The 71,005-nt window shown below is 46.3% G+C and overlaps 4 protein-coding genes, 1 long non-coding RNA gene and 2 other non-coding genes across 8 annotated transcripts in view; 4 read left to right on the forward strand and 3 right to left on the reverse strand.

Moving 5' to 3' along the window:
• The first annotated feature begins 929 nt into the window (after positions 1-929).
• kpnb1 (karyopherin (importin) beta 1) lies at positions 930-21,988 on the forward strand. The gene is made up of 22 exons (XM_078161095.1): positions 930-1,259; positions 2,184-2,242; positions 7,631-7,813; positions 7,914-8,114; positions 8,437-8,589; positions 8,885-8,944; positions 9,067-9,156; positions 10,210-10,320; positions 10,428-10,529; positions 11,016-11,240; positions 12,180-12,371; positions 12,500-12,630; positions 13,424-13,571; positions 14,100-14,171; positions 14,284-14,428; positions 14,556-14,638; positions 15,885-15,992; positions 17,765-17,908; positions 18,121-18,226; positions 18,545-18,659; positions 19,053-19,214; positions 20,433-21,988. Coding segments are annotated over exons 1-22 (2,631 nt in total). The 5' UTR covers positions 930-1,219; the 3' UTR covers positions 20,434-21,988.
• LOC117269108 (small nucleolar RNA SNORA79) lies at positions 18,266-18,403 on the forward strand. Its single transcript, XR_004502701.1, has one exon. It is a non-coding gene; the product is annotated as a small nucleolar RNA SNORA79 (small nucleolar RNA).
• LOC144458582 (uncharacterized) lies at positions 19,862-20,189 on the reverse strand. Its single transcript, XR_013487954.1, has 2 exons — positions 20,104-20,189; positions 19,862-19,969 (listed from the first exon to the last, which is right to left on the reverse strand). It is a non-coding gene; the product is annotated as an uncharacterized LOC144458582 (long non-coding RNA).
• A 3,403-nt stretch (positions 21,989-25,391) lies between the features above and the next one.
• trnas-uga (transfer RNA serine (anticodon UGA)) lies at positions 25,392-25,473 on the forward strand. The gene has a single exon. It is a non-coding gene; the product is annotated as a tRNA-Ser (tRNA).
• A 1,877-nt stretch (positions 25,474-27,350) lies between these two features.
• LOC117268605 (uncharacterized) lies at positions 27,351-42,247 on the forward strand. Of its 2 annotated transcripts, XM_078161164.1 has the most exons (10): positions 27,351-29,248; positions 33,967-34,028; positions 34,359-34,463; positions 34,603-34,731; positions 35,307-35,446; positions 35,555-35,723; positions 36,135-36,263; positions 37,418-37,553; positions 40,925-41,175; positions 41,976-42,247. In XM_078161164.1, the coding sequence occupies exons 1-9, from the start codon at positions 27,498-27,500 to the stop codon at positions 41,151-41,153; spliced, it is 2,850 nt and encodes a 949-aa protein (XP_078017290.1). In that variant the 5' UTR covers positions 27,351-27,497; the 3' UTR covers positions 41,154-41,175; positions 41,976-42,247. The 2 variants fall into 2 exon arrangements, with proteins under 2 accessions (XP_078017290.1, XP_078017291.1); XM_078161165.1 differs by lacking the exon at positions 34,359-34,463.
• A 15,145-nt stretch (positions 42,248-57,392) lies between these two features.
• LOC117268728 (uncharacterized) lies at positions 57,393-63,226 on the reverse strand. The gene is made up of 2 exons (XM_033645365.2): positions 63,205-63,226; positions 57,393-59,808 (listed from the first exon to the last, which is right to left on the reverse strand). Exon 2 carries the CDS (start codon positions 59,804-59,806, stop codon positions 58,154-58,156), a length of 1,653 nt encoding a protein of 550 aa, XP_033501256.2. The 5' UTR covers positions 59,807-59,808; positions 63,205-63,226; the 3' UTR covers positions 57,393-58,153.
• Positions 63,227-70,453: 7,227 nt separating this feature from the next.
• The window catches only part of LOC117268618 (C-type isolectin Sp-CL4-like), a 3,768-nt gene continuing 3,216 nt past the window's right edge, over positions 70,454-71,005 (reverse strand). Inside the window, exon 6 of the mRNA XM_078161398.1 lies at positions 70,454-70,611. Within this exon, the coding sequence (XP_078017524.1) occupies positions 70,550-70,611 (62 nt within the window). The 3' untranslated portion in view covers positions 70,454-70,549. The remainder of the gene's footprint in view (positions 70,612-71,005) is intronic.

Consider the following 71,005-nt stretch of genomic DNA (forward strand, 5'->3'; position numbering starts at 1 on the left):
AGGATCAAACGGGGTCGCGCGGGAAACCGATGTGAGGAGTGTACTGCTGCGTTCAGGTGCTCGTCGTAAACTCCAAGTCACTGATTTGTTTTTCTCATCTTTAATTAAATTTTAATTTTTTAATCTTCATTTGAAAAAAACAAAAAACTGTTTGTGATTTTATTTTGAAAGAGTTTAAAGACATTTGAAAATATTTGGTTCCTGTGTTTAATAAAGTCAAATGAGCTCCTCCATTTTACTGAGCAGACTCTCACTGAGGGAACATTTACCTTCATCTGTGTCACAGTGGTGGAAAGTAACTAAATACATTTACTCGAGTACTGTACTTAAGTACACTTTTGAGGTACTTTACCTGTGTATTTCCATGTTATGGTTCTTTCTCTCATCTCAGAGGGAAATATTTACTTCCTGTGCTACATGTATCTGAGAGCTTGAGTTACTTTACAGATTACTGATTACAGATTATGATCAATGATGCTGTGATCACAGATGAATCCACCCAGTATCCCACCGAGTATTTCTTCACCGTGGCATCAGTACTTTGACTGTGGTGAAAGGTCTGAGTACTTTCTTTCAGAGTTGTGGCCCTGAGTCACATGACTTGGGACTTGAGTCAAACTCAAGTCACTAAAATATTAACTTAAGACTCGACAAAATCAAAAAAGACTGTTTTGACTCAGGACTTCCTTTTTTGACTGAGGACTTGTCAGTCTTGACTCGGGACTTAACTCTGGACTTGTCAGTCTTGACTCGGGACTTCCCTTTTTTGACTAAGGACTTGCCTGTGACTCGCAGAGCAGTGACTCGGCCCCACCTCTGCAGTCGCGGAGGGAGGGACTTGTTTTTGCTCGGCACTAACCGAGCGGCGGTAAAACGTCTGACGGGCCCTGAAGGCAGCACGTCGCGCTACCAGTGCGTGATATCCCTCCGCGGGAGAGAAGCGCGCGGCCCTTTCCCTCCCGACAACACAGGATGCGAACGGGCGGCGGTGAAGCTACGAGACGTTAACGGCCGTTAACATTTCCCGCACCATCCGAGTGAAAACACACCGAGCGAGCACCGGGGAACTCCCGCCTCTTCCATCACCGACTGAACCCGCCCTGTGGCCGGTACCGACCGAGCTCCGTGGAAGAAATATAATCCGCTGTGGGCGCTGCGCGGCAACCGAAACTGTTGAGCTAGCGACCGGGTGAAGAGCCAGAGAGAGCCGGGGGACGGAATGGAGCTCATCACGATCCTCGAGAAAACCGTCTCTCCAGGTGAATAGCACACTCAACACGGCCGCTCTCCGGGGCTGTAACGTTACTTCGGGCCGGTAGCTGCGGTCTTAGCGCGGCGGCGGTTAGCTCCGGTGAGCCGGTGAAAGTTTGAAGGAGGGAGGAGGGAAATGCCTCGTTAGCGGGCTGCTAAGTTAGCTCTAATGCTAACCCGGCTAACGATACGGCCTCAGTCACCGCAGATGCAGCTGGTGACTTAGCACTCTGTCCGCCGTCTGATTCCAGCCTGACAGTGTGATTCACCTGCCGGGCCGTGCACCTGAGCAGCCCGGCAGGTGACTCACGCTGTCAGGCTGGCAGTGTGGCTCCATGGAGGCCGGTGTGACAGCTGCATGGAGCCGAGGAGGAGCGCAGACCCTGCCCATGCCTCAGTTAGCTTCTCTGCTAATGTGTCAGCAGTTAGCTTACATCATTCAAACTATCGGCCGCTTCTTCGCACGCCTGTCCCGGCTAACGTGACTTTTGAGCCGCTGAGAGGAGGGAAAAGTCCCCCTCAGCTGTTTCACTAATAATCTCCCTCATCTTTAAACGGAGTTAACGTTCTTTTAACCGGTTTGTTGTTTGTCCGGAAAACTTTATCTCTGTCACTTCAAACGTGTCCCGGTGGCCCGGCTAATGTTAGCATGCTAACCGAGAATCAGTGGCTTCACGGTGGCTAACACGCACGTTGGAGGCTCGCCGTGTGTCTCCGGTCACACTGGGTGTGTTAATGAAACTGATGTAACTCATTAATGGCTTGTGACCGTAATTACTCGGTGTCTTGTGTTTGGAACAGCTGCTGAACCCGTTTAACCAGCCCGTTAACGGCTCACACCACAACCTCTGTACTAACGTTAGCCTTTCTTGCTAACCGTCAGCTAATGAGCTATAACCCCTCTCCCCCTCCTCTCCCCGCTCTCTCCTCAGATCGGAATGAACTGGAGGCGGCACAGAAGTTTCTGGAGCAGGCGGCGATAGAGAACCTGGTTAGTATGGTGCTGGTGTTACTGGTGGTGTTTACTGGTGGTGCTGGGAGAAGCTAACAGCTGCTGCAGCAGCTTGGAGGGAGCAGAGAGGAGCTCAGGACAGCTGGAGCCCGCCCGGCTTCTCCTCTGCTGCTGCTGCTTCCTCCCCCCCCCACCACCACCCCATTAACACACACACACACACACACACACACACAGTCAGCCTGCTAGCGTTAGCATTTCATGGAGGCAGCTACACCCATCTGATGTGAGGGCTGCAGATGTGTATCTGCTCATTATCTGAACAATAAATATCATTCAACAATTATTTAAAAGAAAATTAAAAATCATCAACAAGACTCGTGCAGATCCTTAAAAAGACATTGAATTAATAAATATATATAAATATATATAAATAAGGTCTCAAATGCTATTAAAATGTCCTAAATACATTGTTAAGAGTCTTAAATGCTAACGTGTGCTAACTAGCCGTCACTGTACCCAGGGAAACACAGGGAGGTCAAAGTTCAACAAACACGACCGGGACAAGGTCATGTTCATATTCATGAGGCTCTGTGGAATTTATACGAAAAGTTTTTCTGCATGATGGAAATCAAGGCAGTAGAAGCTGTGAGGAAACCCTCCTTCAAACACCAGGTGTTTCCTACATCTGCATCTTACCCCCGTCTCTGCTGCTCCACTAGAGTCAAGGTGGATTTATACTTGTGCATCAGCTCTGCACAGAACTAACTAATGCTGCAGCCTACGCACGTGGCCTTGGCTGTTGTGAGCTTTTATACTTGTGCTGTGGTGTGTCTGTGTCACTCTGCAGTTACGCCTCAAACACTGGTCAGCAGTGGGGTTTCTGTGAAGTGCTGTAAAGGCCTTGACACATCAAACCGACATCAAAAAACTAGCGGCGATGAAAGCCAACTGTTGAGTTGCCTCACGTCGCCTCACGTCGCCCTGTGTCAGTTGCATTTGAACACACTACACGGACTACATCCAACGGCCAAGTAGCACGTACGTTCTGCGCCTGCGTGAGAGAGAGCGGAGTGAGAGAGTGGTACATCCTGTCAGCCGAGGGGTTTCCTATCTGTGCAGCCGAGCACCGCAGCACCTCCACGGACTATTACATCCAGACGGTCCCGGTGTTTCCTCCGCAGGCTCCACTTCACTCAGCTGCCCGATAAACCCGCTGCTTCTTCCCACTTTAACCTGAATAACAAACCAGGGCTCGGTGCTCCGGTTGGATCCAAACGGAGAGCCGGGGCTAGCTCAGAGACTAGCGGAGGCTAACTGGCTGTGCTTCCCTCCGGTCATGCTGCGGCTAACGCTCCGCTAGCCGCTCCCAGCTAGCTCCGGTTTGTTATTCAGGTTAAAGTGTGAAGAAGCAGCGGGTCTGTGGGGCAGCTGAGTGAAGTGGAGCCTGAGGAGGAAGCACCGGTTAGCCCCGGTTTCACTACAGGCAGATTCACTCGCTACAGGGGCGAGGAAATAAAACCTGAACAGCCAATCAGAGTGATCTCTCTCACCGACAAGCTCCGCCGCCGATTCAACATGCTCAACCGGCCAAAAAGCTGCCGATGCCAAAGTGCCGATGGTGCGGGACACACCGCAAAAACTAGGCCGACAGACGCTCACTGACGACCCGACTTTGGTCGATGGCCGACCGTCAGCTTGGTGTGTCAGGGCCTTTAACTTTACACTTGTCTTATATTAGACTCACAAGTCAGTCTTTAGACGCTTTGCTTAACTAAAGACTGATGTCTTTCTCCCTGATTTTGTGTTTAGATGGGCGGATACAATTTCAGAGTTTAAAAAAATTCCCTACGTTGCAGAACCAATAGTAAATCTGCAGGGCGGTCCTTCGGTGGTTCGCTGAACTCTTGTGCTCGTAAACATAGTCCCACTGCATTAAAAGTTTTAAACAAAGTCGCTGTAAGTCCTTCATTTCCACAATCTTGTGGACTGAGCACACGTTTGATAAAACAGAGTTTAATCTCTCGGCATCCATTTTCAAGCTCTCTGCGTGTTTGTTTCCTTGTGGACGAGAAAAGGGGGAGCGCACATTTCCGGGAGGGCGTGTCCTTTTTAAAAAAGGCAAGAGGCGTTGCTTTGTTGCCGGCCGTTTTCTCCGGTGTGTTAAACACACTTTAGAAAGGAGTGTCCCCAGACTATCACAAGGCGGAGATCTCTGATTGTCTGGCGAGACTAGTCTTATATGGACACATTTTCCAAACAAAGGTGCACGTCAGGCTACGGCGTAGGTTACAGGCGTAGGCTCTGTGTTGATCACCGCCGTTGTTTGGTTCAGTATAAAAATGTAAAGAAGAGCTGTAGTAGCAGCTCTGTGTGAAATCTCCAACGAGACATCTTCAAATGTCCAAACCAGCTGATGTCCAAGTTGGAGAAGCTGTAATCTGGTGACTGATTGTTTGGGTCAAGAACATCAGGAATGTTTCTGCAGCTTATTATTAATTAATACAGTGTTAATAAAGTTGATATTCCAGAGGACACTTTAAGGGCCGAGACAGAAATCTGTGAACTAACAAATGAAATTTAAACTGTTATGGACAATATGGATTAGAGCTGATATTAATGTGTTCTTCATGGGACACAAAACCAATTCATAGCCTATCAATAATCAGTGTGTTTGGAGCCCTTCTGCGTCTACACAGTTCCGTCTTTGTATTTTCTCACAAAACCAAACGATGGCGGCATCTTCTTTGACGCACAAAAATAGATTTGTCCATTTCAAATGTTGAAACCTCACTGCCCTCATGCTTCCATGTGTCCCTTACGATGTCATAGATACAGCCAATAGAGGCAGGGTATGAAATTAACAAAATATTTTGGGGGCAATTTTGGCCCCCACGGTCTAAAAAATGGGGGTATTTTCAAAATGTTTGGGGGCCATCAAAAAATTGTAATTATGTTCTAACAATAAGCACATGAAAAGCAAAACCAGCTAAAATAGTGTCTTCACTCTTCAGTAGAAACCACTATAAACGAAATAAATAATGGGTTACATAAAGTTATGGTTGCAAAATATCACTCAGATTTCCTATAATTCAACCAGTTTAAATGTGATGATTTAACCATTAATCTACTGATTGCAGTACTAATGTTTCACCACATTACAGTTACTTTTACTGTTAAAAAGGCCAAATTACTATAAATTCCTTAGATGCAATCCTGGAACTAAGTTATTTTAAAATTTAACATTCATTCTACTTTAATTTTTCATTAATTTGTCATTGTGTCGACACAGATCACCCAAGAAATGGTTAATTTATACTTATGGTACAGCAAAGCCCCCTCCCCTTCTCTGTCAGATTACTCTCACGTAATCAGTGCAATCCTGTTGATTATGCCTGGAAAATGAGTTGTAGACGTGACGGTAAATTAATTTAATAAAAATAAAATTATACTTCTCATACTAATTATACTACTAATGTCAGATTGTAATACTGTTAAAAATATAAATACATATAGTTGTTTCGAAAACTTGGGGGCAATTTTGGCCTTTGGAACATGGCTTTTGGGGCATTCTTGGATAAATTGCGGGCCAAATGGCCCGTGGCCCTTGCTAATTTCTGACACTGACTGGAGGGCGGAGTCAACAACAAACAAAGCGACAGCTGAGCAGGTCTTAATAATGTTCCTTTGAACGAAGGCAGCGTTGAGGATCGTGGTGTTCTGTGAGGCCGTCTCCTGCAGTCGCGTCTCACTTCACTCCGCTACACTGCCTCCACGCCCTGCGGTGGTTCTGACGAATCTGTAAGCTCCCAGAGAACGTCCACAAGTACAGATGAAATGAACGCAGAACCTGATGTCAAAAACGATGACATCACGTCTACAATGATGACATCACATGTCAATAACGATGACATCACATGTCTATGATGATGACATCACATGTCAATAATGATGACATCACATGTCTATAATGATGACATCACATGTCAATAACGATGACATCACATGTCTATAATGATGACATCACATGTCAATAACGATGACATCACGTCAGTAGCAATCATGTAGGGCCCCTCCAGTTAATAAACCTGTGACATCACTGATGACACAGATTACAGCAGACATGTTACCACATTCTCTGATGGCGTTCGGTATCTGTCGAGCGCTGTGTGAAATTCCTGCTGCTGCAGCTTCACATTAAAAGCATTTAACCTCCAAAACAGGAGCTGACTTTTATTATGAAGTCGCCACAGGAAATGTGTTTGTCAGTGAGATCAGCACTTTCAAAAATGAGTCTATTAAACAAGATGACGTCAGTTTCATCTTTCGTCTGCAGCGGCTCAGTTTGAAATATTGTTGTCCTCCTGTCTAAAATGACACACAGGAGCGCCATGACGCCGCCGTCGTTTATGGCCGTGTAAAAATGTAAAGACGGGACTTCACAGCAGCTCTGCAGCGCCACCTCTGTGTGAAAAGGTGCAGAGTTAAAGCAGTGAGACGACCGTCTGTTCATATCACACAACCCTCAGACAGTCAGTGAGAGGTGCTGCATCATCACTGGAAACGTCCCATCATGCTCTCTGGTATATCACAGCCTCCATGACTCAACAAAACCTCCCTCCATGTTTGACCATCAATGTCCTCCTGAGTAGCTCCATCTCTCTCTCACTCACACACACACACACACACACACAGGGTTTTTCTACAGTAACACATCGTCTTCATCAGCTGGTGTCGACTCTGAGCTGAAGGTTTTCAAACTTCACGTACTTGTGTCTGGTATTTAATGCCGCGCACAGACGCCATGTTGGTCACAGTCAGTCGTCATGTGGAGACACGCGACCTTATTTCTGTCTCACTGTTTAAATATTTTAACTTCTTAGTGTTTAATTTACAAACTGATCACAATCACAGATGAAGACTCCTGACCTCAGTCACCTCCTGTCCTCCCTCTGTCCTCCCTCTGTCCTCCTCCTGTCCTCCCTCTGTCCTCCCTCTGTCCTCCTCCTGTCCTCCCTCTGTCCTCCCTCTGTCCTCCCTCTGTCCTCCTCCTGTCCTCCCTCTGTCCTCCCTCTGTCCTCCTCCTGTCCTCCCTCTGTCCTCCCGCTGTCCTCCTCCTGTCCTCCCTCTGTCCTCCTCCTGTCCTCCCCCTGTCCTCCCGCTGTCCTCCCTCTGTCCTCCCTGTCCTCCCGCTGTCCTCCCTCTGTCCTCCTCCTGTCCTCCTCCTGTCCTCCCTCTGTCCTCCTCCTGTCCTCCTGCTGTCCTCCTCCTGTCCTCCCTCTGTCCTCCTGCTGTCCTCCTCCTCCTCCTGTCCTCCTTCTGTCCTCCTTCTGTCCTCCTGCTGTCCTCCCTCTGTCCTCCTCCTCCTGTCCTCATGCTGTCCTCCCTCTGTCCTCCTCCTCCTGTCCTCCTGCTGTCCTCCCTCAGCCCACGTTCTTGGTGGAGTTGTCTAAAGTGTTGGCGAACCCGGGGAACACTCAGGTGGCTCGAGTTGCTGCCGGTCTGCAGGTGAAGAACTCTCTGACCTCCAAAGACCCCGACGTGAAGACACAGTACCAGCAGAGATGGCTGGCCATCGACGCCAACGCTCGCCGCGAGATCAAGAACTACGTAAGGACCCTGAGACTGTCCCCACTGTCATGACATTCATCTCACGTTCATGTGGTCCTCACATCCTGACCGTCCGTCTGTCTCTCTGTCTGTCCGGCAGGTTTTACAGACTCTGGGCACAGAGACGTACCGGCCCAGCTCGGCGTCGCAGTGCGTCGCCGGGATCGCCTGTGCAGAGATCCCAGTGAACCAGTGGCCTGAGCTGATCCCACAGCTGGTGGCCAACGTTACCGACCCCTCCAGCACCGAACACATGAAGGAGTCCACGCTGGAGGCCATCGGATACATCTGTCAGGACATCGTGAGTGATCACACACACACACACTGATACATGAAGCCACTGCACCACTCTGACTCAGGACGACAAACGTCCAATCATCACGTCTCTGACACACAGACTCTCCTCTGCTCACACATCCACTGATGTTCACTGTGTGGTGATGTCCTGCAGACACAAGACGACTTCACACTGTGTCAAACATGACACGTGCTGATAATTCATCATGACTTTGTAAACTAATTAACTGGTGACCCCTCCACCATCATCATCGTCATCATCATCATCATAGCAGAGATGAGTCATTAACTGTTGTGTTAATGTTAACCTGTTGTGGCTCCTTCAGGACCCTGAGCAACTGCAGGAGAACGCCAACCAGATCCTGACAGCCATTATCCAGGGCATGAGGAAGGAGGAGCCCAGTAACAACGTTAAACTGGCCGCCACCAACGCCCTGCTCAACTCTCTGGAGTTCACTAAAGCCAACTTCGACAAGGAGGTAACCACGTACACCACACTTCCTGTCCCCTCAGCCCTCTGTGAACCCTCTGTGAGAGCTTCAGGTGTTGTTACGTGAATAAATATTAGAGGGTCAGATCAGTCAAACGTCTTCATCTGATGAAGAGTTGTTTACATTTATTCTCCAACATGTAAATAAGTATGTTTGTGCAGGAAAAAACAACTATATAAAAAGTAATGAAGCAGGAAGTTTTATTTTGTAGAAGTCGATCTAAAGATGATTATTCTTGTTTTATTGTGAAACAGATGTTTATAGTTTCCTTCCTGTGTTTCAGACAGAGAGACACTTCATCATGCAGGTGGTGTGTGAAGCTACGCAGTGTCCCGACACCAGAGTGAGTGTTGACACGTGTCCCCCAACGTGTCCCCCAACGTGTCCCCTTTGATCAAAGTGCTTTAAACTCAGTCCATGTGTTTCTGACACGCGTGTTCTGTTCTCCCTGCGTGGTGTGTTCAGGTGCGTGTGGCGGCCTTACAGAACCTGGTGAAGATCATGTCTCTGTATTATCAGTACATGGAGACGTACATGGGTCCAGCTCTGTTCGCGGTGAGTCCACACACACACACACACACACACACACACACACACACACACACACACACACACACACGTGTCAGATCTGTAACAGGTGAAAGTAGAGCTGGAGTAATAATCAATTCTTGGATTCATCGTGATGCAGAATCGTCCAACATGTTTTTTCTTATTCAGCACAATGAATGAATGAATGAATGAATGATTTCATTAGATTAATCAATAAAAGAATAATCATCAGGTGCAGCTCTATGATCTAAATTATATTAATGAGGTCAACATGAATTATTTGGGAAAACTTTTTGCGCTGTCACCCACAGACGAGCGTTGACGTAATGCAGCAGCGTTCAGCAGTGATGTAAAAGTGTCAAACGTCTCTGACCTGCTCAGCAGAGTTGGATCAACTTCTAGTTGTCTGGTGTACCAGTTTAAACTGGTTTGATTTTAGGTAAACTGACTGAACCAGCCTTCATCACTATGAGTCGTTCTGTCAAATTATAAAGTCGCCTACATCATCAGCCTGTGCTAACGGCGTCACCGCGCCAAATCAAACTCGCGTAGCATCATTAATAAACAGCACGACGACATGATGAACATGTAGCTGACCGGAGGGAGATCAGCAGGATCTGAGAGTTTCTGATAAACGACCATCGCTATTAACGAGCCAGGCTACTTCCTGTTGGCTGTATTTGTTTTTCTTTTCCAGTGAATGTCACAAAATAAAATCTGTTCTCTGTTTAAAAAGTACAAACGTAAGAAGACAGAAAGAACTCTGATCATTGTAGCGGCTCTGCCTGCGGTCAGATCTCCAGCTCAGCTCAGACTCAGTTTGGATCATCTTTAATCACATTTAAACAATCTACAGATTGTGTGAAGAAGAAGAAGAAGAAGAAGAAGAAGAAGTCAGACGTGTTAATGCTGACGGTGGTTTTGTTGTTTGAGGTCGAGCAGCTGTTCTTAACTCTTCAGGTTCAAAAAGCAGCTTTAAGTCAGAGTTAAAATCCAGATGTGAAACATTAAACTTTTGTCTTCTTCACTTTCCCTTTGTCTGTCTCCTCTTCCTCTCAGATCACTATTGAGGCGATGAAGAGCGACATCGATGAGGTGGCCTTACAGGGCATCGAGTTCTGGTCCAATGTCTGTGACGAGGAGATGGATCTGGCCATCGAGGCCTCGGAGGTTTGTGGGAGCGCACGTCATGACATCATCAGTCCCAGTTTGTCAAACCAAACCGCCCTCTGACTGAGTATGTTGGTCTCTTCCTGTTTGCTCTCGTCCAATGGCAGGCCTCGGAGCAGGGTCGCCCCCCGGAGCACACCAGTAAGTTCTACGCCAAAGGGGCCCTGCAGTACCTGGTCCCCATCCTGACCCAGACCCTCACCAAACAGGTAACACACCTGGGGCACAAACATCCTGAGATCCTCTCAGAGCTCCTGACTCAGACCAAATGTCTCAGAGTCTGAGCTCAGGAGAGATTTAGGAAAGTTTTCAGAGCGACAGAAACTTTGAGCTCAGTGAGGGGGCGTGGTCGACCCTGTTGCTAGGTGTGACACATTCTGTATTATCAGATGTTGGTCACAGATGGTTGTCACAGGCACGCCCCTCTGTGAGTCTGTAAAGTGTGAGGACACCCAGTGGACATGAGACGAACTGCATCACAATATGAGACAGGAAGTGTGATCACTGCTGATGGAAGGTTGAGACCCACACACATAATGAAATGACTTCCTGCTCACCTGGGCAGCACCTGTGCACCCTCACTCTCCGACCCAGTGGACAGGGAGATGATGTAGTTCCAGAGTTACTAAACCTTAAGCTTTATATTCTGTTGTGGCACAGTGCGTCACCTGACCTTTGACCTCAATCTCTCACAGGACGAGAATGATGACGACGACGACTGGAACCCCTGCAAGGCTGCAGGTGTGTGTCTGATGCTGCTGGCCACCTGCTGCGAGGACGACGTGGTTCCTCACGTTCTGCCCTTCATCAAAGAGCACATCAAAAACCCCGACTGGCGCTACAGAGACGCCTCCGTCATGGCCTTCGGATCCATCCTGGAAGGACCCGAACTCAACCAGCTCAAACCGCTCGTCATACAGGTCAGTAACTAGTTAAACCGCTCGTCACACAGGTCAGTAACTAGTTAAACCGCTCGTCACACAGGTCAGTAACTAGTTAAACCGCTCGCCACACAGGTCAGTAACTAGTTAAACCGCTCGTCATACAGGTCAGTAACTAGTTAAACCGCTCGCCACACAGGTCAGTAACTAGTTAAACCGCTCGTCATACAGGTCAGTAACTAGTTAAACCGCTCGCCACACAGGTCAGTAACTAGTTAAACCGTTCGTCATACAGGTCAGTAACTAGTTAAACCGCTCCCCACACAGGTCAGTAACTAGTTAAACCGCTCGTTATACAGGTCAGTAACTAGTTAAACCGCTCGCCACACAGGTCAGTAACTAGTTAAACCGCTTGTCACACAGGTCGGTAACTAGTTAAACCGCTCGTTATACAGGTCAGTAACTAGTTAAACCGCTCGCCACACAGGTCAGTAACTAGTTAAACCGCTCGCCACACAGGTCAGTAACTAGTTAAACCGCTCGCCACACAGGTCAGTAACTAGTTAAACTGCTCGTCACACAGGTCAGTAACTAGTTAAACCGCTTGTTATACAGGTCAGTAACTAGTTAAACCGCTTGTTATACAGGTCAGTAACTAGTTAAACCGCTCGCCACACAGGTCAGTAACTAGTTAAACCGCTTGTCACACAGGTCGGTAACTAGTTAAACCGCTTGTTATACAGGTCAGTAACTAGTTAAACCGCTTGTTATACAGGTCGTAACTAGTTAAACCGCTTGTTATACAGGTCAGTAACTAGTTAAACCGCTCGCCACACAGGTCAGTAACTAGTTAAACCGCTCGCCACACAGGTCAGTAACTAGTTAAACTGCTCGTCACACAGGTCAGTAACTAGTGAAATAGTCATACAGTTAACCTCTCATTGAACAGGTCAGTCACTAACCTGTTACCCCCCCCAGGCGATGCCGACTCTGATCGAGCTAATGAAGGACCCCAGTGTGGTGGTGAGGGACACCACGGCGTGGACGGTGGGGAGGATCTGTGAGCTGCTACCTGAAGCCGCCATCAATGAGGTGTACCTGGCCCCCCTGCTGCAGTGTCTGATCGAAGGCCTGGGGGCGGAGCCAAGAGTGGCCTCCAACGTGTGCTGGGTGAGCTGTGAGGTCATGTGACACATGACGGGTTAATTGAATGTGTCTGGACACTTACAGGTCATGCTTTCTTTCATGCTGCTCGTCACCAACACAACTCTAACTTCCTGTTTGCTACTTCCTGTCAGGCCTTCTCGTCTCTGGCTGAAGCAGCTTATGAAGCCACAGACGCTGCAGAGGACCAGGAGGAGCCCAGCACCTACTGTCTGTCCTCGTCCTTCGAAATCATCGTCCAGAAACTCCTCGAGACCACAGACAGGTAGTTAACCCTACGCTACCCTGACACTAACCCTACCCCTGACCTGACACCAGCCCTATGTTAGCCTGGCGCTAACCCTACATTAGCCTGATGGTAGCCCTATGTTAGCCTGACAGTTACCCTACGTTAGCCTGGCGCTAACCCTACATTAGCCTGGCGTTAACTGGACTGTAGAGGAAAACGTGACCCACAACATAACTGATCTGTAAATCAGTTAGTTGTGTTCTTCTTAGTAAAGATAACTTTGTTTTTCTCTCATGCCAGAAAATGGCGAACATGTTGATTTGATTGATTGATTGATTGATTGATTGATTGACTGATTGATTGATTGGGGACCGTGTTTAGCAACAGAACATTATATCACAACATCAGTTCACATACTCTGACACAGCTCGTACAGAAACAGTCTGAGGATCAGAACTTCACCAACACGACTTTAAACTAAAACATCAGGATTTAATCTGAGCTGAAGGTGAAACTTATCTCTACTCTGCTACAGAGCCTGACTCAGACACTGAGGCTTTTAATTTTGATTAGTTATTGATCTGATATTAAGGGAAGTTAAACAGGAGGATGTGACATCATCAGCTGGAGGAAATAAAACTCTTATGTTCTCTGACTTCTCTGTTCCTGGACATTTTGACTGCAAACAGACTGGAGCTGCAACGATTAGACAATGAAAATAACCGTTAGTTGCAGTCCCAAAATAGAATCATGGTCACAGTAACTGAACATACATGTAAACCTTGTTGCTAGAGTGATGATGATGATGATGATGATGTTTCTTGTGCAGACCTGACGGTCACCAGAACAACCTGCGCTCTGCAGCCTACGAGGCTCTGATGGAGATCGTGAAGAACAGTGCAAAGGACTGTTACCCTGCAGTCCAGAAGACCACACTGGTCATCATGGAGAGACTGCAGCAGGTCCTACAGATGGAGGTGAGACACCGGGGGAGGGCGGAGGAGGGCGGAGGAGGGATCAGTGGTTTACTGTCAGATCAGAAAATCACATTTCCTCTCAGTGGACACAGAAAGACTTTGTCTGACGGCTTAGAGAGACAGACTTAGGTAACTGATGTCAGATTATGTTTCAATCACATTTCAGTTTAACTACAGAGTTTATGTTGAGTTTATTCTGAAGTTTTCAAACAGGAAGTCAAAACTTCTTCACTAAAAAAACATTAAACACACGACCAAATGAAAACACATCTGTTCACAGCAAATTAAATCAACAAAAATGTGAACCAGGTCACGTAGCCGTGTTCCTTCTGGCAGGGGGAAATTAAGCCTTTTGGCTACAATTGGGTGCATTTACATTTTGTTTTTAAAATGTTCATTAATGTACATTGTCCCTCTACAACAAATAAAGATAAATTAAATTAAACAATACAGTTTCTTTTAGATTTGAAAATGTAGCCGCAGCTTCTGCTTCTTCCTGTGTAATGATGTCACTTCCTGTGTCTCCAGTCTCACATTCAGAGCACCTCAGACAGAATCCAGTTCAACGACCTGCAGTCGCTGCTGTGTGCCACTCTACAGGTGAGAGCACACACCTGGCACTCTGTCACGCTCTTACTTTGGTGAAGTCAGAGGCCTCGTGTTCACGCTCTTATTGTGACATTGTGAGTGTTTCCTGTTTGTGTTGTTGCAGAACGTCCTGCGTAAAGTGCAGCATCAGGACGCCCTGCAGATCTCAGACGTGGTGATGGCGTCTCTGCTGCGGATGTTTCAGAGCACCGCCGGCTCCGGGGGCGTCCAGGAAGACGCTCTGATGGCCGTGTCCACGCTGGTGGAAGGTACACACTCTGAAACACACACACACACACACACACACACACACACGGTAGAGACTTGTGTTGTTGCTGACTGTGTGTGTGTGTGTGTGTGTGTGTGTGTGTGTGTGTGTGTGTGTGTTTTTTTCAGTTCTTGGCAGCGACTTCCAGAAATACATGGATGCCTTCAAACCTTTCCTGGGAATCGGACTGAAGAACTACGCTGAGTATCAGGTACGTCTCCACCTGTCTGTCTCCACCTGTCTGTCTCCACCTGTCTGTCTCCACCCACTGCTGGTTCTCACCAACACCTTTAACACTGGATAGTAAGTGTGTTAACCCTTCAGTCCCTCCAGGATTTGTGATGTTTGATGGCAGCAGTGAACACAGGTTCAGTCAGCCTCTGTGAATTTCTGCAGTTTTGTCATCACAACTTTACCACAAATTTAACAACTGCTGAGTCGTCACATTCTTCAGCTGATAGTTTGTACACACACACACACACACACGTAAACAGAGAGCTTCACGTTGATATGTGTTTGGTCTGTGATGATAAATCATGCACCACGCTGACTGTGATGTAAAACAAACCACATTTATCTGAGACCCCCACTCTTCATGTTCTGACCTGCAGCAGCTCCTCACTGTCAGCTGTTTGTAGTTTGGTAGATCACAGTGTTGCGGGTTCGATCCCCGGCTCCTCCTGTACACATGGAGTCACAACACACTCAGCACGGTTCCATGACGATAGAGAAAACAGATGTAAACATGTTAGTGTGAGTGAAATGGTCCTGCAGTGAATGTGTCACAGTGGGACTAACACACCCAGATCATGTGACTCCTGCATGTATACAGTCAATCAGACCCAAACTGGCCGAGGCGCTCTGAGCATGCTCCACAGTTTCCGCCCCGGGCTTTGACCCGGAAGTCCAATAGCATTAAATGTGTAAGAGAAGAAGAAGCCGGTAACAACATGGAGAAATCTACATCCAGAGCCGTGACTTTTTGGATGCACCAAATGTACAGAGCTGTAAAGTTGTCCACCATGGTAGCAGTTAGCTGCTAGCTAACCGTAGCTAACTTGTTTGTCCATTGTTTGGTCTGTGACGTAATAGGTCAACAGGAAAAAGGTCCAATACTAACAAGCTGAAAGGGGGCATATCTCCACCTATCGTAGAGGAGTCGCACATACTTGGCTCAATAAATGGATTCCCCTCCCGTGCTTGTATACTGGGACAAGGACAGTAGGCCAGTTAGATGTCCTCGTCCAGCTGGGACTGTAGAAACACTTCACTGTTTCCGTGGAAACGGACTGATTGACACCCAAACTGATTCATTAAATCTGGTCACAGTTCGTCCGTACGATGAGAGCTGTTAAATCTCATTGTGTGAAGTGTGAACCTGCAGAAAGCCTCAGACTGCACAGATGGAAAGACAATACTGTCTCAGATACATGATGATGATGATGGTGTTGTTACAGGTGTGTCTGGCGGCGGTGGGTCTGGTGTGTGACCTGTGCAGAGCTCTGATGTCCAACATCCTGCCTTACTGTGACGAGATCATGCAGCTGCTGCTGGAGAACCTCGGGGTGAGGAAGACGAGGAGGAAGTCTGTCTGTCTGTCCGTCTGTGTGTGTGTCAGTCTGTCTCACCCTCACAGTCTGTCTCTTCACTCTGTCACCCACTTCACGTCCCTCCTTCCTCTCATCCTCTCTGTCCTGCACAGTTTCTGTGGCTCATTAAAAAGCCTCAAGCTTGAGAGCTTTAAGCAGGCTTTACATCAGGTCCTGGAGGTGCTGGAATGTTGGGGATAAAAAGGGGAAAAATCAAGTCCTGGAAAACCTTGAAGAAAAACATTTTCTTAGCACAGTGCTTAAAGTCCTTGAGATTCAGATGAACCACACATCACCAAAGATTGTTCATCAGGTCATCAGAGGTCATGTGATCATAAATCACTCAGATTCTTGTTGATTTATTTTTAATTCTGGCGTGTCACCGTCACATGATGACTTCCTGTCTGACGTCATAGTTTATTTCAATTTTATTTCAATTTTATTTATAAAGCCCAATATCACAAACCACAGTTTGCCTCACAGGGCTTTACAGCATACGACATCCCTCTGTCCTCGCAGCGGAGGATTATTTGTGCTCAGCTCCACCCATAAAACCACGGAAAAACCAGCAGACCTTCGTTGGCAACTCGTCACTGTGACTCGTTTCCTCTGTTCAGCACTGTGATGATGTCATGGCTTCACTGAAACTGAAACTTAAGTTCCAGCTGACAGATGGCTCTGTTTTAATGTGAAGTCTGTTTTTAACGAGCTGACAGTTCTGTCTGATGTCAGGCAGCACGGCGAGGCCTCTTCCTCACTTCCTGCGCCGTGTGCAGGCAGTGAGGAAGAGTTCAGCTGTGGTGAGTGTCTGTGGTTATGTTGACGCTCTCACTCTGAAACATCCTGTGGATCAGTTTCAGACTCAGAGACACAGGACGATCTGAAACTGATGAGCTGATCAGATGGTGAAATGATTCCTCTGTCACTGAAGCTGCTGCTGATCAGTCGAGTGTTTCGTGTCTCTGCAGCGTGTCTCGTGTGATGATTATCTTGGCTCCAAAACTCAACCGACAGGTTTCATCCTCACGTCAGACTGCTTCACAAAACAGCAGAGTGAACCGACGGCTTCTGAACCTGAGGTGTGACACAGATTATTTATGGAGCCGTGCAGCTGCTGTGTCGTCCGTCCGTCCGTCCTGGTGGACTTCAAACCACAGGCAGCTCCAGCTTCCTCCCACAGTCCAAAGACATGCAGGTTAATTTGCTGACTCTGACCTGCGGCGATCGGCGAGGACCAAAAAAAAGTTGATGCGGCATTGATGTGTGTGTCGCAGACCGTAGACGGGCTCTGGTAGAAGCGCTTTAAACGGAGACCTCTCGCTCCCAACTGGACCAAAGTTAGGCTACTAGCCAATCAGAAGTCGAGCGGGGGCGGGTTGTAGGGAGGAACAAACTTGGTTGAGAGCCAACCTCAGATTGTAGTGGAGCCTCATCAACCTGGGGACAGGTCCTGATAGTGGACCCGTCCCTCATTGTCTGTCTTGTAGTCTGGTGACCTGTCCAGGCTGAACCCCACCTTTCACCTAATGTCAGCTGGGATAGGCTCCGCCCCCCGTGACCCGTGACAGGATGAGTGGTAGCAGCCTCACAGATGTGTCACTGTTCCTGTGTCACTCCTCGTCTCTGTCTGTCCCTCCTGTCCTCCACTGAACAAGATCATCTCTCTGCGTCCTGTTGGACCGCGTCCAGCTGATCTGTCCTCAACGTGATGTCGTCCCATGACCAGCTGTTTGTCTCTGTGTGTCCAGAACGAGAACGTCCATCGGTCAGTGAAGCCTCAGATCCTGTCAGCGTTCGGGGACATTGCTCTGGCCATCGGAGGAGAGTTTAAGAAATACCTGGACATCGTCCTGGACACTCTGCAGCAGGCGTCTCAGGCTCAGGTGGACAAGGTAAACACACACACACACACACACACACACAGAGAAAGTCCTTTACATCAACATTTTGTAAAAAAGAAACCGCTCAAGTGGAGGAGCGTCACTGCAGCTGTAACATGAGTCTGATGAGGGGACAGACAGTCAGTGGGGACGTCCCCGTCCACAGGTGTCTGAGTCATTGTGTGTGTGTGTGTGTGTGTGTGTGTGTGTGTGTGTGTGCGCAGACGGACTACGACATGGTGGACTACCTGAACGAGCTGAGAGAGGGATGTCTGGAGGCCTACACCGGGATCATCCAGGGCCTGAAGGGAGACCAGGAGAACGTACACCGTAAGACACGTCACATGACCTCTCACACACAGAGTCAGGTGACGGCGGTTCCTCCTCCTGACCACAGTCCATCAGGAGGATTTTACGCCGTCACAGATCACTGAGTCTTTTTCACCCAGAGAGCTGCAGGCAGCCGCCGACACACACAGCTTCCTGGTTTTGCAGGACTCGACAAAATAAAACAGAGTGATGATTTTAAAGATGGCCGTCTCTGAAACCACAGCGCTTGTTTTAATCATTTCCTTCCTTCCCCCTCTCCACCTCCTCCACCTCCTCCACCTCCTCCTCCTCCTCCTCCTCCTCCTCCTCCTGCTGTAGCTGATGTGATGTTGGTTCAGCCTCGGGTGGAGTTCATCCTCTCCTTCATCCATCACATAGCTGAGGATGAGGATCACTCTGATGGCGTGGTGGCCAACGCTGCTGGACTCATTGGGTAACAGACACACACACAGACACACACACACACACACACACACAGACACACACACACAGACAATAGTATGTGATGTTTACATTGTTGGCAGCGTCCAGTTTACATGTGTTGGTCAGTGAAGAGAAATCATGCACCACTCTGAGTGTGTGATGGAAAACACAACCACAACATCTGAGACCAACACACACACACACACACACACACACACTTTTAATACATAAAATGATGAAACAGTTAAAATTTCATATCAAACTTGTTTCCATCAAATCTAAAACTGTTTAAAGACGACAAAGAAGCTGTTTCCTTCAGTCTGTTCTTTCACAATAAAAGCCTCACTGTTTGTTGTTGACATCTTGTGTGTGTGCGTGTGTGTGTGTGTGTGTGTGCATCCAGCGACCTGTGCACAGCGTTTGGTAAAGACGTGATGAAGCTGGTGGAGGTTCGTCCGCTTATCAACGACCTGCTGACAGAGGGCAGACGCTCCAAAACCGCCAAGACCAAGACGCTGGCCACCTGGGCCACCAAGGAGCTCCGCAAGCTCAAGAGCCAGGCCTGGTCAGACACACACACATTAACACACACAACCTGCACTCAGCGTTACGGGGACGGTTTCACCTGACTGTACACAGTGTTACGGGGACATTTCACCTGACTGCACACAGCGTTACGGCGACGTTTCACCTGACTGTACACAGCGTTACGGGAACGTTTCACCTGACTGCACACAGCGTTACGGGAACGTTTCACCTGACTGCACACAGCGTTACGGGGACGTTTCACCTGACTGTACACAGCGTTACGGGAACGTTTCACCTGACTGTACACAGCGTTACGGCGACGTTTCACCTGACTGTACACAGCGTTACGGGAACGTTTCACCTGACTGCACACAGCGTTACGGCGACGTTTCACCTGACTGTACACAGCGTTACGGGAACGTTTCACCTGACTGTACACAGCGTTACGGGAACGTTTCACCTGACTGCACACAGCGTTACGGGAACGTTTCACCTGACTGCACACAGCGTTACGGGAACGTTTCACCTGACTGTACACAGCGTTACGGGAACGTTTCACCTGACTGTACACAGCGTTACGGGAACGTTTCACCTGACTGCACACAGCGTTACGGGAACGTTTCACCTGACTGCACACAGCGTTACGGGAACGTTTCACCTGACTGCACACAGCGTTACGGGAACGTTTCACCTGACTGCACACAGCGTTACGGGGACGTTTCACCTGACTGCACACAGCGTTACGGGGACGGTTTCACCTGACTGCACACAGCGTTACGGGGACGGTTTCACCTGACTGCACACAGCGTTACGGGGACGTTTCACCTGACTGCACAGAGTGTTACAGGGACGGTTTCACCTGACTGTACACAGCGTTACAGGGACGGTTTCACCTGACTGCACACAGCGTTACGGGGACGTTTCACCTGACTGCACACAGCGTTACGGGGACGGGTTCACCTGACTGCACAGAGTGTTACGGGGACGTTTCACCTGACTGCACACAGCGTTACGGGGACATATAAGATAAGATAAATTGTCCCCATTTAAGCTTGCTGGATAAAGTATTATGGGGGTTTTGAGCCCGTTTACACAGCTGGTCTATGAAGAGAAATCATGCACCACTCTGACAGTGTGATGGAAAACCTAACCACAACATCTGAGACCAGCACTTACAGAATTAATAGATGTAAATCTGACTGTTGTGTCTGAATGATGACACATTTCCTGTTTGACCATTTCTTCTCCTCTTCAGATTCATGCTGGTCGGGGAAAAGAGAGAGAGAGAGAGAGAGAGAGAGAGAGAGAGAGATTTGAAAGATGGACATCAGTGAACAACGAGGACAAACTGCCCCACTGGAATTAACTCTTCTGTCTTTGTCGCGAGCGTCCGGTCGAAGCAGAAGTGAGATGAAGTGAGATGACGTGAGATGAAGTGTGAGCTGAGTGTATGTGTGAGAGCGAGACGTGTGAGCGAGCGAGAGATGATGTTCCAGCAGGCGACGACTCCCCCCCCACCACCACCCACACAAACCCCCCTCCTCCCCCCTCCTGGACGGCCTGTGGACTGGACTCTGACTCCCCCCTCCTCCTCCCCCCCAAATCAAAACACCTTCAAGCCCTCCTCCCACAATCCACCTCTCTCGCTGAAGCCGGGCTCTCCTGCAACATCACGATGACGTCACCGACCCGCCGCCGCCCCTCGAGCCGGGGGAAGGGGGGGGAGGAGGGGAAATAGATACAAACACGACGAGAATATAAAGACTTTTGAGGAATCAAAGATACAAAAACCAAGCGGACTTTGTGGACTTCTGTGGAAAACCTTAGATTTTTGTTGCTCTTATTTTTCTTCTTCTTCTTTAAACAGCGAAGGAGATCTGACGGACACGAACACCTCCACCTGCTCAGTCTTCAGTGTTCGACGCTCTTATCCAAACAACAACAACAGCACTAAAATCCTACAATATAAAAGTAAAAAAAACCCGAAGAGGAATCCTCCGAGGAGCGAGTGCCAAATGGAAAATAGTTTAGCGGAAAATAAAAGGAGTGGAAGCGAGCTGCTGGTGAAGCGTTTGAGTTTTTATTTCCCCGCTGCACTTGTTTTGGGAACGGGTCACTCACCATTTTTGCTTGTTTAAAAAGAAATGCAGAGAATTGAAGACGTTTGTATAAGGTTCTATTTTTCCATTGCTATGATGAAAATAAAGTAAAAAAAACAATAAAATGATATGAAACATTCCCCAAGCAGTTCTGGTGATTTCGGTCTCTTCTGTCGTCTGTTGGACTCCTGGACTGATGAAATGTTTTGGACTCTGCTGATTGGAAGCTGAACTGTCGGTTTGTTTACGCGGCGCCACAAAGAACCATGATTTTTCTTGTTTTTCTGTTTTTTAACTCACTTCGTGGCTTGTTTGGTAGCAGCAGCTGACGGGGACGTTTTGTTGGGACATTTGTAGTTTCTGGGCTGCAGAAACCTGCGAGCACGCTCAGTGCCGTCTGCCCGCCTCGGCTCCGGGTCTGACCACTTCACTTTCAGTCTGTAACGGTCATCACAGTCACCACCAGAGGAAGTTCTCTCATTGGGAAATAAAGTCAGAATATTCTGATCCTGGAGTTGGAAGTGAAGTGTCCCCAGCCTTGGAGAGCTTTTATTTCGTAGAGGTGTGGCAGCTGTAGGGAGGAGGTACTTCCTATGTTGACATGATGAACCTGGCAACTCGATTATTACTGAATTGTGAATCATTTAAAGCCAATCTGCTTTTTATTTCATATTCAACTTTAGTGAACTAATAAAGTCTATATTGTACTGAGTGTCCTGCTGCTGCTTCTTCTGACCATAGAGACACACCTGTAAGGGTTAACACTCACCTGTGAGGGGTAAGACGAGAATAGAACTCACCCGTGAGGGGTAAGACGAGAATAGAACTCACCCGTGAGGGTTAACACTCACCCGTGAGGGGTAAGACGAGAATAGAGCTCACCCGTGAGGGGTAAGACGAGAATAGAACTCACCCGTGAGGGGTAAGATGAGAATAGAACTCACCCGTGAGGGGTAAGACGAGAATAGAACTCACCCGTGAGGGTTAACACTCACCCGTGAGGGGTAAGACGAGAATAGAACTCACCTGTGAGGGTTAAGACGAGAATAGAACTCACCCGTGAAGGGTAAGACGAGAATAGAACTCACCTGTGAGGGTTAAGACGAGAATAGAACTCACCTGTGAGGGTTAACACTCACCTGTGAGGGGTAAGACAAGAATAGAACTCACCTGTGAGGGGTAAGACAAGAATAGAACTCACCTGTGAGGGGTAAGACGAGAATAGAACTCACCTGTGAGGGGTAAGACGAGAATAGAACTCACCTGTGAGGGTTAACACTCACCTGTGAGGGGTAAGACAAGAATAGAACTCATCTGTGAGGGGTAAGACGAGAATAGAACTCACCTGTGAGGGGTAAGACGAGAATAGAACTCACCCGTGAGGGGTAAGACAAGAATAGAACTCATCTGTGAGGGGTAAGACGAGAATAGAACTCACCTGTGAGGGGTAAGACGAGAATAGAACTCACCCGTGAGGGGTAAGACGAGAATAGAACTCACCTGTGAGGGTTAAGACGAGAATAGAACTCACCCGTGAGGGGTAAGACGAGAATAGAACTCACCTGTGAGGGGTAAGACGAGAATAGAACTCACCCGTGAGGGGTAAGACGAGAATAGAACTCACCTGTGAGGGGTAAGACGAGAATAGAACTCACCCGTGAGGGGTAAGACGAGAATAGAACTCACCTGTGAGGGGTAAGACAAGAATAGAACTCACCTGTGAGGATTAACACTCACCTGTGAGGGGTAAGACAAGTATAGAACTCACCTGTGAGGGGTAAGACGAGAATAGAACTCACCCGTGAGGGGTAAGACGAGAATAGAACTCACCCGTGAGGGTTAACACTCACCTGTGAGGGGTAAGACGAGAATAGAACTCACCCGTGAGGGTTAACACTCACCCGTGAGGGGTAAGACGAGAATAGAGCTCACCCGTGAGGGGTAAGACGAGAATAGAACTCACCCGTGAGGGGTAAGACGAGAATAGAACTCACCCGTGAGGGTTAACACTCACCCGTGAGGGGTAAGACGAGAATAGAACTCACCCGTGAGGGGTAAGACGAGAATAGAACTCACCTGTGAGGGGTAAGACGAGAATAGAACTCACCCGTGAGGGGTAAGACGAGAATAGAACTCACCTGTGAGGGGTAAGACAAGAATAGAACTCACCTGTGAGGATTAACACTCACCTGTGAGGGGTAAGACAAGTATAGAACTCACCTGTGAGGGGTAAGACGAGAATAGAACTCACCCGTGAGGGGTAAGACGAGAATAGAACTCACCTGTGAGGGTTAAGACGAGAATAGAACTCACCTGTGAGGGGTAAGACGAGAATAGAACTCACCTGTGAGGGGTAAGACGAGAATAGAACTCACCTGTGAGGGTTAAGACGAGAATAGAACTCACCTGTGAGGGGTAAGACGAGAATAGAACTCACCTGTGAGGGGTAAGACGAGAATAGAACTCACCTGTGAGGGGTAAGATGAGAATAGAACTCACCTGTGAGGGGTAAGACAAGAATAGAACTCACCTGTGAGGTGTAAGACAAGAATAGAACTCACCTGTGAGGATTAACACTCACCTGTGAGGGGTAAGACAAGTATAGAACTCACCTGTGAGGGGTAAGACGAGAATAGAACTCACCTGTGAGGGGTAAGACGAGAATAGAACTCACCTGTGAGGGGTAAGACAAGAATAGAACTCACCTGGGAGGGTTAACACTCACCTGTGAGGGGTAAGACGAGAATAGAACTCACCCGTGAGGGGTAAGACGAGAATAGAACTCACCTGTGAGGGTTAAGACGAGAATAGAACTCACCCGTGAGGGGTAAGACGAGAATAGAACTCACCTGTGAGGGGTAAGACGAGAATAGAACTCACCCGTGAGGGGTAAGACGAGAATAGAACTCACCTGTGAGGGGTAAGACGAGAATAGAACTCACCCGTGAGGGGTAAGACGAGAATAGAACTCACCTGTGAGGGGTAAGACAAGAATAGAACTCACCTGTGAGGATTAACACTCACCTGTGAGGGGTAAGACAAGTATAGAACTCACCTGTGAGGGGTAAGACGAGAATAGAACTCACCCGTGAGGGGTAAGACGAGAATAGAACTCACCCGTGAGGGTTAACACTCACCTGTGAGGGGTAAGACGAGAATAGAACTCACCCGTGAGGGTTAACACTCACCCGTGAGGGGTAAGACGAGAATAGAACTCACCCGTGAGGGGTAAGACGAGAATAGAACTCACCTGTGAGGGGTAAGACGAGAATAGAACTCACCCGTGAGGGGTAAGACGAGAATAGAACTCACCTGTGAGGGGTAAGACAAGAATAGAACTCACCTGTGAGGATTAACACTCACCTGTGAGGGGTAAGACAAGTATAGAACTCACCTGTGAGGGGTAAGACAAGAATAGAACTCACCCGTGAGGGGTAAGACGAGAATAGAACTCACCTGTGAGGGTTAAGACGAGAATAGAACTCACCTGTGAGGGGTAAGACGAGAATAGAACTCACCTGTGAGGGTTAAGACGAGAATAGAACTCACCTGTGAGGGTTAACACTCACCTGGGAGGGTTAACACTCACCTGTGTGGGTGAACCAGAGAAAAAGAATAAAACACCTGAGATGTTCAAACACACCTGAGACAGACACATGCTCCACATCACAGTAACAAATGTCTCCTTACAAAGACTAAGTTTTTTCTGATCCGTGTGGTCTTAGGTGAGTCCAGGTGTGCTCAGGTGTGTAACTCAGATCTGAGTTTAAGCTTTGTCCTGTCGGACTGATTCAAGCTTATTTCAGATGGATTTCGGATTCAGCCACAGGTGAAGTGGCGGTCTGAGAGCGCTGCTGGTCACACTTTAAAATCAAATGTAATAAAACCAAAATAAATAAACAGAAAAGGCTTTCATCTACTTTTAATTTTCAAACATCAGAGGTTGAGTTTTATAAAAATAAAAACTCATTGATGGAGGCGCAGCAGCAAACCAAACGTCACACGGATAATGACGTCATTTCCAGAGAGAGAATTAAACTGGTCTCAGATCAGGTTGTGTCTCCGCCCCCTCTGACTCAGAGACTCGGAGCTGATCTCAGAGCAGTGTGACAGCAGCTGTGATGGCCGAGTGGTTAAGGCGTTGGACTTGAAATCCAATGGGGTTTCCCCGCGCAGGTTCGAACCCTGCTCGCAGCGACGCACTATGACGCCATTAACGTCATATTTTCATGCGTGTGACGTCAGTCCGCAACGTCTGTTCTCTGGTCAGATCCTCCGTGTTATCATAATAACAATAATACATCAGAAACGTGCTGAGCTTCATGTTGGAATAAAGTCAGTTTAATAAGAACAGATTTAAAGGTCCTCTGACTGAACATCTGCAGTCTGAAGAAGAACATGAGCTCAGGCTGAAAGCTCAGAGATATATTTATGATATAAATGCACAAATATAACTACAAAAATAACTATAAATACAACAAAATTAATAAGGATAAAAACAAAAAATAAATGAACAAATAAAAACAACAAAACATGACGGAAAATAAACAATAATAATAAAACACAAAAATAACTGATTTTATTGTTTAAGATGAGATTAAAGATCTCTTTAATAATGGACACATGTCTGAAACATTATTATATAACTTTAATATTATTCCAGTGTCACAGCTGACCTCTGACCTCTGACCTCTGACTGTGCATATTAATATATGTACTTAATAAAACATGTTACACACTGTGTGTGTTTAACTTCTGATGTGTGACCATCAGTCGTTAACGCACAGAATCTGTCAGTTATTGATAGTTTAGTGATATTTGTATTATTGACCTTCATTTATTGACAAATCTGTCACAGTTTTCTTTTTCTGATGTTTCTGAGCTGCTGAAGCAAGCCAACGTCTCCGATGTCTCATCTCATCTCATCTTATCTTATCTTAACCTACCTTATCTTAACCTATCTCATCTTATCTTGTCGTTTCTTACCTTATCTTAACAGTTTCTCTAAAATGTATGTCATAAATAAATAATTGAATCAAAAATTGATGGGCAGAATAATCACTAATAAAACTTGTTATAATAAAACTTGTTCCCAGCTCCATAATAAGTTGTCAAGCAGATATTCTCGATATGTTATTTAAACATAGAATAGTTTGTCTTGTCTGTTCCCTCTGTCCCTCCCTTTCCCCATACACACAGGAGACAACAGAGTTTTTTCCCACCCGCATCCTGCTTCTAATTGACTCTGACCCTGATGCAACGAGTACTAGCCAATCAGAGGCAGAGCAGGGTAATGTGTTTTTTTCTGGTTAGGAAAACATCAGTCCTGTAACTAAAAGAAAAAAGTTAGATGAGTGCATAAAAAGCAATAATAAACGAAGAATTTGTGAATTCAGGATGATATTTGTTTGTGTGCAAATGTTAATTATCAGAGGTTTACTGTGTATATAATGTACTTAGTGCATCATCTATATTTGATATCCCATCTGTTTTCTAATGTTAATAATGTTAAAGGTGGTTTCACTCCATCTTGTGGATGTAAATTGACGATCTGTCTCCACAGATTGTAAAACCGTGCACACAGTTTATTTAACTTTCTCTCTCCTCGTGGGCCTCCGTAGAAAAGTCACTTGTTCTGGGCTTGTTGTCACAGGCCTGGTTGCTTATTTGTCTCGCGACATCTGGCAACACTGTGTGTGACCCCCTGTAAGTACCGAACGGTCCCTAACTGCCGTTAACGGCGTTCTCAACACGATCACGGAGAGCTGTCACAGCCGGTAGTGACGGAGCTCTCCGGTACCGGGAAGTGTAGATGAGCGGATGGAGGTGTCGGTTTGTCCGTTTATCAATCAGCTGATCGATTATTGATGTCGCCGCTGCGCAGCCGCCCCGCGCGCCCCCCATCATCAGCACATCCGTGTTGTCTCACCGGAGGATGAGTCGGTAGGAGGCTAACAGCTAGCTAACGTCACCGAGCGGCGGCACCGGGCGGGTTTTCTCATGTCGTTTCATGTCCAGCGGAGCCGTTACCGTCACGAACCGGTCCGGAAGTTCCATGGCCGTCGGCCGGTGTTGGGTCGGGCTGCCCGGTGAGCTGAGCGGGGAGGATGCAGCAGCTAGCCACCGTTAGCTCCGCAGCTGTTTATTTATATCGGTGTTATGTAAGAGCGGAGCCCGTTTAGCTCCCGTTAGCTCCCGTTAGCTCCCGTTAGCCTGTCAGGATGAATGACGCGCAACAAGAAATGTCTCCGGACTTCGTCTTGATGCGTCTCGTGTCCGCGGCGGAGTACGACCGGCTGGACGAGCCCGACGACCTGATGTCCGGGGGCGGCGGCTTCGGGCCCGTTAAAGCCGTGCTGGGTCACCACGGCGGCGGGTTTGATCTGGACTCCGGCGGCCCCTCTCCAGGCCTCGGCTCGGCCTCCCCGCACTACAGCTCACCGCTCCCCGGGAAAGGTGAGCTGGACGGCGGGCTGGTGTTGACGCAGGCCCCGCCGGGCTCCGAGGCGCCGCTGTCCCCTCCGCCGCCCGAGGACTTTACCGTAGCGGCGCAGCGGTTTGTGGACTTCCCGGTGCAGCACGGCTCGGGGGCGCACGGGTCGAGGGCGCAGCTGATGGTGTTTCAGAACCTGCTGCGGTCCGGAGACCGGATCCTGGAGTGCGGACTGGAGCAGCCGCCCCCGGGGTTCCTCCAGGAGGAGGCAGAGAGACAGAGACAACAGCTGGACCCCGGATCCGGTCCCGGTCCCGGTACCACAACGGCCTGTCCCGGCCCAGGAGGCGGGAAGGAGCAGAACTCTCAGTGCGTCCCGTCTGCAGAGGAGACCCTGCATCCGCAGCAGCCGCAGCTGCTCCAGTGGCACCCGGTCCTCAGACTGTCCAAGGGGTCTGACGGGTCCCAGACGCCCCAGCAGGACGTCCCGGCTCTGGACTCTGAGTCCGGGTCGGTCCTGTGCCACCGACACCGCCTGCTGACCGATCGGCTGGCCAAGTGGCCCCCGGGCCTGCTGGACCAAGCCCTGCGTCTGGGCCTGTTGGAGCCCAGGAAGAACTACTCCAGCGGGGGGGAGGACCCGGTCCTGGCTCTGGCCCAGAGGCTGGGTCAGCTGGGGGAGGGGAGGGAGGGAGGAGGAGGCGGGGGGGAGGAGATGGTGCTCCCCCTGTCTCGATGCTCCTGTCACAGCGGGGCGGGGGGCATGGGGCCCGGGGAGGACCCGAGTGAGACCAGCGACGCCCTGCTGGTTCTGGAGGGTCTGGGATCTGAGGAGGTGGGGGGGCTGGGGGAGGGAGGGGACAGGGATGGAGGGGGCGCTGAGAAGGGGGAGACAGTGGGTGGAGGGGGGACGTCTGGGGGGGCGGGACCTGTGTTCTCCAGCGGGACTCTGAGCGGTCTGATGCGGCAGGTCCACAGACTGGCGGAGGAGGCGGGGGTCTGCACAGATCAGACCTGCCGGACCTCGCTGGCAGTCCTCGGTGCTGCAGTGTCCCTCCCCCCCTGTGTAGACCCCCATGCACCCATCAGCAGCGCCCCCCTCTGCCCGTACCCCCCTGTCCGCCCTCAGGCCCTCCAGGCGGCGGCAGCCCTCAGCGGCCTCCAGGTCTCCCCTGACCCCCTCCCGTCCTCCGGTCCCGATCCTGCCCACCGCCCCCAGCATCAGCACCAGTCCCGCTCCCAGCCCCAGAGCCGCGCCACCACCCCCAAACTGGGCGTGGCCTCTGGGGGAGCGGGGCGGTCTGCTTCCCCCCTGGTGGTCCTGGAGGGAGGGGGGGAGAAGACGCTGCGGGGGAAGTCCAGGAAAGGGGGGTCCCTGAAAGTCCGGCTCAGCAAGCTGTTCAGGACCAAGAGCTCCAGCGGGGGGTCGGGGGGGCTGCTGGACAAGAGGCCCTCGCTGGCGTCGTCCACCTCGTCAGGCGGGAGTCTGCTGGACGTGTGGGGGTCGACCTGCAGCAACACGGAGCCCGACAGCAGCAGGTGAGAGGGCGGGGGGGTTATCGATTATTGATGATCACTGATGACAGTGAGGATGCTCGTTACCATGACAACAGCTTGTTTTACTGACCTGAGAGCAGCTGAACAGGAACACGTGATCACCTGTTGGTTCCTACCGATCAGTTTGATCAATAATCAGGTCGTTCAATCAAAACTTTGTTCTGTGAAACTCAAACAGCAACACATGAAGTTTACGACTGCAACAAACAAACAAACAGGTGTCGTTCACGCCGCTGTTGCCCCTCATCGTTCTGTATTTTAATTTAATTTAATTTTTTAATTTTATTTCCTTTATTAATCCCCTGAGGGGAAATTCAATGTTTTCACTCTTGCTTGTCAATTACACACAGGTCCGAACACACACATGCACAAACAGGACCTATACATATATGGAGAGATGTCAGAGTGAGGGGGCTGCCCATGACAGGCGCTCCGAGCGGTTGGGGGGTTCAATGCCTTGCTCAAGGGCACCTCGGCAGTGCCCAGGAGGTGAACTGGCACCTCTCCAGCCACCAGTCCACGCTCCATATTTTGGTCCGGACGGGGACTCGAACAGGCGACCCTCCGGTTCCCAACCCAAGTCCCTATGGACTGAGCTTGAAAGGTTTGATGGCAGAATGAGGGGACAGAGTCGTCTCACCTTTGAGCCGCCACAGAAGGAAGTACCCATGGTACTGAGGCGTGAGGTGGGGATGGTGAGGAGTCCAGCAGAGGTTGAGCGGAGGGTGTGGGAGGGGGTGTATTCCTGAAGGAGGTCACAGAGGTAAGTGGGGGCGAGGTGATGGAGAGCTCTGTAGGTGAGGAGAAGGTCTTTGTAGTGGATGCAGTATTGTACAGGGAGCCAGTGAAGGTGGATGAGAACAGGGGTGATGGTATCTCCCAGGCGCACTACATCATCAAACCATGTGATGTTTGGTATTGCCGGATTCAGGAAGCTCTCGACTTTTCAAAAATAACGTCGTTTTTCTTTTATTTATTATGTATTTGGCACCAGAGCAGCCTAAACACACAAAGTCCAAAATCACTATGAGTGGTGACAAGTCATGTCATGCCGTTTCTCGACAGGAAAAGTTAAAGGATTACTCGCGATCTTATGTGGAGCTGTTAGCGGGGACTTAGCTGGTTTATAAAAGGTAAGAGTCTCACTCCTACCACTATTTGTGGCTGAGATATACCGTCTAGAAAGTGGGATCATAACTTTCACGTTTCATATGGCTTTATTTGGTGATATTTTATGGTGTTTCTGTGTCATAAACAACATCAGCTATCATAATCACACCTGATTTCAATAAGGTACAATGTTTGAAGCTGGCTGAGTGTTGTTTGATCACTGATAGGACTGTTTTGAAGCAGAGTAACCCACTTGTCATTTGGAGCTCCGCCTGGATCTTTTCATGGTAAAAACACTGTAGAATGGTCATACTTTGAGCAGTCTTCTTCAAATTTGAAACAAGTGTTCATTGATAGTGTGCCTACAGCCCCACAGTGTCATTTACCTGCTCAGATGAAGCCACAGACAGTTATTCATCCTGAAACACATTTTTTATTTTATTTTAGGCAAAATCTTCAACTTTTTACTGACTTCAGAGGCCCATTACTCTGTCTCTGTATCACCTAGAGTGTTTCTGACACTTTCACAAGAAACTTCAGAGAGTTTTCTTTCTGGCAAGACCTCATGCATGCATGTAGTCAGAGCGGTTCAGAAGCTACAGTCATTTTAATGTGGATATGTCATTTTAGGTGTTTCTGCTACAAAATGGGGGTGGAGAACAGTACAAGAGGTTTTAAAGAACAAAATCCAGGTTTTCCTTCTGTCCATTCCTCCCTCCTTCTTGCTCCCTCCCTTCTTCCTCCCTCCTTCCTTCCTTCCCTGTTTTGTAGTTAGTAACTAAGGTGCTTTTGGGAAAATGTCGGAGTAACAAGAGACAGTTGACCGAAATATAAAAACTCAGATACTGTATTATTATAATTATTGTTTCAGCACCACACTGTGAGTGTATTTATTTGTATCTCAGCTCCTCAGCGGACAGGAAATAGATCCTCTATCTGTTCCTGTTTCTCAGTCCAGCTGGTCTCAGGTCAGATCTAAAAATAAAACAGCAGAACAAACTTCAGACGACTCCTGCACAACTTTTTCTCACTGTTGTCATGACGATAAGCATCCTCGCTGCTCGGGGGAGAGACAGAGAGAGATGAGGCGTTGCCACGGCCACGGCTTTGTTTGACTCGACACTTCCTGATGAAGCAGAGCCCGTAACCATGGCAACAGTGTTTGGATTTTAGTGAAGCGATGAAAAAGGTGTCTGAACGCTCAGGTGTGTGTGTGACAGGTGTGGCGACCAGTCTTACCTGTCACAAGCTTGTTACCATGGAAAAAAGGAAGGGTTTTATTTGACAAAGTTTGTAAGAGACTCAGATCACAGAGGAGATGAAGAGACTTTAAACACCTCCTCCTCTTCATCACTCAGTGAGAACATGTTCAGTGTGACGTCTCATCACGTCGTAGATTTTAAAAACTCTTCAATGATTGGAAGTAAACAAATGTGATGAAATAGATTTGATTCTGTTTCCTGATGGAAGCGTTCGTCTCACATGATGTGTTCAAGAACCGTGGGAAATGTGAAACTCTGATATAGGGCTGAAACGATTAGTCGATTAATCGATGACTAATCAACTATTAAAATAATTGGTGACAATTTTAATAGTCGACTAATCAGTTTGAGTCATTTTTCATAGAAAAGTACCCAAAATACTCTGATTGCAGCTTCTTACGTTCAGATATTGGCAGCTTTACACACTCTCCCATGACGGTGAACTCAAACCCTTTGGTATGAGTATGAAACAAGACATTAGATGACATCATTTTGGGGTTTGGGAGAGACAGACCGACATTTTTCAACATTTTAACACATTTTTTGATAAAACGATGAGTCGACTAATCAAAGAAATAATCGACAGATTAGTCGACAGTGAAAATAATGGTTAGCTGCAGCCCTGCTGATGATAATTTCTGTTTTTCTGTCCTCAGTTTCTGGCTGAGATACATGATGTCATTTTGGTGGCTGTTAAAGAAAACATGTTGTGTAAACATTAGCGAAATCTGGTGTTAAAATAAATCCAACATACAACCATTTAAATCTGTGTGCGCCTCCCCTGAGCAGAAATACGTCCCTGCCCGGTGCTGAAAAATCATTTGACAAGCCGATGATGTCATATCTGACAGTATAACGACATCATCATCACCTGACGTGTCTCAAACTGTCGACTGTTGCAAATTAGCAGCGGGTTTATCGGGCAGCTGAGTGAAGTGGAGCCTGCGGAGGAAACACCGGGACCGTCTGGATGTAATAGTCCGTGGAGGTGCTGTGGTGCTCGGCTGCACAGATAGGAAACCCCTCGGCTGACAGGATGTACCACTCTCTCACTCCGCTCTCTCTCACGCAGGCGCAGAACGTACGTGCTACTTGGCCGTCGGATGTAGTCCGTGTAGTGTGTTCAAATGCAACTGACACAGGGTGACGTGAGGCGACGTAGATGACGCAACAGTTGGCTTTCATCACCGCTAGTTCTTTGATGTCGGTTTGGTGTGTCTGCACCTTAACAGAAACACCTGACTGCAGTCACTCAGAGGACGTGTGACGCTGTTTATCTGAGCGACGAGATGCAGCTGAATGTTCACAGAATATTCCAGCACATCTGAATGATGATTTTCCTTCTGAGCTGAAATGAAGATTTTATTAATATTCCTGTTTCCAGACTCTGACCACAGGCTGATGATGAGACGTTCAGGGTCCCCACAGTCATGAGATAACTGGGAAAATTATTATAGAAAAACTTCTTTTCAGGCCTGGAAATGGTTTAAATTATGGTCATTATGTGAAACATGTTGTGTTTATATCTGGTGCTGCGCTGCGTGACTGTTTGGATGTTCAGTTTTCTAAAAGAGGCGTGGCCTGTACTGCCTTAATATGCACATTCAGCACATCCAATGCATCAAAACATTGTTTTCTAGTTGGAGCCGCGCCTCGTTTTCAAACTGTATGGTTTGACTAAAATGAACAATGACACCAATATAGTCCACGATGAGCAGCGCTAAAATCAACCTGCGTAGTTGTCCCTCCATTGTGACATTAGAAAGTGTCACATTTATCTTGCAAGTGTACTCTTCTTAAACGTTTGCTTTACTTCCTGGATTTTTCCCACATGGAAATTCTGACCAATCAAGAGCAGCTTTCTCACACAAGGCATTTGATCTGGTCCTCTTGTAAATGCTGCCGTGAGAACACCAACCAACTCTAGGCAATTATACAACTTTGGAACAACATGAGTCCCTGATTCAGACCAGAGGAGACCACTCTAGGGCTGACAGCAGCCTCAGACCACCTGAGATAATATCTGGGGGTTTGTTCAGGCGTCTGCTCTCAGACGATCTCACAGATGGAGACTCTGGATGTGGAGGTCCTGAGCTGATTGGATGTACCGCCAAACTCACAGAAACACATTGGAGAGGTCTCGTGGTGTGACGTGAACACTGAGCACAGTCAACATGTGAACGACACGCTCCCTCTGTGTCGCTGTGTGACTGTTTGTTCAGTGTTTAATGAAGGACGTCGACCTAAAACACGAAACAGACGTGTCCCAACGCTGGTGATGATGATGATGATGATGATGCAGTGTCTCTCTGTGTTTGTCTCCCTCAGGCTGCAGGTGTCCAGACCTCACAGTGCCTTCTCTCCGGTGCCCTTCACACCTGCTTTCACCGGTAACAACACACCTGTCACTGTGTGTGTGTGTGTGTGTGTGTGTGTGTGTGTCTGTGTGTCTGTGTGTTTGCTGCTTTGTGTTTTCTTGTCCTTCATTCAAAATAAAATCCACCTTAAGAGACGGCTTCAGTCCGCCTTAAAACCACCTGCCTTCCTTCATGTTTAATAAAAACAATAATAATGATTTTAATAGTTCAGTTGTGTAAAATGAGCTCTGCAGTGTTTGGATGTGTCCATGTGGGGGCGCTGCTGCTTCTGATGAACACTAACACTCCTCTGCCCTAACACACTGTGTGTGTGTGTGTGTGTGTGTGTGTGTGTGTGTCCAGGTGAGACGGTGTCTCTGGTTGATGTGGATATTTCTCGGAGGGGGGTGAACTCTCTCCACCCCCCGACTCCTCCTCCTCCTCCCAGACGGAGCCTCAGTCTGCTCGGTACTCCTCTTCCTCTTCTTCTTCCTCCTCTCTCAGTTGTCACTTCCTCTGTGTGTGTGTGTGTGTTTGTGTGTTTGTGGTGTGTCCCTCTGCAGGTGAGTCTCAGGTGTGGACTCTCATGTCTCTCTGTGTCTTGTAGATGATTTCGGGGGTCCTCCTCAGCAGCACGCTCCCTTCAGTGTGGGGGCGTCCATGCAGTCGCTGCCGCCCCGCCCGCTGGCCCTGCCCCCCTCCATCAGCACCATCCAACACAGCCTGAGCCTCAACGGTAACACACACACACACACACACACACACACACACACACACACGCTGTCTGAACGTTAACGGCCTAAAAACTGTGAATGCTGACATCATTCAGTCATTCTGATGTCAGGTGATGATGTCATTGTTTTGGATACTTTCAGAGACACATCATGACATCACCTGCCAAACTGACAGCTCTGTTACTATGGTTACAAACAGTTAAAGGTCCAAACACACTAAACTGACACCAGAGAGATGACAGCAACCTCCCAACACACCTCCTGCTGTGTCACCTCACGCCATCATGTCTCGGCTGAAATGTTGCACCTGAACGCACCACAGAGACTCCAGCTGACGGCCAATCAGCTCGTCCGTTCTGCTCCTGCTGAGAGGAAATAAGTCTCCACAGCAGCAGATGGCGGTCGTCTGTATTCATGACTGAAAAAGGGAAACAGGAAGAGCGTTTTGATGCTAGTTAGCCAGTTAGCACATGAACAACACAGTCAGAGCAGATTTACCGTGCGCCAGTGAACAATAACACAAACCATCAGTTTGGCGGCGTCACTGTTGACTCACCTGATGCTTCCTGTTGATCAGACACCTTCCTGAGAGGGTTACCGAGGCCCATCCCTCTGCGTCCCGACGGTCAGCACCCCCCTCCCAGACTCGCCCCTCGCTGCCCCCTCAGTCGACCCGACGCCGGCAGCTTCGCCACCAGCCTGAGAGAACTGGAGAAGGTGGGGTCAGAGTCACACACACGAGTCATAGCTGTAGTGATGAGGGGGAGGAGCTAACCTGTGTGTGTGTGTGTGTGTGTGTGTGTGTGTGTGTGTGTTTGTGTTCAGTGTGGCTGGTACTGGGGACCGATGAACTGGGAGGACGCGGAGATGAAGCTGAAGGGAAAACCAGACGGATCGTTTCTGGTTCGAGACAGTTCGGACCCTCGATACATCCTGAGTCTGAGCTTCAGGTCGCAGGGAGTCACACACCACACGCGCATGGAGCACTACAGAGGTAACACACACACACGCACACACACTCTTATACTTCTGTCTTTGTGAGGACCCTCATTGACATAATGCGTTCCCCAGCCCTTCACCCTGACGCCGGGGTCAGACTACGTGGCACTCATTGGCGTTCACGATCCTCGCTGACGCCGTTTAACGGCCATGTTGGGCTGATACTGTGTAGTCTCAACCCGGCGTCACCTAAACCTGATTGTTCCCTGAACCCTGACACCAGGTCTGACCCCTGTAACAGGCCTTTAAAGAGAGGAACGGCCAAAATGTCCTCACTAATGTATTTATGTTGGTCCTCACTGTGTAACATGTACAGGTACCCACCAACACACACACGCGCGCACACATCTGACACACTGTGTGTGTGTGTGTGTGTGTGTGTGTGTGTGTGTGTGTCCTGCTGCAGGGACCTTCAGTCTGTGGTGTCACCCTAAGTTTGAGGACCGCTGTCACTCTGTGGTGGAGTTCATAGAACGAGCCATCATGCACTCCAAGAACGGAAAGTTCCTCTACTTCCTGCGCTCCAGAGTCCCTGGTAACCAGCCAATCAGCTCTCACTTGTCTGTCTGTCTCTACCTGTCTGTCTGACTACCTGTCTGTCGGTCTCCACCTGTCTGTCTGTCTGTCTGTCTGTCTGTCTCCACCTGTCTGTCTGTGTTCATCTCTCTGTCTCCACCTGTCTGTCTGTCTCCACCTGTCTGTCTGTGTTCATCTCTCTGTCTCCACCTGTCTGTCTTCACCTGTCTGTCTGTCTGTCTCCACCTGTCTGTCTTCATCTGTCTGTCTCCATGTGTCTGTCTGACTCTACCTGTCTGTCTGTCTCCACCTGTCTGTCTCCATCTGTCTGTCTGTCTCCACCTGTCTGTCTCCACCTGTCTGTCTTCATCTGTTTGTCTCCATCTGTCTGTCTGACTCTACCTGTCTGTCTGTCTCCACCTGTCTGTCTGTCTTCATCTGTCTGTCTCTACCTGCCTGTCTCCATCTATCTATCTGTCTGTCTGTCTTCATCTGTCTGTCTCTACCTGTCTGTCTGTCTGTCTCCACCTGTCTGTCTGACTACCTGTCTGTCGGTCTCCACCTGTCTGTCTGTCTCCACCTGTCTGTCTGTCTGTCTGTCTGTCTGTCACCATCTGTCTGTCTTCACCTGTCTGTCACCATCTGTCTGTCTCCACTTGTCTCTGTCTGTCTGTCTGTCTTCATCTGTCTGTCTGTCTGTCTCCACCTGTCTGTCTTCACCTGTCTGTCTGTCACCATCTGTCTGTCTCTACCTGTCTGTCTGTCTTCACCTGTCTGTCTGTCTGTCTGTCTGTCTGTCACCATCTGTCTGTCTTCACCTGTCTGTCACCATCTGTCTGTCTCCACTTGTCTCTGTCTGTCTGTCTGTCTTCATCTGTCTGTCTGTCTGTCTCCACCTGTCTGTCTTCACCTGTCTGTCTGTCACCATCTGTCTGTCTCTACCTGTCTGTCTTCATCTGTCTGTCTGTCTGTCTCCACCTGTCTGTCTGTCTGTCTCCACCTCCAGGTTGTGTTGATGTAGTTTTTTCAGTTTCTTTTATAAAATATATTTAAATATTTAAATGTTGTTTGAAACGACTCAAATGAAACAGAAAACAACAAATGATTTTACATCGTCTTTATTTTATTGATTTATTAACTGCTGTTTAATGAAATGTTGGTACCTGTCTTCAGGTCTGCCCCCGACCCCGGTCCAGCTCCTGTACCCGGTCTCCAGGTTCAGCAGTGTTAAATCTCTGCAGCATCTCTGTCGCTTCTGCATCAGACAGCTGGTTCGGATCGACCACATCCAGGAGCTGCCGCTGCCCACGTGAGTCCACGCCACTGGCCGCATGGCAACCCTTAGTGACATCACACCTCACCACACAATCTGAAATCATTTATGAATCTTAAAATCAAGTCTGGATTGTCAGAGAAGAAGAAATGACGAGCACAAACTTTGGTTCCTGTCCACAGTTGTAGTCGTGGGCTTCCTGTCAGCTGATGAAACATCAAAACATTAGAAACTAAATCCAACAAAAGCCACGTTTCCACAGAGCGGTCGGTTCAGTCGCACTGTTTCTGTTCCCACAGTGAAAAGTTGTGGATGGTACCAACTAGGGTTGTCACGATGCTAAAATTTCAAACCCCCCAAAATAAATAACAATCTGTCCATACAAATGTATTTATCTACAGCCCTGTTTATTTTCTGTGCTTCTGGTGAACTGGCACCATATTTTCATTGCTGATCAAATAGAGTTGGTAGTTTAGGCTCAGGAGGCTCCTGTTTCTACCTCACTGTGTGATCAGAGAACCAGGGGTTACGGGAGAAACCAAAAGTTTCAGCTTCAATCTGTGACTTTACAGTTAACATAACTTTCAGACACACATAATTGTGTTGTCCTGTTAAACTAACACTGTCTGTTAATGTTACAGACGGGCAGGACTGATAAAGTTTTCTGCTTAGCTCCCACATTAACGTTACAAGTTATATTTTAGTTTGATGCTGGCGACACCAGCTGCTCAGCTGCTAGTGAGGGGAGGGGCTGTACCTGCCGTCTGCAGCGTGCTGTGTTCACTTCACTAAATATTACCAAAGAGCGCTTTTTCCTTTATCATTTTTGACCCAAACTGGCTGCTCTGATCCTCCTGCAGCCGCGCTGGCCATATTACAGCAACAGAAATGTGTGCATGCATGCACAGCGACAACAACAAGCCGGGTTGCAGCGAGGGCTCTGTGCCTGCCAGACGCTGCCTGCACAGCGCGTGTCCGTCGGACCCGTCGCACGCACCCGACAGGCGCTGAGGTGGCGTGCACTGTTAGTACTGATACTTTTGTCAATTAGTATTGTATCCGGATACAGTGTTTGAGTATCAATACTTTTCAGAGTATTTATACTTTTGACAACCCTAGTACCAACACAACCGTTCCTTACCGTCCCCATGTTTGGTCCCCCTCAGTTGGGGTAAAATCATCGACCCACTGAGGACTGAATTTTAAAATCAGAGTCAAACGTGTAAACCATAGGCTGATCCTGTGTGACCACTGCACCAGGAGGAACCCAGGGCCCTCTGCACCAGGAGGAACCCAGGGCCCTCTGCACCAGGAGGAACCCAGGGCCCTCTGCACCAGGAGGAACCCAGGGCCCTCTGCACCAGGAGGAACCCAGGGCCCTCTGCACCAGGAGGAACCCAGGGCCCTCTGCACCAGGAGGAACCCAGGGCCCTCTGCACCAGGAGGAACCCAGGGCCCTCTGCACCAGGAGGAACCCAGGGCCCTCTGCACCAGGAGGAACCAAGGGCCCTCTGCACCAGGAGGAACCCAGGGCCCTCTGCACCAGGAGGAACCCAGGGCCCTCTGCACCAGGAGGAACCCAGGGCCCTCTGCACCAGGAGGAACCCAGGGCCCTCTGCACCAGGAGGAACCCAGGGCCCTCTGCACCAGGAGGAACCCAGGGCCCTCTGCACCAGGAGGAACCCAGGGCCCTCTGCACCAGGAGGAACCAAGGGCCCTCTGCACCAGGAGGAACCCAGGGCCCTCTGCACCAGGAGGAACCCAGAGCCCTCTGCACCAGGAGGAACCCAGAGCCCTCTGCACCAGGAGGAACCCAGGGCCCTCTGCACCAGGAGGAACCCAGAGCCCTCTGCACCAGGAGGAACCCAGGGCCCTCTGCACCAGGAGGAACCCAGGGCCCTCTGCACCAGGAGGAACCCAGGGCCCTCTGCACCAGGAGGAACCCAGGGCCCTCTGCACCAGGAGGAACCCAGGGCCCTCTGCACCAGGAGGAACCCAGGGCCCTCTGCACCAGGAGGAACCAAGGGCCCTCTGCACCAGGAGGAACCCAGGGCCCTCTGCACCAGGAGGAACCCAGAGCCCTCTGCACCAGGAGGAACCCAGAGCCCTCTGCACCAGGAGGAACCCAGAGCCCTCTGCACCAGGAGGAACCCAGGGCCCTCTGCACCAGGAGGAACCCAGGGCTCTCTGCACCAGGAGGAACCCAGGGCCCTCTGCACCAGGAGGAACCCAGGGCCCTGCTGCACCAGGAGGAACCCAGGGCCCTCTGCACCAGGAGGAACCCAGGGCCCTCTGCACCAGGAGGAACCCAGGGCCCACTGCACCAGGAGGAACCCAGGGCCCTCTGCACCAGGAGGAACCCAGAGCCCTGCTGCACCAGGAGGAACCCAGGGCCCTCTGCACCAGGGGGAACCCAGGGCCCTCTGCACCAGGAGGAACCCAGGGCCCTCTGCACCAGGGGGAACCCAGGGCCCTCTGCACCAGGAGGAACCCAGGGCCCTCTGCACCAGGAGGAACCCAGGGCCCTCTGCACCAGGAGGAACCCAGGGCCCTCTGCACCAGGAGGAACCCTAACCCTCTGCACCAGGAGGAACCCAGAGCCCTCTGCACCAGGAGGAACCCAGGGCCCTCTGCACCAGGAGGAACCCAGGGCCCTCTGCACCAGGAGGAACCCAGAGCCCTCTGCACCAGGAGGAACCCAGGGCCCTCTGCACCAGGAGGAACCCAGGGCCCTCTGCACCAGGAGGAACCCAGAGCCCTCTGCACCAGGAGGAACCCAGGGCCCTCTGCACCAGGAGGAACCAAGGGCCCTCTGCACCAGGAGGAACCCAGGGCCCTCTGCACCAGGAGGAACCCAGAGCCCTCTGCACCAGGAGGAACCAAGGGCCCTCTGCACCAGGAGGAACCCAGAGCCCTCTGCACCAGGAGGAACCCAGAGCCCTCTGCACCAGGAGGAACCCAGAGCCCTCTGCACCAGGAGGAACCCAGGGCCCTCTGCACCAGGAGGAACCAAGGGCCCTCTGCACCAGGAGGAACCCAGGGCCCTCTGCACCAGGAGGAACCCAGGGCCCTCTGCACCAGGAGGAACCCAGGGCCCACTGCACCAGGAGGAACCCAGGGCCCTCTGCACCAGGAGGAACCCAGGGCCCTCTGCACCAGGAGGAACCCAGGGCCCTCTGCACCAGGAGGAACCCAGGGCCCACTGCACCAGGAGGAACCCAGGGCTCTCTGCACCAGGAGGAACCCAGGGCCCTCTGCACCAGCTGAAACTGATTCACAATCACGTCATTGATCTCCCTGAAGTTTAACTGACTTCCTGTTACACTGTGACCATTAATGTTCCCCTCAGTTTTAAGGCAGTGTCTTTTGAACATGTTGGTGTTTGACACCATCTGCTCTCTCCTCAGGCCTCTGATCTCCTACCTGAGGAAGTTTTATTACTACGACCCTGAAGAGGAGATCAGTCAGTCCCTGAAGGAGAGAGGACCAGAGCCCAGCCACCACACGGGGGTCCGGTCAGATGTCCAACCAGGGGTCCAGCTGGTGGTCCAGCCAGTGGTCCAGCCAGATATTCAGCCGGTGGTCCAGCCAGATATTCAGCTGGGGGTCCAATCGGGGGTCCAGTCTCAAACGTAGCACTGGAGCCTCAGAGGACAATGTGAGTTACAGATTTAACATCATCATCTTCACTGTCATTAATTAACAAAGCATTTTGACTGTAGTAATTAATCAGAGGGTTAAATGAGATCAATAAATGAGATATCTCTTAGTTTAAAATATTAATATTTATAACACTGACAGGATGTGACAGACGTCTCTGATTCATTTTAACTGGGAGAAAATCATTTTCAAGATGTCATCAGTGTAGTTTGGAGCAGTTAGGTAGATAGTTCGTTAGTTCATTAGATAGATAGTTAATTAGTTAGATAGTTATTTAGATAGATAGTTAGTTAGATAGATAGTTAATTAGTTAGATAGTTATTTAGATAGATAGTTAGTTAGATAGATAGTTAATTAATTAGTTCATTAAATAGTTAGTTCATAAGTGAGTTAGTTCGTTACATAGATAGATAGATAGTTAGTTTGTTAGTTAGATGGTTAGTTCGTAAATGAGTTAGTTTGTTAGTTAGTTCATTAGTTAGTTAGTTAGTTAATTAATTAGTTAATTAGTTAGATATTTCGTTAGTTAGTTAGATAATTAGATAGTTCGTTAGATAGTTAGATATTTCGTTAGTTAGTTTGTTAGATAGTTACTTTGTTCGTTAGTTAGATAGACAGACAGACAGTTACAAATTCTCACTAGAGCACCAAATGTGGATTAATTTGCCACTGAAACTAGTCCAAGCAGCTGTTTAATGACATTAACAAGACATTTTAATGAAAACTTAAATTATACTTAATAAGATTTTTGTTGATAAATGAAATAATGAAACCCTTTCTTTTCTCTCTCTCCTGCAGTCCTTTTCTTTTCTTCGTCTTCTCTTTGTTTTTCGGACACTTGATCAGCTGATTGAAGGACGCTCAAACTTTCAAACTGGACTCACAGACTTGCAGCCAATCAGCTCCCTGCGCTCAGTCCTGTATCCAGGCGGGTTTCAGATGATCCACCCTCCTCCGAGCGCTCTGACGGGGGAGGGACAGGGGATGTGGGGACTCCGCCTCTCTCTTGATGTCATCACTGAGCAGCTGGACTATCACTGTTAGCGAAGACGCTTAATAAAAAAAACAAAGAACCTCAGCGTGAGGAAACATTTAGTCGCCTTTAGGATCCTTTAACTTCCAACACAAACATGAGACCAGTATTTAACAGTAACGCCGGCGGTCTGTGTCCGTGTGGTGCGTCACTAACTTCAACTCATGGTCAGATTCAGCACAATGAGTCCACACTGCAACAAAATAATCTCAACTCGCGGAGCTTTTGACCATGTTCAGTGATGATGGTGAGATCTGTGCATAAAGCTCTGATCACAACAGGAAGTAACAGTTCATCCACACAGCAGCAGAGCTGGTCAGTGACAAGGTTAAAAAGAGGAAGAGTCATGGCGTCATGTTGTGTCATATCATCAGGGTGTAACACGTACACACTTTTGTCCTGTTGTTACAGATATTTGTTTTTAGCGTGGACCAACTACCACTGAGACCACTGCACGCTCTGTTGTTTTGATGATTCCTCAAGGTGACAGTCGAGACGTGAGGTCACTCTCACATCTCGACTGTCACCTTCTCTGTCCTCTCTTTCCAACCTGTAGAAAATGACACGCCCACTGATGTCATCACTGTCACACTTCAGGTGAAGGAACACCTGCTGTTTTTTGGTTCCAGCAGAGAAACAAACTTTTCAGGTTCTGATCCAGTTAATTTTTGGTCAAAATGCTCTGAATGGTTCAAAACTAGGAGAGGGGAAGTGGAACATTTCATGTTGGTGGAAAAGTGGGTTTGAGAGTATTCTCAGAATGTTTGTGAATTCAGCCTCGAGTCCGACCTTAAACACAGTCTGCATATTAGAAATACAACCTCATCCAAGCCGTCAGTACCTGAAGCGTCAACAGCTGAAGGTGAACTTTGGATCGGGTCGTAACCTGTAACACTGAACAATGCAGATTAAAGTCCAGTTCAGACCGAAGATTGACAATCAGATGAGTTGACACAAACACCTTCTGTCAACGCTCCGTTCTGTGATGTTGCAAAAAGCTGGTGGTTCACAGGAAGTGACCACCATGAGACGGCGTATCATCTCTAGTCAACAACTCTCTGTGCTTCTGATCTGTAACGTTGACAGGAAGTGACCACCATGAGACGGCGTATCATCTCTAGTCAACGACTCTCTGTGCTTCTGATCTGTAACGTTGACAGGAAGTGACCACCATGAGACGGCGTATCATCTCTAGTCAACGACTCTCCGTGCTTCTGATCTGTAACGTCGACAGGAAGTGACCACCATGAGACGGCGTATCATCTCTAGTCAACGACTCTCTGTACTTCTGATCTGTAACGTTGACAGGAAGTGACCACCATGAGACGGCGTATCATCTCTAGTCAACGACTCTCTGTACTTCTGATCTGTAACGTTGACAGGAAGTGACCACCATGAGACGGTGTATCATCTCTAGTCAACGACTCTCTGTGCTTCTGATCTGTAACGTCGACAGGAAGTGACCACCATGAGACGGCGTATCATCTCTAGTCAACAACTCTCTGTACTTCTGATCTGTAACGTTGACAGGAAGTGACCGCCATGAGACGGCGTATCATCTCTAGTCAACAACTCTCTGTGCTTCTGATCTGTAACGCTGACAGGAAGTGACCGCCATGAGACGGCGTATCATCTCTAGTCAACGACTCTCTGTACTTCTGATCTGTAACGTTGACAGGAAGTGACCGCCATGAGACGGCGTATCATCTCTAGTCAACAACTCTCTGTGCTTCTGATCTGTAACGCTGACAGGAAGTGACCGCCATGAGACGGTGGGGACGGAGCACCTGCTGCAGCAAGCCAACACGCCGTCTGTGGTCATTTTGACTTGACCAGCTGACTTCACTACAAGCTGATTGGCTGTTGAAACAGGTGACGTGCTTTAAAACCAGCCACCGGCCATTTGACCAGCTGAGTGTCAGGTGACATCATCAGCCGGCTTGAGTCGAGCTCAGACCGGCCAGTTCTTTAACGTTCTATAACAGTTTCATATCGTCGTGAATCTTTGGTCTGACCTGGACTTCAGGGAGCTGGTATTAGAACTGGCGTGTAAATGTTTAAATGATATTCAGCCCTAATTTCCCACAGCCACTGAAAACCTGGAAAAGTCATGGAATATCACAGTCACTTTTTCCAGGCCTGGAAAAATCACTAAATTGGTGAAAAGTTTTACAGTTTTGAGTAATGAAATTGTTGCAGTCATCTTCCACATAACGTCATGTAGCGGCAGATTAGTTTTCTGTAGCTGTCGACATAACGTCGCTCTGACACATGTCGATGTGTGACGACGTTTTGTTTGCTGTCACATTTCCTTATTTTCTCCCGTCTCTCCCTGCGTGTTCGTCCACCAGCTGAAATTATGTTTGGATCTGTTTGTTTAAAAAACTTCAGGCAAGTTTGACAGTGATTTTTTATACTTTGAAAAGTCATTTGAGAAGAAAAATATTTCTGATGAAATGTCATTGGTGAGGGGGAGGGGCATCAAGATCAGAGTTTGACTCCTGACTTGATGTTCTTGCTAGTTAGCATTAGCCAATGTTAGCATTAGCTTGTAAGTAATGTCACATTGTTGAACACAGATGAGCTGAACTGATGACGAGTTTTGTTAGTTTTTGTTTTTGTTATCATGACTACTGTCACTGTTTTTACAGCTCGACTCAGTTTTGGATTTTATTATTTTCAAATGTTATTTATTACCGTTATTCTTGTTATTTTTCAAATGATTTCATGATCAGAGTTTTCAGAGAAATCTGAGTGAACATGAAAAAGTTTTACAAGTTGTTTTGTTACAGTTTCTGCTGTGTTTGTATTCATGTGGTTCAGAGTCACTTACCAAAGTGTTTCTAGCTGTTCTGAACTTCCTCTTTACTCTATACATCTTGCTCAGATGTCACACACCTGCCTTGACATCACCAGGTAAACTGGTCCTGATTGGTGGACTGTCTGTTTTGGCCTCTATGAACGCTGAGTTTAAATTCTCACCTTTACAGCGTCTGAATTTGTTGTTCTGAAGCTCTGTGAATGCTTCAGTCAGACTTCTTTATAGGACGTTAAAACCTGGACTACTTTCACACAGCTGACCGGTCACTGCTTAAAGTGGTGGTGATTGTTAGATTATCAGTTTTCAGAAACTTTAAAAAATTCTGATGTCAGACAGGAGGCCTTTAACCTGCGAGTAGGGCTGCAACGGTTTGAGATTTTCACAGTATGATAACCGTCTCAGAAAATATCACAGTGTCACAGAGTTATTATTATTATCAGTCAGAATGATCCTGATGTCGTGTTCACACCAAACACAATGCAAATATTTGTGTTGCGTTTGAATGCTAGAATATTTTGTATCTCACTTCATATGGGAACAGAAAACATTCTGCATGTGAAATTGGTGAACGGATGAATGAACTTTTTGTCGGTACGTCCTCGGCGTCATATGTTCCCAGAGGATCTCAATGCTAATTGACCTATGGCTAAGCCACGCCCCCTCCACTCACTTGGACAAACTATCATCATTCAGTGAGCGGCGCTATGGCAGGTGTCACAGTACACGGCATTTCACAGGAGGCAATTGATGATTTTTGGGGACATAACGATCAGATGTCATTGAGAAGTAACCAAAAGGGCCTAAACTACGCATTGGAGGGATATATTCATCATTTTATTGTTGAGAAGGTCGATGAAAAGCTTAAATTACAAGCCACAATTTACAGGTCACAGTGTACGCTTGTGAACCGCATCTGGTTGCCGTCACCATCAAAGACAACAAGTTAAAGTGCCACTGAAGTTAAGGTTTTTGGCTCAGAATATGAGAAAAGGATAACGGCCTTTTTACCATCTTTACCAAGAGTGTCTCTCCGTTAGTTTGGTGCTACAGTATTTACACTGAATCATTCAGCATAACGTTTGCCAACCTTTGTTATCTCTGCCATTACAGATAAGTTAATGAAGCTAAGCTCCAGAAGTTAACGTTAGCTTAACTAGAGCCCTTTGGACAACAGCTAACAATGATGTACGATCACCAAAGTACAAAACTAGAACAAAATAGGCTAATGAACTCCCAGCAAACAAGGTGACATGATGAACAACGCAGCTAGGAGCTAACGTTAGGCTAACTTTAGCTAACGTTAGCTAGAGATGTTAAAGATAACTTTATATTTCTTTCCAGCAAAGTGACAATATGTTGCCTCAAACACAATGTTGACTTACCTTAGAACAGATGTAGACATCATTGTTAATCTTATTCACGTTGAGTTGATGTTGTGGTCTAACGTTACCACACAACTTTATCCAAAGGAGACACTTTTCTCGCTTGAGATGTGGTTTAAAGTGTAAAAAATACACGTGGTCGCCCAGCCTCTCAGGATACCTTGTGTCAGAGTTGCATGTACCCCATGCACACCGTTTGACCATTTTTAAACTTCAAATCTCAGAAAAAGCTCATAAAACCCAACAAACTGACTTTCTGTAATGCATTTCAATGGACGTCCAGGCAGAGACTCGTTCACACCTTTCTAATGGTGGAATCAGTTGGGCTAAATGTTGTGTCATGACGGGTCTGAGCGAAAAGTCTGAGCTGAGAGCGGTGGTTGGTCAGGTGTGTGAAGGTGTGACGGACGGAGGCTTAGTTTGAAGCGTTCTGAGGCCTTGACGGTGGCGAGCTGACGTTCAGTCATGGATGATACAAGACAAAGCTGCAGGTATCGTTCAGGACTTTAGATGCTGGTTCAGTTTTCGACTTTCAGCTGAGTAAGAAACTCATATTAATGTTGTGAAATGATTCTGAAGGTCGTGACTGACACGGAGTCTGAGAGCAGTTTCATAAACACGAGTGAAAGTTTGCTCAAAGATAAAAACTGGTTCAGTCTCACTGATGGTTTGTCAAACGTCCTGATCGTCTTGGAACAATCACTGCAGGATCCTAAAGGCGACCGGCTGCACACACTGCTGCGGCAGTACTACCAAAAAATTTTAAAAAAAAAGAAGAAGAGTTACCGTGACAACTACTGAACCTGACGTTTCACTGGAACAAGCCGAACTGGACTTTTATTGTTTCTGAGGGAGTTCGGTCCCAGCAGAGACCGGGGACACTGGAGCTGGGACCTGAGCACCCTGTGGGGACACTTCCATGATGTCATAACAGTGAAGGGGGACGGGGGAGGGGGCACAAATAAGTATTAATACTGCACAGTGAAGGACTGGCGAGCTGCTGAGAGGTGAACTGTGACGTAGTAATGTGTCATCTGTGGTCCAAAGCAGTGTTTCTTTCTGTGCAGTCACCTGTTAATAAACAGTGTGGGCGGGACTAAAGCTGCTCTGCAGGTGTGTCTGACTCCTATCTGTCTCCATGACAACACTGACAGAAAAGTTGGCATCACATATCTCAGATTTATGATCTTTAGCTCCTGATGTCTCCAGTTTTACTCTCTTTCATTCAGACAAAGGTCTTTAACAAACAACATTTAAGACATTTGGAAAATGGTGGAACAAATCCTCAGACCTCAGTAAGTGTCAGTACTGCTGTGTACAAGTAATATGAGCTCACTCCCTGCATGTGAATGCTCTCCCTTGAGCACGTTTGATAGCGAGCCCATGTGACTAATCCCTGTCGGCTTTCACTCCATCTATAACTCACTCTACCGAACTCTCTCTCTGATTTTCTGTCTCTCTTTCTCTCTCTGCCCTCTCTTTAACAAACGTTTTCTCTTTATATCCACTCATATCTAAATAAAAATACTCCCTGCGCTGTCCGCGGTCCTGAATCAGTGGACGGGGGTTGTCAGTTCTTAATGCGAGACTGACACAAAATGAACAATTCAATTTAAAAATAATAATGAGATTAATTAGTCTCAAAGTACACTGTTGTTTTTGACTAGAGAGTGCACACAAAGACGCCAAATTTGACACTTTTTTTTTTTGCTTCATTTCACCATTTTCGTCCAAACGTTTTTCCAGAAATGTTAAAACTTTTTCACTAAAATTTTCTCTTAACATTTTTTCAATTCAGCGTCTCACACACAATTCGAACTCAAAAGGTTGCTGACTCCTGGTATATAAGATAATATATTATATGAATAATTATATAAATTAATATATAAGGATGTCTGAGTGACGGGTCTGCGTTTCCTGGCTCAGCCGAGGTAAGAGGACAGAGAGAGAATTACGCTAGTCTACATAAGTTTAATAGTCCACTCCAAAGAAAATATTTATTGACAGGAGATGATTTAGAGGAAACATTGGTACTGGCTTCACTTTGCCTATTATGGCTATAGCCTCTTTATTTCTCATGGTAACATGTCGCTGTGTAAGACTAGCGGGGAAAATCAGGGGAAAGGGAAAGTGTAACATTTTTCTTTGGATGGCTCCACAGCGAGTCTCACTGATGCACATGGCAGCAGTAGCAACCACTGCGCTCCCCGTGGTGCTGAAGGCGGGGAAGTCAGAGCGCAGTAATTTCTTAATTGACAGTTTGTGATTGGTCAGCATAGCCTTCCAGGGCAAGGTATATGCCAGTCCAGTCGTACCTTGGCTGGCCTCGTCTCCACACTGACCGATTCCCACCGAGAAAATGGCCTACATGCAGCTAGCAAACCGCACAGGAAAAGTTTTAATAAATGAGGGGTTTAGATACCAAATAAATAAAAGGACCACCGGAGGCAAGATATATTGGCATTGCTGGAGAAAAACATGCAATGTCTTCTTGACAACTGCTGATTTCAATGTAGATGAAGACAACGTGCGAATCCATGTGATCAACACCACATCTCATAACCACCCCAAAGACACCGATTTGATAGCAAGGTACGGCACGTCACTGGGCACTGATGGAGACTGCGACGTCTGTACATCTCAGGATTTCGCCACTCATGTTGCGCCACACCATCAATCAAGGCGGCGCGGTGGTCGACGCACTGGAGGCAGGACAGGTGCTTGGATGAGTGCATTGTTCTGTGCGTCAGCATACAGACGGTGGAAGGACACTTTTGACCGCAGTCCTCGATAGTGCGCGCTGAGTATGTTCACACTGGACTGGACAGTCTCTGTGGATATGTCCTTTGTTTGAAAGACGTGCGCCACCTCTTCCGCAGCAGAGAACAGCTGGGGACAAATCTTCAAGCCCAGGTGAACTTCAAACTGTGTCGTCAGTGCCTTCACCCCAGGAGCTTTCCTCGCTGCTTCTGTATTCCCTCCTGCACTGATGATTTCGTGCTACAAGCCTGTGCAATTGCGCATCCATGTCAAAGAGCGGGACCTGAGCGTAATTGTGTTTCTCTCTCTCTGCTTACCTGTGGCTGCTAAGCAAGGAAAACCCAGACGTCCTTATATATTAATTTATAATTAATTAGTTAATTAATTATTTATATCATATATAATTATATTATCTTATATACTATTAGCATATATATTTTGTCTCTCTCTCTCTCTCCCTCTCTCACTTTCTCTCACTCACACACGTGTGCATGCGTGCACGCACAGATAAGCGGGCTGTCTTCATTGTGGGCTATCAGCACTGTTGACGCGGCACCGTCCACTCCACGGTGACATCTACTACATGAAAAGCTCAAATCCAAAAACCTGGAGACGCTGTGTAAAACATACATAAAACAGAATGTAAGATTTTATAAATCCTTTCTGACCTATATTCAACTGAACCCAGGACAAAGATAAGATATTAGATATTTGAACATGATAAACTTTATTGTTTTTTCATTGTAACCAAAGATACAGAGACACAGAGGCCTCATTGGCCGCTGGATCAAACGTCAGCGATGCCGCCATATTGATATTAGAGAGGGAAGGACTTCCTGTAAACACTTGACAGTGAACAGAGGAGCTGTGGTTTTTATATTGATAGTTTATGATGACACAGTTTTGTCTCCAGTTAATTGTAATGTGATATTTAGTGTGTAATGACTGCTGGACGCTCAGCTGAGGAGTGTGTGTCCCCCAGAAAATTTTGGATGTGATAGATGTGATTTCCTGCATTCAGGTGGGTTTAGGGGCAGCATTCAGGAGATAGTCAATACCTACTTTCATTCAAAGCCACCCTGACTTGCAGGGCCTTCACAAGTGAACCTGCATTCAGCTCAGAGTGACTGAACTAGTTAAAACCAGAAACTAGGACTTGTGGCATATAGCCTAGTATTTTAAGATTTAAAGCAAAATTCATGGTTGAATATATTTTGATTAAGATCTAACTAAAATATTATTTTGGGAATAATAATATATTTTGTGTCTTATTGTAGTCTAAAGAGCATTTCATGATATATTTCCAGACTGTAGGCCATTTCATCTCATTTCTGACATTTATAAAGCTCTCCGAATGCCTTTTGACACAGCTGTGGAAATTAACCTCAAGTCACTTTTATGCTCTAGATATTTTCTCTCAGCCAGTTATAATCTCTCCTCACCTGTGAGGACCCTGCATGATCATCCTTGCTGGCCTCTGGTCCACTGTCTCCTCCCTGACCCTGCTCTTTATACTGTGGCAATAAAGATTAAATATATCTGCAAAGCAATAGTGAGCACAAGTTCTTATTAAGGAGGAGTGGGTTTATTCCTAGCATGAAACTAGCTAGCAAGGTATTTAACATAGGTAACAATAACATTAGTGTTCTTGTTAACTAGCTTAACTTGATATATTGGCCTTTATTAATTAGTCATCATTTAGCTAACATTATCTACATGCAACAGCATCACTCAGCTTACACGGGTTTGGAAGAAACTCTGCAAGGTTTTTTGCTTCTTGCTGGCTGGTTTGCTGAACATAGTTAACACACAGCAGCACACGTCTGGTGTGTGCGATTGATTCACGTCACAAGACGACAGCGTGGTTGGCTGACTGTGAGACTAGAGCTGTCCAATCAAAGTGCAAATATGGATTGTGCACCAATCAGAGAGTAGTTTTCCACAGAAACATTTGGCTGCACTCCATTTCACTCAACCGGTACGCCGGTCAGGCGGAGGCTGCCCCTCTCCTCTCTCCTCCTCTCTCTGAAGTCTGGCTGCAAACTTCAACTCCACCCATCAGGCGTGCCGGCTGTTTGAAATTAATTTAAAATACTCAGCTGCCAGCCTTTTTTCCAGCATTCGTCGCTGGCGTGAGAATTGGTTGGGCAGAGTGAGACCATGAGATGGAAGGTGAATCCATGTGTCACACGCCAGATGCGTGAGAGTTGGCAACCCTGCGTTAACTCCCTGATGAGAACAGAATATAGGAACTTTCACCACTGATCATTTTAGAAAGGACGCCACAAGAAAACATGTTCTGTTTTCAGATTAATAAACAGACGTTGACCAGTAGAAATTTGTTTCTGTCTGTCAGCCATCAGCCACACCTAATGTAGCTAGCACACTAACGTGGCTAGCTAATGTTAGCAAGCCTTTTATTTTCTGATGCCTGGATGCAGACAGGAACCAAAGTAAACGCATATTATATAACAAACAAAGAACATGTTTTCATGTGGCGTCCTTTCTAAAATGATCAGTGGTGAAAGTTTCCATTGTTCTGATCAAGGAAGCAGACAGAGTTAGTTAGCTAGCATGTTAGCTAGTTAATAAGTTGATTTCTTATAACTGAATATAATAACTTTTATCACTGGGTCAAAAAAGATTTACAAATCATTACATTCTGTTTTTCTTTATGTTTTACAGCGTCCAGACTTCTTTGGACTCAGAGTTATATTATTGATGTGTTAATGAGCACAGCTAGTAAAAGAGGATCTTATTTTAGTGACTTCATAAACTGCTGGGAGGTTTAATCTATAATACATCATCAGTGATCATTGATTATACAGTTAGGTCCATAATTATTTGGACAATGATACAGTTGTCGTCATTTTGGCTCTGTACACCACCACAATGGGTTTTAAATGAAACAATGAATACCTGCTTAAAGTGCAGACTCTCAGCTTTCATTTAAGGCTTTTTTCGAAAATGTAGTATGAACCGTGTAGGAATTACAACCATTTCTTCACACAGTCCCCCGACTTTAAGGGCTCATAAGTATTTGGACAAACTAACATAATCATCAATTAAACAGTCAGTTTTAATACTTGGTTGCAAATCCTTTACAGTCAATGACTGCCTGAAGTGTTGGACACATAGGCATCATCAGATGCTGGGTTTCTTCCCTGGTGATGCTCTGCCAGCCCTTTACTGCAGCCGTCTGCACTTCCTGCTTGTGTTTTGGGTGTTTTGCCCTCAGTTTTGGCTTCAGCAAGAGAAACGCATGCTCAGTTGGATTCAGGTCAGATGATATGACTTGGCCATTGCAGAACATTCCACTTCTTTGCCTTAAAAATGTCTTTGGTTGCTTTTGCAATATGCTTCAGGTCATTGTCCAACTGCACTGTGAAGCATCGTCCAATGAGTTTTGAAGCATTTGGTTGAATCTGAGCAGATAATGGTGCCCCAAACACTTCAGCTTTCATCCTGCTGCTCTTGTCAGCAAGACAAGACTTCACTAGAATAAATACAGAGGGTTTATCACAAGATGCAAACCATTGGTTAGCCTTAAAAATGGAAGGCCAGATTAGAGTTAGTCAAAAACCATCTAAAAAGCCTGTACAGTTGTGGAACAGCATACTATGGACAGATAAAACAAAGATCAACTACCAGAATGATGGGAAGACAAGAGAAGGAAGAAGGGAAGGAACTGCTCATGATCCAAAGCACACCACCTCATCAGTGAAGCATGGTGGAGGTACTGTTATGTCATGGCCATGTATGGCTGCCAGTGGAACTGGTTCTCTTGTATTTATTGATGATGTGACTGCTGACAAGAGCAGCAGGATGAAAGCTGAAGTGTTTGGGGCACCATTATCTGCTCAGATTCAACCAAATGCTTCAAAACTCATTGGACGATGCTTCACAGTGCAGTTGGACAATGACCTGAAGCATATTGCAAAAGCAACCAAAGACATTTTTAAGGCAAAGAAGTGGAATGTTCTGCAATGGCCAAGTCATATCATCTGACCTGAATCCAACTGAGCATGCGTTTCTCTTGCTGAAGCCAAAACTGAGGGCAAAACACCCAAAACACAAGCAGGAAGTGCAGACGGCTGCAGTAAAGGGCTGGCAGAGCATCACCAGGGAAGAAACCCAGCATCTGATGATGCCTATGTGTCCAACACTTCAGGCAGTCATTGACTGTAAAGGATTTGCAACCAAGTATTAAAACTGACTGTTTAATTGATGATTATGTTAGTTTGTCCAAATACTTATGAGCCCTTAAAGTCCGGGGGACTGTGTGAAGAAATGGTTGTCATTCCTACACGGTTCATACTACATTTTCGAAAAAAGCCTTAAATGAAAGCTGAGAGTCTGCACTTTAAGCAGGTATTCATTGTTTCATTTAAAACCCATTGTGGTGGTGTACAGAGCCAAAATGACGACAACTGTATCATTGTCCAAATAATTATGGACCTGACTGTATTTAGTTTTAATGATCTGAATCTCTAAAGTTATAGACTAAATGTGTTGCAGTAAAAAGTACGATATTTCCCTATGAGGTGTGCTGGAAGTGTGAAGTAACAGAAAACTGAAATACTGAAGAAAGAAGAATTTTTACTGACGAATCTGAAACTTCAGCTTCTGAAAATCAAGTCAAAGAGAAACAAACGTGTTCGACTGAAGCAGAAAATTAACAGAGTCTCAAACCAAAGAACATGTGACTGTGACAGACTTAACATCTGAGCTGCTTCAGCTGAAGGACAGTGAATATATATATACATAATAATAAGATATAATAACAAGTCATATGAGTTGTGATACAGTGTGTCATAATGATGAATATTAAACAGATTCATTTATGATCATAATATTTTATTTAAAGCTAAAAGCTGAAGCTCATTTAACAGTTTTATATCCACTTAAATAACTTTATTAAGTCACATCTTTAATCATTTTCAGGATCTTCAAGTTTCCAATGAATGAAATTACAACTTAGTTGATGTTTAAATATTTAAAACTGAAATCAGCTTTGTTTTTAATATTCTGATCTGAACCTGCTGAATTTCATAGAAACTGAGACTCTGAGTCCTGATGGTGTCCTGACGGTGTCCTGACGGTGTCCTGACGGTGTCCTGACGATGTCCTGATGGTGTCCTGACGGTGTCCTGACGATGTCCTGATGGTGTCCTGACGGTGTCCTGACGATGTCCTGACGGTGTCCTGTCAGTGTCCTGACAGTGTCCTGTCAGTGTCCTGATGGTGTCCTGACGATGTCCTGATGGTGTCCTGACGGTGTCCTGACGGTGTCCTGACGATGTCCTGACGGTGTCCTGTCAGTGTCCTGATGGTGTCCTGACGGTGTCTTGTCAGTGTTGGGATGGTGTCCTGACGGTGTCCTGACGGTGTCCTGACGGTGTCCTGTCAGTGTCCTGATGGTGTCCTGACGGTGTCCTGACGGTGTCCTGTCAGTGTTGGGATGGTGTTGGGATGGTGTTATGATGGTGTTGGGATGGTGTTAAGATGGTGTTGATGTTTAAATATTTAAAACTGAAATCAGCTTTGTTTTTAATATTCTGATCTGAACCTGCTGAATTTCATATAAACTGAGACTCTGAGTCCTGATGGTGTCCTGACGGTGTCCTGACGGTGTCCTGACGGTGTCCTGACGATGTCCTGATGGTGTCCTGACGGTGTCCTGACGATGTCCTGATGGTGTCCTGATGGTGTCCTGACGATGTCCTGATGATGTCCTGATGGTGTCCTGACGATGTCCTGATGGTGTCCTGACGATGTCCTGATGGTGTCCTGACGGTGTCCTGACGATGTCCTGACGATGTCCTGACGGTGTCCTGTCAGTGTCCTGACGGTGTCCTGTCAGTGTCCTGATGGTGTCCTGACGGTGTCTTGTCAGTGTTGGGATGGTGTCCTGACGGTGTCCTGACGGTGTCCTGTCAGTGTCCTGTCAGTGTCCTGACGGTGTCCTGACGGTGTCCTGTCGGTGTCCTGACGGTGTCCTGACGGTGTCCTGTCAGTGTCCTGATGGTGTCCTGACGGTGTCCTGTCAGTGTCCTGATGGTGTCCTGACGGTGTCCTGACAGTGTCCTGTCAGTGTTGGGATGGTGTTGGGATGGTGTTATGATGGTGTTGGGATGGTGTTAAGATGGTGTTGAGATGGTGTTGGGATGGTGTTGAGATGTGTTAAGATGGTGTTGGGATGGTGTTGAGATGGTGTTGAGATGGTGTTAAGATGTGTTAAGATGGTGTTGGGATGGTGTTAAGATGTGTTAAGATGGTGTTGAGATGGTGTTAAGATGGTGTTGAGATGTGTTAAGATGGTGTTGAGATGGTGTTAAGATGGTGTTGAGATGGTATTGAGATGGTGTTAAGATGTGTTAAGATGGTGTTGAGATGGTGTTAAGATGTGTTAAGATGGTGTTGGGATGGTGTTGAGATGTGTTAAGATGGTGTTGAGATGGTGTTGAGATGGTGTTAAGATGGTGTTGGGATGGTGTTAAGATGTGTTAAGATGGTGTTGGGATGGTGTTAAGATGTGTTAAGATGGTGTTGAGATGGTGTTAAGATGGTGTTGAGATGTGTTAAGATGGTGTTGAGATGGTGTTAAGATGTGTTAAGATGGTGTTGGGATGGTGTTGAGATGGTGTTAAGATGGTGTTAAGATGGTGTTGGGATGGTGTTGAGATGGTGTTGGGATGGTGTTAAGATGCTGTTAAGATGTGTTAAGATGGTGTTAAGATGGTGTTGAGATGGTGTTAAGATGTGTTAAGATGGTGTTGGGATGGTGTTGAGATGATGTTGGGATGGTGTTGGGATGGTGTTAAGATGGTGTTGGGATGGTGTTGAGATGGTGTTAAGATGGTGTTGGGATGGTGTTGGGATGGTGTTGAGATGGTGTTAAGATGGTGTTGGGATGGTGTTGAGATGGTGTTGAGATGGTGTTAAGATGGTGTTGGGATGGTGTTAAGATGGTGTTGAGATGGTGTTAAGATGTGTTAAGATGGTGTTGGGATGGTGTTGAGATGGTGTTAAGATGGTGTTGGGATGGTGTTGAGATGGTGTTAAGATGGTGTTGGGATGGTGTTAAGATGGTGTTGGGATGGTGTTAAGATGGTGTTGGGATGGTGTTGAGATGGTGTTGAGATGGTGTTAAGATGGTGTTGGGATGGTGTTAAGATGGTGTTGAGATGGTGTTAAGATGTGTTAAGATGGTGTTGGGATGGTGTTAAGATGGTGTTGGGATAGTGTTGGGATGGTGTTGAGATGGTGTTGAGATGGTGTTAAGATGGTGTTGAGATGGTGTTAAGATGTGTTAAGATGGTGTTGAGATGGTGTTGAGATGTGTTAAGATAGTGTTGGGATGGTGTTGAGATGGTGTTGAGATGGTGTTAAGATGTGTTAAGATGGTGTTGGGATGGTGTTAAGATGTGTTAAGATGGTGTTGAGATGGTGTTAAGATGGTGTTGAGATGTGTTAAGATGGTGTTGAGATGGTGTTAAGATGGTGTTGAGATGGTATTGAGATGGTGTTAAGATGTGTTAAGATGGTGTTGAGATGGTGTTAAGATGTGTTAAGATGGTGTTGAGATGGTGTTGGGATGGTGTTGAGATGTGTTAAGATGGTGTTGAGATGGTGTTGAGATGGTGTTGAGATGGTGTTAAGATGTGTTAAGATGGTGTTGGGATGGTGTTAAGATGTGTTAAGATGGTGTTGAGATGGTGTTAAGATGGTGTTGAGATGTGTTAAGATGGTGTTGAGATGGTGTTAAGATGGTGTTGAGATGGTATTGAGATGGTGTTAAGATGTGTTAAGATGGTGTTGAGATGGTGTTAAGATGTGTTAAGATGGTGTTGAGATGGTGTTGGGATGGTGTTGAGATGTGTTAAGATGGTGTTGAGATGGTGTTGAGATGGTGTTGAGATGGTGTTAAGATGTGTTAAGATGGTGTTGGGATGGTGTTAAGATGTGTTAAGATGGTGTTGAGATGGTGTTAAGATGGTGTTGAGATGTGTTAAGATGGTGTTGAGATGGTGTTAAGATGGTGTTGAGATGGTATTGAGATGGTGTTAAGATGTGTTAAGATGGTGTTGAGATGGTGTTAAGATGTGTTAAGATGGTGTTGAGATGGTGTTGGGATGGTGTTGAGATGTGTTAAGATGGTGTTGAGATGGTGTTAAGATGGTGTTGAGATAGTATTGAGATGGTGTTAAGATGTGTTAAGATGGTGTTGAGATGGTGTTAAGATGTGTTAAGATGGTGTTGGGATGGTGTTGAGATGATGTTGAGATGGTGTTGAGATGGTGTTAAGATGGTGTTGAGATGTGTTAAGATGGTGTTGAGATGGTGTTAAGATGGTGTTGAGATGGTATTGAGATGGTGTTAAGATGTGTTAAGATGGTGTTGAGATGGTGTTAAGATGGTGTTAAGATGGTGTTGGGATGGTGTTGAGATGGTGTTAAGATGGTGTTGGGATGGTGTTAAGGTGTCAGGACACAGTGTTGACGTTGTTGACGGTATTGATGGTGTTGACAGTGTTGACGGTGTTGATGGTGTTAACGGTGTTGATGGTGTTGACAGTGTTGACGGTGTTGATGGTGTTGACAGTGCTGTCTCTCAGTCTGTCAGGGGTCTTCATGTGTCCCTCTCTGAGGACACTCATGTCATCATCGGTGGACTGTTGCGGTGACGGTTGTCCTTCTGGAAGTTTGTCCAAGGTCACAGTGTCCGTCAGGTTCTTGGTCAGCGTCCGTCAGTCTGTCTCATAAGACTGGTGGTTGGTGTTTTGGTTGGTGTTCTCTGATCACAGCTCAGCGTCTGAATACTTCCTGTCAACATCATGATTTTATTTTTATTTACAAACATTTCCTGATTCCCGAGAATGAGTGTAGTGGAAATGATTTTATGGTGAAGCTGAAAAAAGCGAAGGAGCACGACACCTTCTGACGCTCTGCGTGCGACGAGTTAAGATTGTTTTCAGTTGTTACTGAGCAGGACACATCTTATTGAGGATGTCGTCCAGTTTGGCCTCCATCGCTCTCAGCTTGGCGTTGATGCTGGTGAAGTCGGGCACAGTTTGGCCTTTATCGATCGCTGGGACCTTGTTGGGGTTCAGCTCCTTTTCACAGCTATCTCCATAGTAACCATCAGGACACTCACACAGATGTTCGTTGGAGTCCAGCAGCCTCTTGCACTCTCCTGTGTTACATGTGTCAGACACACATGGATCGACGGTTCGGGAGTAGTAAACAGACATCCTGTCCGTAAACCCGCTCCCTTTACAATGGATTTCCATCAGTTTTTCCGGGACTTGAACAAAATCACCTGCACCAGATTCCATCTCCTTAACGTAGTCTCTGATAGGAGCGCCAGCCACGAGTTGATTACATTCTTTCATTTTCTGTATGATGTGGTTACACGGAGGCAGGTTTGGGGCCGCAAATGGACCAGTCGGGTATATTCTATATGAGGTGCATTGGTTCAGCACAGTTTTTACATGTGCTTTATATATCTCGTCTGCTTTCTGAGTGTAGCCCACAGCAACAGTGATTGGATTCACAGAGACTTTTATCATCTTGCTATAAAATCTGTGGTAGCTGTCGTCGTTCGAGTTGTACACCAGTACCACCCAGTCGTACCAGTAGAACTTCTCATCCAGAGCTTTTTTCACCTTTTCAGCGATGGCTTCTTTGTCGTCAGGACTGAGGGCTTTGCTGATCTCCTCGACATCATTCTTCACGTACTGCTCATAGTTGTTGAGGCAGAACTCCACGACTGATACCTGAGTACTAGAGACGTTCTTCAACATCTCGGTGTATCGATCTGTTATGCCTGTTTGACTGAGACCGATCAGGTCCCAGTACAGCTGGTTGAGCACCATCCCCCTCCACAGCAGAGTGCTGAAGTACAGGTTATAATTGCCAATCTCACGAATGCTACATTTGAACTTCTTCCTCAGCAGGTCATTGAGGTTTCTACTGAGTGACATGTTGCTGACCGTCACGTAATGGTAAAGGTTGGCCACGCTGGCCTCGGTTGCCGTGTTCTCGTAGTAGTTGGTGAATACCTCTGCCAGTCTGAGTTTATCATCTTCACTTTGTACCAGCTCACTGTTCTCACGGAACTCACCGAACTTCTTCCAGGCGTTGAGGATGCGGACCTCGTCTTGAGAGTAGACGCTGGCGTAGTTGTACCATTCCACATCTGTCGCCAGGTTGGAGATCCAGATGGAGAGTGAGTCCAGCTTCCTGTTCACTTCAGCAAACCCTGCCTTGAGCGCCTTCAGAGGGTTTTCTTGAGGGACGAAGGACAAGGCCAAGTTGAGAAAAGAGGAGACCAGACCTGCGATGCCGGGCGCCAAGCTGGCGATGTTGACAAGACTCTTAATCACCCCTGACACCGTACTGGTGGTACTCTTTCCAATCACTTCTTTCACCACAGACAGGGAGTCCTTCAGCACTGTAAAAGATGCTGCCACTCTCTCTTTGGTGTTGAAAGGCATGTCTCTCTTCACCCTGTAGAGGGGTGACAGGTTGGAGGAGGTGGGGTCATGTGAACGAGCTGATGCAGCCGTCCAGTAGAGAAGAAGAATCAAAGAAGCCAACAGCATGGAGGCAGAGAGCCGAGGGAACGCCATGACTGCAACACAGAGAGAATAACATGGAATCATGTCCTAAACATGGACGCCCTGTGAGACAACAGGTGTCCCACCTCTCCTACATAGAGACACCTGGACCCAAAGAAACACAAAACCACCACAAAGAAACATGATGTGTGCGTCGTCTTTCCGTCGCTTTGTGGTTGTTTAGAGTCTATGTGGTTGTTTAGAGTCTCTTTGTGGTTGTTTTGAGTCTTTGTAGTTGTTTTGTGTCTCTTTGTGGTTGTTTTAAGTCTCTTTGTGGTTGTTTTCTCTCTTTGTGGTTGTTTTGTCTCTGTGCTTGTTGTGTGTCTTTGTGGTCGTTTTTAGCATCTTTGTGGCTGTTTAGTGTCTCTTTGTGGTTGTTTTGCGTCTCTTTGTGGTTGTTTTGAGTCTCTGTGGTTGTTTTTTGTCTCTTACGTTCATAACTTCTGATAAGATGTAAAAAGTGTTACATGTCCATAACTTTTCCTGCAATATATAAACTGTTGTATGTTCATAACCTTCATTAGGTTCATGATGGGACCGCTTGTGTGAGGACATGAAGGTCTGAGGAGGGTTGTTGTTACAGGATTTGATGTTTCTGTAGTAAATCAAATGATGGCAGGTTGTTGGACTAAAACTTGTGGAGCTCTCTGCTTATTGATATGAAAAGGTTCTACAGCTGTCAAGGATTGTTTATGTCACTCGTAACAACAAATAACAAATAAAGGTCATAATAACTAAATAGGTAAAAAAAATAATAATAATACAGTGGAAAATAAATCTAACAGAAAATCAAAAATATCAATTCATGTCACATTTGATCAATTTATTAAACCTACATTTACCTTTAATATTTGTCTTTGTAGAGTTGAAACTGATATGTGTTTCAAAATCATGTCCCACCAAAACAGCCTTCAAATTAAAACATATCTACACACTAATTTTGTTTCTGGGCTGGAACATTATTTTTATATTTGTATGTATGAAATAAATATGATTTGTAAAATATTTTGATCTGCTTTTTAACTTCTAAACTCGCCCTGTATTAAAACACGTCGGCCCAGACGAGAACTCAATTTCAAACTAAAATCTCAAACTAACAGCACGTACTGAGAACATCCGTGTCACAGTGTCCTGCTAGAATCATCTTTATTTTAAATATGTCTTGTGAAAATGTCGGCCCTTTAAAGGTGTGTCCCAGATTTTTGTCAGCTCTGTCAGATTTCTATAAATACATAATTTAATCAGGTATAAGGGAGTCAGCTACATCACAGGGACTTCCTGTCTCACTTCCTGGTTTCCAAACAGGTGTGAATGCTGCTCAGGTTCTGCTCAGATTTGTGTTTGATGATAAATTCTTTCAGTAATATTTCTACCAGGTGAGTCTGAACCAGAACAGCTCGACTCTGTCGGCCCTCGAAATCCAAACTAAATAAGAACGATGGTTTAAAGATGAGATTAAATGTCTTCTCACTGCGACTGCTGTCACATTAATAAATATATCTCATTCTTAAGAACTGAGACAAAATCTAATTTTGGGGTTTTTTTGATTTTTACTCAGGAAAATCTATTTTCAAAAATCAAAGTGTGGACTATTAAAGTTTGTAACAGACCGACCTGCCACTGACTGAGTTTGTTCTTGAATATCAGACATGATGGATGTTCAGAGGGAGGATAAAATTTATATATTTTTTAATCTGACAGCAGTCGCAGTGAGGAGAGTTTAGAAGTTAAAAAGCAGTTCAAAATATTTTATGAATCATATTTATTTATACATATAAATCCTTTAAAACTTATGTTTTTTTCTGTTAATGTTTATCTTTATTTGTATTTTCAAACATGTATAAAAACTAAAAAAAGATAGAAATGCCATACATGTACAAATGAAGAAAAAAAAATAAAGTATTCATACACGTTCAAAAAAGGAGTAGGAACAAGTAAATATGTATATATATATATATATATATATATATATATATATGTATGTGTGTGTGTATATATAGTGCTTTTATAGATGTTTCCCCAGACCTCCACACAGTATGACACGTGATAAAAACAGTGAACAGTATAGGGTGTGTAATGATTTGTGATCCAGAATGTGTCTTGTTTTTCCCAGTATTGCAGTGCACTTTGCCAGTTTTGATCATGTGTGGCTTACATGAGATTTCCAGCTATTTTGTGGTCCAGGATCACACCTAGAAATTTTATTTCATAAACTTGTTCTATTTTTATATTATCTATTGTCAGTTCTACTGTACATTGAAATCAGGTTTATTTTTTCCAAACAGCATATTTTTTGTTTTGCTTAGATTTAGTGATTTATTATTATTTATTTTTGTCATTATAAAACTATCTGGGTACAAACTCAGTGCCTCAAAAACATAAATTATGTAAATGAATTAAAAACAATCACATCCTATGATTTAAGCCTTCGGGCGTAAAACTAGTCCCTCAAGTGAGATTAATTTGGGTGACAACAGTATGAGGTTTTTAAGGTCTGATAACTGCCACAGAAAACATGGCAGTATTGCACAATAATTATTATTATTATTCGTTACTACGACCCATAAAGGAATGAAAAAGGGCTCTTTTTAAAATTAAACAAAAGTGAAACCACAATTTAACTAATGGTGAGATTCATCGTCCGGTTGTTTATTTATTTCAATACTGTAGGTAAGTAAATGTACACGGTATGATTAATGTCAATTTTTATATTACAAGTTAATCTTGAACAGTGGTGTAGTGGTAGCTGATGAGGTGGATGATGAAGATAGTGGACATACTCTCCTATATAGTCTAATGGCTTTTTGGCTGACAGGTGAATGGCCAGAAAAAGAAGTGGCTATACCCCGTATACCTGCGTATACCCTCCACTACAACACTGATCTTGAAACCAGTATATCGTTACAACCCTAGATAAAATGATCACATGATGAACCTGTAATTGAATCTGTGTTAAATTCTACAGAAACTTCTTTACGTCTTTACTTTCAGCTTTGTTCATTAGAAGGTTAAATGTGTTAAAATTAATATTCTGACGAGGTTTTTAAATTTATTTTAAAGTGTTCCTGTAGAATATTAAAATATTTAGCACATTATTTACGGACTGACAGTCGTCTCAAACTTCATCTCTCACTGTTTTTTTTTCCTGTTATTGTTGGTGGTGGTTACACAAATAACCCGAGCTCTAAGCTCTCTAAACTCACTGTCATGATCATGATGATGGTGATGCTTATTGCAGATATCTAATAGTATAATTTTTTTGTGTGTGTCATGTTCTAAAATCTTTTAATGCTAATGTTGTTAATGGTCCCACACATGAAACCTAAAGAGGTTTGGTGTTTGTCAGTCATCAGTTTAACAGACAGAAGATGAAGAAGAGGAGGAGGAGGAGGAGGAGGAAACAGGCCTACCTGTGGTTTGTGTGTCAGCAGAGTCCTCAGCGGTTGACTACAGCTTCTACCAACTCACCACTACTTATACCCCCAGGTTTCCTCCAGCAGACGGTGAGATGGCACATTTCTGAGTCTCCAGCGTTTGACTAAATATGGACACAGAGTCTGTTGATTAAAATGACACCAGTGTTTATCGGTTTATCTCTTCTGTCAGGTAGTTACATAACGACAGAGCTGTGAGGAAACGTTGACTCTTAATTCTGTCAGTGTCACTTTTCTTCAGAGATGAATCAATAAATCAGTTCAGTTTTATTTATGAAGCCCAATATCACAAATCACAGTTTGCCTCACAGGGCTTTACAACATACGACACCCCTCTGTCCTTATGACCCTCGGATGAAGTCTTCTGTTCCTTTATTTAAAATACTAATACCACACAGTGAACACACTCTGTTCACAGTAAAAGTCCTGCATCCAAAATGTTATTGAAGTAAAAGTGAGTAAGTAAAAGTGTATTTTAAGTTTTAAAATGACCCCCAATGCAAAAATGTCTACAAATACAAAACAAAACATCGGCGTGACAACGTTCTGTCGTCTCATTTAGCCACTTGTCAGCAACTGTCTTTTTAAAGACACACAAAAGCTTCTAATTTCACAGAGAGGTATTTACCAGCGTTAATTTCGCGCAAAAAATATGAAAAACTACGACAGAAATTTTCAGTCAACGAACTTTTTTCCACAACGATGACGAGCTAAAAATAGATCTTGATAATAAAAACTAAGATGAAATCTATGTTTGATTTTTGTTGACGAGACGTGATGTAAATGTTGGTGGTGGACTGTCGGACACTGACAGCTTGTAAGTATCTTCAGATGGGGTCTTGTTCACAGTGAGGGTAGAATGGAGCATGAGATGGATCCGGTGTCTGGGTCTACAGTGATGCCCCGGGGCAGACCCAGAACACACTGGAGGGATTATAGATCTGATCTGGTCTGGGAACGCCTCGGGGTCCTCCAGGAGGAGCTGGAGGAAGGAGCTGAGGAGAGGAACGTCTGGGGTGCTTCAGTCAGCCTGCTGCCCCTGAGTCTCGGCCCTGGATAAGAGGATGAAAATGGATGGATGAAGTGTTCAGGAGGTGGACTGACTCAGGATTAGTGATACTGTTCTCGTCTTAATGCAACGCAGAAAGGATGCACGATAATATAATATCTGTATCAGCCGATATCGGCTTTAAAATGAATCAGCCAACATGTTTTTTTCTTATTCAGCACAATGAATGAATATCACAGACACTGAACATCTGCTGGCGGGCCGTCACCATCAGAGTCTGTGTGTATAATATGATGTGAAATTATCCACAGAAGAGACTTGATGATGATCACTGACATCAGGTGGGAAAAGAGAGGATTTATCGATATCAGTATCGGTTGTCGGCCAAATGAGTTGTCACATATTGGCAAACAATCCAGTATGGTGCATCCCCTCTGTGTAGTCTTGTATCTGAAGGGAGAAGACTGACTCAAGGGTTTGCAGGATGTAAAGAGTCCTTTAAAATGTTTAAACTTTTCCACTGAATGTGAAGCTGTGTTAAATCCAAATCTTTACAAAGCTGAAATGTCTGAACCATCGGACAGAATATTTGGGCGAGGATGTCGTGTCCCTGCTGGATTACACATCAACAGTGATGAGTTTAAAGTTGTTTTCTTTAGTTTGAATAAAATATAAAGACACCTGAACCCCACACAAAGACAGAGCTGTCATAATAAGTTGTAATAATTCTGCTGTTCGGTGTCTGAAGTGTAGAAATAAAGTGAATCAGCTGTGTCATCGATGCTCAGTGATGACTGTCACTTTCCTCTCAGGATGTTTCCCAACAGTCGAGCTGAAAGATGGAAACATTTCTACCAAATATGGACGTGTTTACTGTTAAGTTCAGCAGCGTGAACGTGTTAATCTCCTCTGATCATCTGTTGCTCAACATCACCTGCACACAGTGTGAGGAAGTTACAGGATAACGCACAGTAAGCAGGTCATGATTGTGAAACGAACCCCAGCAGAGTGATTCAGGAGCCCGATGACACAGAGACATTTGAAAGTTCAATAAAAGAGGCCCGAGGAATTAACCCTGAGGAACTCCACACATCTGAATTATTGTGTGTATAAAAAAGTCTGAACAGTTTGTTTCATGTTGAAGCTTCTTCATGTTTACAGGATCTGATGACAAAGACTCCTCGAAATTCAGCTTTTAAGGATCCTCCCTGGAGTATGAGAAGTGTCTCCATGTCCTGTCCTCTCACTCCACAGACCTGCTTTCCTCCAGTCGTCCACCAGATGTATTCAGACTCTCATTCCTGGACACCTGACGTCCCCTCCCACCTTCACACCTGTTTCCTTCTTTATCAGCCCAAAGTCAAGGAAGGATCCTTAAACGGACGAATTTGAAGGACGCCACGTTATCGACCCGCCAAAGGACTGTTCCAATGTCAAGGATGATTCCTGCAACGGCCGGTAGAGACCACATTAACCTTCAGTCCACCTCTGTGCTGATCATCTGTCTGATCACCTCCTCATCTGCTGCAGAGTTTCAGAAACTCAGAGAAATGTGAACAATAATCCGAGTATGTTTGTATCAGCTGATAGATACAGTTTCATCCGTCACCACCTGGTTTGAAGAATTCAAGTGTTTCTTCAACACAACCTGACAGAGTTCAGGAGCGTTACTGCTGAACCGTGTCTCAAGTTTGTGTCTCAGCCTCGTGGACGTGAACCAGAACAAAAGAACACAGTTTATCTGTTTTTATCACAGGACGTCTTCATCACATCAACCATCACTTTGTCCCATTAAAGAGTCTCAGTAAACCAGTATAGACACAACACCAACGCATTCTCATTCCCAGCTTGTTAAATATCACCATTCTGTCAGCGCTGTTCACCAAGTTCACCTTCTACCACAACTCCCACCTGCCACCTCTCCAGCTCCTGATATCACGTCCTTACTGGCATATCATACCGCCACATAAGGTTCCATCCAGCTGCGCTACAAAATGAAGCCACCTGTCTTCAGTGTATCGTACTGCTACGACAGATGGCTTTTGGCATCCGTATTTGACGATTTCAGACTGAGAACAGGCTGAAAATACCGGGTCCTGAGACCAGCTGAGATCTCTGCCCTCGTTAAAGTTGTCACGATATCAGACTTTGAAAAAGGTCGGTGTCATGGCGCCCGTTCTCATCGTATGGTCGCTGACATGATTCTTTGTGTTGGAATTGATTTGATTTGTTTTTGTGTCTTAAAGTTCACAGATGATCAGATTTCATAACTCTGTATGAAGAAGATTATGTTTCCTGTTACAGCAGCTTCTTTTTCAGTTATAAATCAGAACTCCGCCCAGATGTCAGATGTGTCTTTGCTGAACGTCTTTTTGTCAGAATATTATTCTCATAATCAAACAGAAAATGATCAAGCGGTCACATGACGACGTGAAAACAAACTGTGAGGTGCTTGTCCTTTGAATTTGAAAGAAATATTGTATGTCACATTACATCTGATAGCTTCATTCATCGGTCCCTCGCAGTGGTGGAATGTAACTAAGTACATTTACTCAACTACTACTACAGTTTTGAGGTACTTGTACTTTATCTGAGTATTTCCATTTTCAGCCTCTTTAAACTTTTACTCCAAAACATCTCAGAGAGAAATATTGTACTTTTACTGCACTGCATTGATTTAACATGTATAATTATGACTTATCTTTAACATTAAAACTGACCTGCTGAGTTTCATCACTCGACCTCCAGCTCAGGCCTCTGCAAAATGACACGCCTAAAATTAAACGAGTATTTCTCAAATTAAAGGAAACACTTGGAGGTTTTATTGCAGAGGTGTCAGCATCAGTACAGACGCTACAGGGTCAGATTAAATGAAGAAATGAAACTGAGTAAATGAAAGATTTTATCTTCGCTTAAAAAAACTTTTTACTTTTAAAGTGAATCTCACTCTGGAGTTGTGCAGCTGCAGCCCCCCAAAACCTCCAGCAAACCACATCACAGCATGTGAACGTCACCTGTGCTCAGACTGGCCATTGTAAAATGAAGCAGAATGAATTTAGAGAGGTTTTATTAGAGCTTGTGTAGTACCACTAGAAGCCACTAGACGGAGACATAGAGAGTGAAATCAGAAGCTGTGTGAAGCCAGATTCACTCTGTGGTGGAGACATGAGACCCTGAGGTCAGAGGTCAGCGGCTGCAGAAGCTGTGACCAAAATGATATAAAGCACAAATCCACATGTTCAAATCATGGATGTCTTAAGAGACCTGGATAGAGCGTTGGAGGCAGCCACCTGTTCATTCCTCTGAAAGTCACTCAGTGGCACATAAAGGTTCCTCAGAATGAAATTACCTGGATGATCAGCGCCGCTTACACCTCACTGGGTCCATAGAGCAGGCGCACGAGAGACTTCCACCAGCTGAGCCGGGTACTTTCATTGTAGTGCTTCATTTATTTAAATAAGGAAAATGACTTAATCTTGCCATCATCATCCTCACTGTGACCTCGTCACATGTCCACGTTTGGTCATGGACTTTCCACGTCCACATATGACGTCCAAGGTACCCTGGGTGTGTTGGTTGTTTACGTTCTGGGACGCCGTGTCAACTTCAGCCTGTTACATGCATTGTCTGTTTTCAAAATACACTTCTGTTTTCACAGGAAATGTACAGTTTGATACAGTCTCTTTCAAAATAAAAGCACTACATCAGTTCAACACTACCAACTTTTCTTCAACACACACACACATGGTTACGTTTAGCCAACACACACACGTGGTTACGTTTAGCCGACACACACACATGGTTACGTTTAGCCGACACACACACGTGGTTACGTTTAGCCGACACACACACGTGGTTACATTTAGCCAACACACACACGTGGTTACGTTTAGCCGACACACACACGTGGTTACGTTTAGCCGACACACACACATGGTTACGTTTAGCCAACACACACACACATGGTTACGTTTAGCCAACACACACGTGGTTACGTTTAGCCGACACGCACACGTGGTTACGTTTAGCCGACACGCACACATGGTTACGTTTAGCCAACACACACACACACGTGGTTACGTTTAGCCGACACACACACACATGGTTACGTTTAGCCAACACACACACGTGGTTACGTTTAGCCAACACACACACGTGGTTACGTTTAGCCAACACACACATGTGGTTACGTTTAGCCGACACACACACACGTGGTTACGTTTAGCGGACACACACACATGGTTACGTTTAGCCGACACACACACGTGGTTACGTTTAGCCGACACACACACGTGGTTACGTTTAGCCGACACACACACGTGGTTACGTTTAGCCAACACACACATGTGGTTACGTTTAGCCGACACACACACACGTGGTTACGTTTAGCGGACACACACACATGGTTACGTTTAGCCGACACACACACGTGGTTACGTTTAGCCGACACACACACGTGGTTACATTTAGCCAACACACACACACGTGGTTACGTTTAGCCAACACACACACGTGGTTACGTTTAGCCGACACACACACGTGGTTACGTTTAGCCGACACACACACATGGTTACGTTTAGCCAACACACACACACATGGTTACGTTTAGCCAACACACACGTGGTTACGTTTAGCCGACACACACACGTGGTTACGTTTAGCCGACACACACACGTGGTTACGTTTAGCCGACACACACACGTGGTTACGTTTAGCCAACACACACATGTGGTTACGTTTAGCCGACACACACACACGTGGTTACGTTTAGCGGACACACACACATGGTTACGTTTAGCCGACACACACACGTGGTTACGTTTAGCCGACACACACACGTGGTTACATTTAGCCAACACACACACACGTGGTTACGTTTAGCCAACACACACACGTGGTTACGTTTAGCCGACACACACACGTGGTTACGTTTAGCCGACACACACACACATGGTTACGTTTAGCCAACACACACACGTGGTTACGTTTAGCCAACACACACACGTGGTTACGTTTAGCCAACACACACATGTGGTTACGTTTAGCCGACACACACACACGTGGTTACGTTTAGCGGACACACACACATGGTTACGTTTAGCCGACACACACACGTGGTTACGTTTAGCCGACACACACACGTGGTTACGTTTAGCCGACACACACACGTGGTTACGTTTAGCCAACACACACATGTGGTTACGTTTAGCCGACACACACACACGTGGTTACGTTTAGCGGACACACACACATGGTTACGTTTAGCCGACACACACACGTGGTTACGTTTAGCCGACACACACACGTGGTTACATTTAGCCAACACACACACACGTGGTTACGTTTAGCCAACACACACACGTGGTTACGTTTAGCCGACACACACACGTGGTTACGTTTAGCCGACACACACACATGGTTACGTTTAGCCAACACACACACACATGGTTACGTTTAGCCAACACACACGTGGTTACGTTTAGCCGACACGCACACGTGGTTACGTTTAGCCGACACGCACACGTGGTTACGTTTAGCCAACACGCACACATGGTTACGTTTAGCCAACACACACACATGGTTACGTTTAGCCAACACACACACATGGTTACGTTTAGCCGACACACACACACGTGGTTACGTTTAGCCAACACACACACATGTGGTTGGGTTCAGGAATAAGGAACAGGGTTTACAATCTTACAGGAAGTGAACAGCGGCCTCCTGGGTGAAAGTCCGTGGTTGTCCTGTGATGTGTGTTCTAATGAGGAGGTGACAAAATTATATAACACTGAAAGTTGATTTGCAGAATGAGACTTTTACCTTTTAATTATGTGACAATATTTGATGCTAATACTTTAATACTTTTACTCAAGTAACAGAACTGAATATTTTATTTCTGTCACTGGCACATACGTTTATAAAACTTATTAATGAATCTAAAAAAGACTTAAAAAATTAAACGAACAGAAACATTAAATCTGTGATTCTGACTGTTTGATGTTTTTAACAGAAAAAGTCAGAGAAGATAAAAAGTCAAATCTCTCTCTCAGAAACCTGCGGGACGTGTTTTACACCTGCAGTCATGAAAACAAATGTTATTTTCTTCTACTGTGATGAAAAGTCAGATGAAGCTAATAATGAACATTTAAAGCATCAGAGTGAAACGTCTTCTGTTTCACACTGATGAACAAACAGCTGACACAGAAGCAGGAACATGTTCATTGATCATTTATTAAGTTCAGACAGTTTGTGTATTGATTATTGATTAACATCAAACTGCAGCTCAGGACTTCATGATGACGATCACATTTATCTGACACACACAAAGTTCTTCTTGCTGTTGCAGTCGATGTTCGTCCAGTCGCCCCAGTCTGGAACACACATATTCAGTGACATCATCAGTGTTTGACTCATGTTTCATGACCTGCTGCGTGGACCCAACACGTGAACACACACACAACGATTTACAGGAGACAGAAACAAACAGCTAAAGACAAGGACAACAAACAACAACAAACAATGTCCATATACAAGTCACATAATTCTGTAAATTGTAAATATATATTTACACTGAACCTGAACTCAAAGCAACACTTTTGTTTTGCTCTCATTTTTCACAGGATTCATTTAAAAGACTTTTTATGACCTCAGTCCGTGTCTCTGAAATTGTTTTCATGAATGAGTTCAAGTCAGTTTGAATTATTGAAGTGTTTAACATCATCACAGACTGCTGCTTATTCTCAAACTAACGTGTACAGATGTGAA

Source organism: Epinephelus lanceolatus, chromosome 18 (assembly GCF_041903045.1).
Source record: "Epinephelus lanceolatus isolate andai-2023 chromosome 18, ASM4190304v1, whole genome shotgun sequence".
Taxonomy (NCBI): Eukaryota; Metazoa; Chordata; class Actinopteri; order Perciformes; family Serranidae; genus Epinephelus; species Epinephelus lanceolatus.

Excerpts from the sequence above, each read along its gene's own strand:
- kpnb1 (XM_078161095.1), top strand. The coding sequence starts at position 1,220 with ATGGAGCTCATCACGATCCTCGAGAAAACCGTCTCTCCAG. Across the intron at positions 8,590-8,884 it reads AAGCCAACTTCGACAAGGAG|ACAGAGAGACACTTCATCAT; the intron begins GTAACCACGTAC and ends CCTGTGTTTCAG. Across the intron at positions 12,372-12,499 it reads TGGCCTCCAACGTGTGCTGG|GCCTTCTCGTCTCTGGCTGA; the intron begins GTGAGCTGTGAG and ends ACTTCCTGTCAG.
- LOC117268728 (XM_033645365.2), bottom strand. The coding sequence starts at position 59,806 with ATGGCGTTCCCTCGGCTCTCTGCCTCCATGCTGTTGGCTTCTTTGATT.
- LOC117268605 (XM_078161164.1), top strand. The coding sequence starts at position 27,498 with ATGAATGACGCGCAACAAGAAATGTCTCCGGACTTCGTCTTGATGCGT. Across the intron at positions 34,732-35,306 it reads ACACAGCCTGAGCCTCAACG|ACACCTTCCTGAGAGGGTTA; the intron begins GTAACACACACA and ends CCTGTTGATCAG. Across the intron at positions 37,554-40,924 it reads CAGGAGCTGCCGCTGCCCAC|GCCTCTGATCTCCTACCTGA; the intron begins GTGAGTCCACGC and ends CTCTCTCCTCAG.